We start from the raw sequence: 72089 nt of genomic DNA on the forward strand, positions 1-72089 counted from the left end.
TTTTGTACTGAAGTGGTATTTCTACATAACAGAAAGAAACATGTTTAGGATATAGATAAGGTCTCATTTCCCTTGTTTCAGGTGCTCTGACAGCCATCAACTTCATCTTCTGTGAGTTCACTGTTTGCCTACTACCACTCTTTTGCTTGTTCTTCTTTCCAGGTGCAGGCACATAGGTTCTTTTCTTTAAAAAGAGGACATTAATTTAAGGAGAGTGAGAGGAAGGGAGCACATAGGGGTTTGAAGGGAGGAAAGGGAGGGGATAAATGCTATAATTAAATTATAACTTAAAAAACAGAAAAAAACCCACCAGCTTAATTTTCATCTGGAATCCCTGAATTATGTAGTCCAAGTGCTGAAATACCATAGTTCCAAACAGGCACAATGCAGAAGCATGTTCATAGAAGATCTCTCACCAAGATTTCAAGGTCTTTCCTTTTAAAAACAGTGAGTCATCTCTATTGTTGTTTTTTTTTTTTAAATGATTTAGAACTGTGTATTACTACATCACAATTTCACTTAGTTCTTCAGTGGGAAATTTAATAGGGAAGTAACATCATCACATGAAGACATGTCATAGAAGTGGTGGAAGATTTTGCTGCTCCTTAAGTACCAAAGATTCCTGTTAATTTAGGACCTGATGTTGGCTGCATACACACATATGCATTTTCTATTGTCCCTGGGTTGTTCAACCATGTCAAGCTTCCAACTCAGAACTCAACATTCTCATGTAAATACGGCAAGCTAATTTGTGGGAATGGATGATGAAGAAGGGAATATTATAACCTACATATTGCATCTCAACATTGTAATATAAAGAAGGAAAAATGATGGGAGGAGAGTAGAATGTGAAGACTCCTTTCATCTTGTCCTGATTCTATCAGTAAAAAAAGGAGTTTTGAATATACATGTAATTATAATAGAACAATAAAATCATTTGATTACTATTTGAAATATCCCCAGTGTGAATTAACTAATTCACTCATATTTTAATTAAAAAAATTATCTTTTTTCCATTCTGTTTTCTGTGAATATTATACTACTTAAAAGTATACAGCTGGAAATTGGTGGTGGTGGCACACTCCTTTAATCCCCACACTCAGGAGTTAGAAGTAGATGGATCTCTGCCAGTTTGAGGCCAGCCGAGTCTACAGAACTAGTTCCAGGACAGCTAAGGCAACATGAAGAAAACCTGTCTCAAAACAACAAAACAAACAATCAAGTATATAAATGAATATAAACATCTTACTTTGATATTTATTTGAGACATCAAAAGAATACCTTCTTGTGAAAAGTTATAGTAATTGAGAATATTTTATGGAAAAGGTGTTTCATTTATTGCCTGTCTGGTGCTTCTGAGATGTTTTAGAATGGAAATAATTTCTTCTAAACCCTACAGTATATAGATTCTGGACTCTGATGAAATTTTAATAACTAAAGAGCTCTATAAATGATTTCTAGGTGGTGATTTTATTATTTATAGGTCTTAAAGTGAGTTTACCAGAGGAAATATTCTGTGATTATATTTGACTCTAGTTTGGAGCAACATAATAGGGAAGAAAAAAACTAACAAAAAGAAGGAATGGGAAAACAAAGCAAAACAACAAAAACATAGTTTTCACAAGAAAAGGCTTCAAGCAACAGGAACTGCCTTTATATTCCTCTGAAATCTTCAGTAATGGTAACTGAATTTCATTGAAAAAAATGAGTTTCACCAAATGTTTTAAAAGAATAATATGTTATCAACTTTGAAAATTTTATACAATATTTTTTGAACATACTCACTTCCTTCCCTGAAACCTCTCATGTTCATCCTCCCCACCACCCCCTCCCTAATCACTCAACTTTGAGGTTTTTTTTTCCCTTCTATCTAGCCCAGTTCTTGTTACCCAAGTAGTCATGCAAGTGGGTCCTGCCCTAAAATATGTTCAACATACCAAGGTAAACATCACTAAAGAAAGTGGTGAAATTACATGTCTATATCCCTCTCCATGCTTTGATATTGTCTGACTTAATCTTGAGAAGGTTTTGTGCATGCTACAACAGACAGTTCTTTTTTAAATATTTATTAATCTCCACAAAAATTCAGAGTACTAACCTATCTAATCAGGATATAGATTTAGACCAGCCATTGAAAACAAGCCAGAGAGTGAGTTCACATGCCAATATAGAATAATAAATATACATTGTAGTTTCTATCACACTCTCAAAATTTGTTTTGGTTTTATTAAAGAACCTAAAATGTTATGGGTTGCTATTATCACAGTGTGATGAATCTTCTAAGCATTTCTGAAAATTTCCGCAGTTCATAATCAAACTATTATTTAACTTCCTGCAAATATTCTCTTTAATTTAATAACTTTTTCAATAACTATATAAAACAGAACAAGCATATCCATTCGTGTAGTCTTTGTGGTACATTAGATAATTGTGGTTTCATGGTGATACCGATACATAAGGTTTTCTCTTTTTTTTTTTTTTTTTTTTTGGATACAGGCTATGAAGCAGGCTTGTGGTCCTTAAGTCTACTTATGCCATATAAGAGGCCTTTGCCTTTGACTTCATGTGTTCTAGAAGCCCACTGCATTTCCCTGAATTGTGTCTGTGTTTCAGGACTGCAAAATCTAGCCAAGAATAAATAATGAAACCTGGGAGTGAAGCTGAGTCTGTTTGATCCAGAAACTTTGTGGACAACCCAATAATTGAGTTGTATGAACCCTTTCAGAATGAAGAAACTAACTTTGAACATTCCTTGTTGGAAGTGAGGCTCCAGCCTCTATTATAGAGGCACTTGTGAACAGGTAGTCTTGGGACATTGAGACACTATTTTACTGACAAGTCAGATGCATATTACAACAAATATAACAACAAAAAAATTGTGCTAATAATCCTATTATATAGAAAGACCTCAAGCATGGTTTACTAGGGACTCCATGATAAGTAGAATGTAGCTATGATCTTAAATAAGAAAGTTGTATTAGAGCTATAATCAAGACACTTTGAACTTTATGTAAGCATTTTACACACTAGCTGAACAAATCTTTATTACATCCTTTTGAGGTAGATGTTATAGTTATGGTGCTTCCTTCTCTTGGATAAATTGGCCAAGATAGAGAGAAGTTACAGCTGTGACTAGCTGGCAATTGGAATCCAGGCCACTGGAACCTTGTTCCATGCTCCTAATCACTGCTAAACTATGTACACTGGGTTGTACATGGCAAGTTGTAGAGAGCCGTGCACGGCCACACCTCAAAGATGGCGCCGGCTTCCGCCTTCCTGATGGCAGGTGTTCTCTGGGATAAACAACTCCTTATTTGGCTAAGGCTAGGATCTGGCTTGCTTCCGCGCACCTGGACCTAATCTGGCTTGCTTGTATATGTCTGACCCTATCGGCATTGTCCACATGGCACTACGGGGTTGGTTGCCCAGTGGCTATAAAGAGCATGGGCTGGCTTTCCCGAGAGTCAGAAGATGGCTTTCCCCATGGTCAGAAGATTGTCTCAAGGTTCCTGAATAAACTGCTTGGAGAAGAACCTGGTGTTGCGTCTTCCTTGCTGGTCGAGGCAGACGTGACAAGTCATAGACTTGTGGTGCATAAAGTGACAGAATTTTCTTTCACCAATGGAGAAACTGAGGCCCTAAGAAAGGAAAGTGACAGCTAAGGTCAGTAGGTTTTATAAGGCTAAAAATCCTTTGACCTAGAAATGTGGATCCTGGAATGTAGATCATATAGTTCACAGTCATTTTTCTACAGTTTAGAACATTCTTCATTTATTCTCTAGCCAGCTGTGAACAGAATAATTACAATTATTACCAGAATGATGAATAATTGTTTCAAGTGCACTTAAAATCTACAAAACTCTTTTTATCAAGTGGTTTTTTTTTTTTTTTATGAGATGATTTTTGCCAGACCCTACTAAGAATATAGGTCATTGATAGGTCTAAAGGCTTAAATATATTGATGAAAAAAATCACAACAATGCTTGGTGTGAATGCATTTAGGCTGTTCTACATGTTTTAAACCAAATTATATCAGACAGCCATAATATTATGTTGCCTACACTTCATCATGATGAGTGTGATTGGGCATAGACTGATACCCGTGCATCAATTTTTGATTCTAAGACCCTATTTTCTTCTTCTAATAATTACATAATATGGAAGGGGATGTCTACATTTCCTTGGTACTGAGTAGGTAGCTGCTTCTACAACTATTTTCATCTAATAGTTTTAGCATCTTCTGTTTTTCTTTTTTCTATCAGTAATTTGTTAGTGTGACAGAAGGATGATTTTTTATTTTTATTTTTCTACTTCAGGAATATTGTGTGTACTTTTAAATAGATATTTTTTTTTTTAAGTAGGACAAAATCTAATTCCTTCTTTAAAGTATACTTAAATTCTCATTTTCTTTTGTTAGGAACTTCAAGGTACAAAATTAATGTAGTAATTAATTCCTGTGTGACTTGCTTACTTACATTTTCTCTTTTCTTTTTCCTCTAGGACTTTTGTTCTGGACCCATGAGCAGTTACCAGTCAGTATATTACAAAAAAAAAAAAAAAAAAAAAGAAACCTTTCAGGAAATACAAGAAAGGTCAAAACACAAAGAGAGATAGGCCATGAAACATTTTCAAATATAAATATCTCATGAAATAATGGTCTTGGTCTATGCAGAAATTCAACACATTAAGAAAAAATAAAACTGGTGAAAATTTTCCACAGAATAACAAAGACTCAAGGGATACAAATTCAATACATCAGCTTTATAAGTGCTTTAAATCAAACAGTTAAATTTGAATGTGGACTGCATAACTGCTGGTAAGTGTTATTTTCATTTTCTATATGTTAATGGAATGCTAATTATGGAGGAGAATTATTTTATTATGAATTATACATATTTATCTTAAACAACTTAGGGATGATGGACCATGATGTCTGCAATGTATATATAATTAAATCTCTTATAAATTTATAAAAAAGCACATTTTGTAAACATGCTTCATCACAAAATCTGGATAGATAAAATATGAGAAAATGTGTGTTTAATTTGTAGATTTTTAGGTTGATCATTCATTAATTTAATTTTCTGCATGATAAAGGTTTTTTCAATGATTTAAATAAAAGAAATAAGCAACTTCAGCTGCCTTGGCAATGCAGGATAAATTCTTCATAAGGTTGTCTGTAGAGATGTATTCTGAAATATTTATTTTTTTCTCTCAAAACTTGCTTCTAAATTCTGCCGGACAGGGTTGGGTTCCCTCTTTCAGCTTTAAGTAACACAACAAAATTTCTGTCTGATTTATATTTTGATAATCTGCTTTAGAGGTCATTAGAATAATGTCTTCTCCTAACCTTGAAATGCCTGTACTGCTCCATGAATCATGTCTTAAATTTAACTCATGAGTTCCTTGATTATATTTGTGATGAAGGAGCTGCAGTTTTGCAAAATTAGACAGCACACTAAAAGTAATGTTTAGAATATGCAATTAAGGTGCTTACTATAGGAGTTGCCAAGGGTTCAGATGGTAAATACTGTAAAGTGTGGTCTATTGTAGTCTGCACCAAAGCTCTACAACTCTGCCTGATGTAGTGAGTAAATTAACCATGGATGCTTTACAAACATGTATGGCTATGCTCTAATAAAACTCTGTTTATACACATAGTTGAAGAACCTAACCCAGGAGAGCAATAAGATTAGAGGTCCCTGTCAGTCACACAAGACCATGGGGAGTTTAGTGATGAAACATCATCATCCCTCTTTCCTCAAAGACTATATACAAGCTTCTTTCTTTTTCAGCTCAGTTCTCATGCTCAATTCTTTCATTCTTTTAAATTTCTCCCTATATGCATCACATACCCAGGAAAGTAATTTTGATTAGAATATTTCCTGAGCCATATGATTTATCTCTATCATATTATGTGATTTAATGATATTTTTCTTAAGTTTATTGATAATGATCATATAGAATATAAATAGTAAGTATAGAATCAGTTGTTGTGATGCTGTTAGTTAATTAACATTTAGCTAAACTTTATAAAGTTAAACTTTATTATATTAAAAAAAGCCTTGCAAATAAATAAAAACATTGCACACCAAAATTAACCAGACTGGAAGTTTTATACAACTTAGTGAACTTATATACAGTTAGTAATAGCATTTGAAACTGAAGCCATGAATGTTCACAATAATTTTACATTTTATGTTTTGAATATATTTTGTGTACTTATCCACCACTGAAATCAAAAACTCTGTGACCGAGTTAGAACTGGAAAAACAATCTACTTTATACCCTCTTTCAAAACTCTTGTCTGGTACCTGTGTTCAGTCCTTTCTCATCTGCTCACACTTAGCCCCCCCTTTTCTCTTTTCTTACTACCCTTTATACTTTTTCATGTTTTATCCCCACTATATCAAGTACCTGGTACTGCAACACTTTTTAGCTGATTACTATCAAAAGTTAAATGATCTTCTCAATAAAGGAGAAGCTGAAAAGACAGGGCAACAAAATGACCAACTTTTATGATAGGAGAGGTAGCTTTTGAATGACATCCCTGAATCAGTCTTTCAAATGCCAAGATAGATAATATAAGAAATGTTGTATAAAAACAATGTTTTCATCCTAATTTTTTTCTGGCCATTCTTAGAGATCTTCTAATCTCTTGTCATATTTGATTGTTTTTTTTTTAATTTGAGTAATGAAGTGACTTGAGTCACCAATGTCCACTGTGGGGAACTACTTATTTCTTTTTTATTTAGGCCAGAATCCAAGATATAGATAATGCCTCATAAATATCACTGTATTTGTAATCTGGTCCTATTTATTAATAACTATATCTGTATTGTACATCACTTGTCTTCTGCTTTTGTTAAATTGTTTTTTTTTTTTGGTCTGGGCATCTTACCTTTCAATATCTTACTTCTCTGTGACTTTCTGAAATCTGAACACTCAAGGGAATGTATTGCTTTAATTACCTAACATTTTTCCAAGCTAATTCAACTATTCGTTTTGTGTAACTATTTCCAAAAGAAAACATAAATTAATTTCAGAAAATATTTTATTGTTAAATTTTATTACAATCTCCCATGTAATATACTATACACTGAAAACACAATGACAATAATTAGATACTGAGATTCTTTAGGAGGCAAAGTGGATGATAAAAAGAGTTTCCAGTAGCTTTCATCAACAATATATATGATATACACGTCTTACCAACCCAGTTCATCCAACAACTGAAATCATATTTCAGCAAAAATGAGCCTTTACTATTCAACTTAACTTACATAACTATCTTTCTGCTGATTTTTATGTTTTTAATTAAAGTTGACCAAGATTTAATGCTGGTAACTTGGAGAAATAAACCATCTGTGAAGATGACAATGTAGAGTCATTTATCTGCCTAATATTTGGTAACTATTGGATGAGGGATGATTAAGGCCTTTCCTGAAAAACAAAGTTTGTGTTTGTGTATTTAAAATCAAGGCAATATCAAAAGGAATGAAAAAGGTCAGCCTCATTAAACTGAGCTCAATCCAAATAAGCTAAATATCACGTTCAACCATGCTCATTCTTCTCTAATGGCCAGAAAAAAAATGAAAATGTATTTCTTGTTGCATCCTAATGGGGCATGAAGAAATAAAAGGAGAGAAGCCTTAGAACAGTTTATTTTATTTATCTGTTGACATGGTGTGATTCATCTCTGGCTTTGCTCCATTCTTTTCTGATCCAAGGAAGAGGGAGATAAATATAATTTTTAAGTTATGTTAAGGCAATTTAAATTTTATTGAACTCTGCTTTAAAATACCTGCTTAATCCCATTAACTTGAATTCTGTATCTAAAGAGAAATTAAGGCAGAAATTTGAAATATTTTTCATCATTTAAGTCAAAGAACCATCTAGCACAATCAAAATAGTCTTTATAGATCTATAAGCTTTGTATTAAATATACACTTAAATAGGGATGAGTTTGCATGTATGTGTAAATTCATTACCATAAGCTTATATACTATCTTGTTGTTTTTATTCTGGTCCTATATTTTAAAAGGAACACCATTATAAATTGCCTTAGACAATGATAAACAAATATTCAATGTTAAAATGTATACTTTTAGTGCATGGGGATAAAAGTAACCTAATAAGTTTTCAGCAGTTGAAAAAGGGAGGTAGACTACCCAAGATACTTGGTATCAGACTACATCAGAATAAGCATAGGTGCCTGAACACAGATTTTAGTTTATAGGGAGTTGTGAATTACTCAAGTTGCTTGGGAAAGACAGTGGCATCATGGAAGTGTTCCTTGAGCATATTTCACCTGAGGATGGCCTAAAGAACAAAATAATGGGCAAACAGATAGACACATATGTATAAGAGCATGTGAGCTGCTGGTGTGATATTTCTACCTGATCTGTGACTGAACTAACTGACATTTAGAAGAAAGACATGATATCTTGGTTAATAAATGTAAGAGTGAAGAAGTTTGCAAACAAAGGAGGACCAATATTTTTGACTGTTAACTATTAAGCTGACAAGTTAACAAAACATACGCATTCAATAAAAGCAAGGCAATGTAGAATCGAACAATCAGTGTACCTCTGGTCCCACATTTCTCCATCTGAAGATATCATAGCCCCTAACTGTGGTGATATTTTATTATACTCTAATAAAATTTGCCTGAAGATTAGAGGACAGAGACAGGCACTAGATCAAACATAGAGGCAAGGCAGTGGTGGCACACACCTTTAATCCTAGCACTCGGGAGGCAGAGATCCATCTAGATCTCTGTGAGTTCAATGCCACACTGGGCTACATGAGATTGATACAGTCTAGGAGAGAAACAGAGCCAGGCAGTGATGGCACACACCTTTAACCCCAGTATTTGGAAAGCACACACGCCATTAATCCCAGCACTAGGAAGGTTGAGATAGGAAGTGAAATGGCTGGGCAGAGAAAGGCATATAGAGTGTGAGGGGATAGAAACTAGAGCCCTTTTGGTTGAGGACTCAGAGGCATTCAGCTAGAGGATTTGTAGAAATAGGATGGGCTGAGGATTTAGCAAGGTAAGAGTTGGTTGTGGATTGTTTCCTCTGATCTTTCAGCATTTACCCTAATATCTGGCTCTGGGTTTTCATTAAGACCAATTAGGATTCATTCAACATCAGGGGATACATACTATAGAGAGACTTTTTCAATTTCAGTGGCATGGTAAAGATTTCATTGGGATATATGTCTATTCTGTTAACCAGAAAAAAACACAGCAGAACACTGCAGTCTGAATGCAGCCTGCACTCAGATAATCCAGGCTTATCTTCTGGTTGGGATGCATGGTTAAATGCTATGGGATATTGTTCTGTATGCTGTGAATATGTGTTGCTCTGATTGGTTGATAAATAAAATGTTGATTGGCCTGTAGCCAGGCAGGAACTATAGATGGGGTAAGCAGAGAGGAGAATTCTGGGAAGAGGAGGGCTGAGTCAAGAGTCACCAGCCAGACACAGAGGAAGCAAGATCACAAAACAAAACTGAGAAAAGGTACCAACCTATGTAGCTAAACATAAGTAAGTATTATGGATTAATTTAAGTGTAAGAGCTAGTCAGTAATAAGCCTGAGCTAATGGCCAAGCAGTTATAAATAATATTAAGCCTTTGTATGATTATTTTATAAAAGGCTGCAAGACTGTGGGTGAGAGATTTGTCATAACCATGGGCCAGACAGGACACAGGAAATCTTCCAACTACAGTTAAATATTCCGGAATTAAAACTAAGTGGGAAATAAGCCCCATACAGAGTGTGAGATCCATCTGGGCAGTGGTGATGTGTGCCTTTAATCCCAGGACTCAGGAGGCAGAGGTAGGCAGATCTCTGTGAGTTCAAGGCCAGCCTGGTCTAAAATGGTGTGGTGTACACATTTTAATTTTTCAAATTCTACAAAATGAAACACATCCATCTGCCAGATTTTATTCCTTTGTGTATCCTCTGTGTTTTACTTTCTGCAGGTAGTGGAGTTTGAATGTATAAAGAACAAGTAGGACATTTTCTTATAATTTCCTTGGCTTGTTGCCAAGTTATGGAAAAATCCTTTTCAAATACTTATTATTGTTATGATGCTTTTTTTAATGAAGTGCTGAGGCCTCCAGTACATTTCCTTTAAATAGTTGATCAATCTCTTCATTACTTGTGCTAGAGGGCCTGGCAGACCCTCTCTATATAGGACAATTCCTATTTCTGATTATTTCTTGTAACTGAATAAATAGTAAAGTTAATTCTGACTTATTAGGAGAAAATTCAGCAGTTTCAATGTGTAAAACAACTCTTCCTGCATACTGAGAGTCAATAACTACATTAAGAGGTTCCATAAAATCCATTAATACCATCAGAATGGAACATAATTTTGACTTTTGTACAGAATTATAAGAACTTTGCTCTACTTTACTTGAATTTTCTGATTTATATCCTGCATTTCCTGACTTGCTTGCAACAGTATAAAATGTAGAGGCTCCAGATATTGGTGTTTCCTGTACAATGCGAGACAGGATGTGGTTTGTTCTCTTTATAAATTAAATTCTATCACTTTGGGGATACTTGTTGTTAATCTCTCCCAAAAAATTATTGCATGCTCTTTGCCAAGGTTCACTTTCTGACCATAATTTGTCAATTGCATTATTAGTTGAAGTTACTACAATTTCTGCTGGGTCTATTCCTGCTAATTGATGAAGTCTCAATTTTCCTTTTAAAATAAAATCAGACATCTTTTCTACATATGTCTTTAATTTCTTACTCTGTTTATTTGGTAGAAATATCCATTCCAATATAATATCTTCAATCTTCATTAAAATTCCTGTAAGCAAATGCTTTGAGGGTAAAATAACCAGAGCAAAATCAAGCTTCGAATCCAAACAATTCACATGTTCATCCCATAATTTATTTTCCAACAAAGGCAATTATCTCTCAGCTTAAGCTGATAATTCTCTTGGACTATTTAAGTCCTTGTCACCATTTAAGGTTTGAACAAATTACTAAGTTCATCATTTTTTAACCCAATGGTAGTTCTTAGATTGGAAATGTCTCCTAGCAAACTTTGAAATTCATTAAGAGTCTGTAATTGATCTCTCCTAATTAATAGCTTTTGGGGTATAATTTTTAGTAGACCTATTTTATATCCTAAATAATTAATAGAATCTCCTCTTTGTATCTTTGCAGGAGCAATTTGTAATCCCCAACAAGGCAAAATTTCTTACTTCTTCAAACATTCTTTCTAAAGTATCTACATTTGAATCAGTTAGTAAAATGTCATACATGTAATGATAAACTATGGATTGAGGAAATTGCTTATGTATTGCTTCCAATGGCTGTCATGCCAAATTTTGGCACAGGGTTGGGCTATTTAACATTCCCTGTGGGAGAACCTTCCATTGATATCTCTTAATGGGTTGAGAATTATATAAGTAGGCACCATGAAGTCAATATTTTCTCTGTCATTTTCTTGTAAGGGTATTGAGAAAAAAATGGTCTTTTAAATCAGTTTCTATAAGAGGCCATGCTTTGGGTAATAGAGTAGGTAAAGGAATTCCAGATTGTAAAGAGCCCACTGACTGGATTACCTTGTTAACAGTTCTTAGATCTGTTACCATTCTTCATTTTCCAGATTTCTTTTTAATAACAAGTAGAGGAGAATTCCAAGGGATGGTTGATTCTTCAATATACTGAGCACTTAACTACTCTTGTACCAGCTCTTCTAAGGCCTGCAGTTTCTCTGTTGTTAAAGGCCATTGCTGAAACCATATAGGCTTGTCTGTTAACCATTTTAAAGGTAAGGCTGTTGGTGTCTTTCAAAGATCAGCAGCTGTTGTGCCCTGTTCCTGAATTTCATATAATATTAGTAGTTTGCTTGCTTAGTGAAACAATTCATTTCCACCAGACTTTACTGTTAATAAAAGGACTGAGCTATTTGGACTAAATTGTTGTCATGTTTTCTATAACTTTTTGATAAAATTTATCTTCCTAGGTTCCATGTAAATAGGCCTAACTCATGTTAATTCCTTTCTTGGAATGGCTTCTGGCCTTAATTCTAAAGAGCAACTCTTTACAAGTACAATGTTTGTGTTAGCTACAAAAGCATAATACATACTACACACTGAATGGCTTCAACAGCAGACATTTATTTTTCCTATGTTTATGGAGGTTAGAAGTACAAGATCAAGGTGCTATGTGGTTTCATTTGAAGTCCCTTCTGTATTTGCAGATGCCCACTTATTTGCTGCCTCTTTCCATTTCTCCTTCCATATGTATAGGTACCTCTGATCTCTTGCATCCTAACTTTCTCTTCTTTTTATGATTAATTTACTTTTTTCTGTACAAATATTTGCTTATACATATGTCTGAGCACCACATATATTCCTGCTCCCCACCTAGGCCTAGAACTAAAATTATAGAAGGTTGTGAACTACTGAGTGAGTTAGAAATTGTACTTGAGTCTTTAGACAGACGATCTCTCAACTGTTGAGCCATCTCTCCAGTCCACTAACTTCCTCTTTTTTTATGAGGACATCATTTGCCTTATTACCACTTTAATGACCTGTCTCTGAACACTGTCACATCATGAAGCTTTGGGGTTATAACTTTCAACATAAGAATTTTGAGACACATCTCTACATGTGTATAATATCTTTGACTCCATGAGTTTGTAACTCTGTTTGCTAAAAGAGACCACTCATAAAATACATTAAAAAATTGAGAAGTTTTGAAATGGTCATCATCCTTTTAAAGATTTTTTTTCTAACATTGACATATGTTGCAGCACCAAAATTATGATCAAGGGCTTAGAGAACATAATGGAAGAGGAAATAATGTAAGATCCAGAGGATAGGGAGAAATGCTTGGAAATGCAAAATTCAGAAACTTGATATGACTATGACACTCACAGGTTTGTAGAAGCTATGGTTACTTGTACAAGACTTACCCAAACTCAATATAGCTAAAATTCGAGCATAGTTGTGGAAGAAGATCTCTAGACCCCTATGTTTACTGAGAAGCTGTTGGCATTTGATAGCTTCTGGGAGAAGTAGAGTCAATCTGTTTTTGAGTATGTGGCTACTGGTAGACTTCCCATTCTCTGGAGGATGGAGCCACATGTACACATATGAGAAGTACAAATTGGATTTAGTAGGTTATAAAAAATTAAAGATATGAAGTTGGAAGGGAGCCATATTTGGGGGAATTGGGAAGAACTTAAATGTAGAGATAGGAGATGGATATGATCATGTTTCATTATATATATGTATGAAATTCCAAAGGAAAAAAGTTAATGTAAACTTAAATGAAATCATGTCCAGAAATTATTTAAGAAAAGCTTAAAAGAAATTGTTTTGCTGTGAGGGTTGACCTTTATGGTCAGCTAATTGAACTGAAGAGCTCCTAGGAGATCAGAAAAGCACAGCTCTTGGTATGTCTATGAGGGGATTCCCAGAGATGATTAGATAATTATTGCTTTGATTTAATGAACTTAATTTATTAGTGGATTTAATATCTGAATATGCTATTTGGAATAGGAAGCATATACAAATTATGTTTAGTTAGAAGAAATGAGTTACTGGGACATGTTGAAATCTATGTCTTGGCCCTAGCCCGTACCTGTTACTACTACTTTACTTTCTGGTTTCTATGAAATTAGGTGCTTTTTTCCTTCATGCACTTCCTCCATGATATTCTTGTCTTATGATGGACCTGAATGCATTGGAGTTAACTGGCCATGGACAAAAACTCTGAGCCAAAATGCATCTTTCCCTCTTTAGATGTCTTCTTATCTATTCTTCATAGACACTAAAAGTAAGACATCTGTATGAAAATATTAATATATTTTTATTTTGTCTGTTATTTTGCTATAGTGAGAACTTTTCATAGAATGTCTCTTATCATTTGAGAACTACTGATCTATTATCTGTCTTTGTATTATATTCTACCTGTATATGCATTTGTAACTTTTGGAATCTTTGCTTGCTATTACTCTGCAGTCTGTCACAAAGCCTTAGAGTTCAAGCCACATCCAGAATTCTTTGTTGAGACTTCCTTTTCTGATATTTTGCCAACCCATCTGGAATTTTCAGAACTTTTCCATTCCTAATGGGAATCCCATTGAAACTAACAGCCATAGCTGCTGTGCCAGTTTTCAAAGTCTTCCTACCCCTTGCTTCTCCTTCCATCACTTCCTCAACAAATTTCCTGAGGCTTATGTCCAACCCTATGTTTCCCATATGATGTTTTTCTTCCAAGCCATGTGATATATGATATCAAATATCAAGAAAAAGAACATCTCTTGAAATGGGAGCTACATGAGCAAGTATCTTAAAAACATGAATCCATTCTTTTTTTTTTCTTTTCATTGCCAATCATTGAATTATCATAGGATAACAAACATCACTCACTCTTGCTGCATATCCCTGAAAGCCTTGGAAGAGAGGCTGTGTTTCTTGATTTTATCATCATGATGGGGCATTGTAGGTAATAGGCTCAGCTAAAGCATCAGTATTTTACATTAAAAAGAATGAAACTTACTTTAAAGAAAAGCAATGGCTTTATTTTTCATGCACTAACATTTGTCATATATTTAGAAGTTTTTAAGAGACAAAAAATGATACATGTTGTGTTGGCATAGTTTAAGATGAGAACTCAAGTACACAGGCCAAAAGGAAATGGTGTTGAGACAGGAATCAAATACCAATGCTTCTTTTGTATTTGTCCACTGAAGTTATTTTTGAAAAATTCTATAAACTATTTTTCAGATGTCACTAAAATTTAAACTGCTATCGGATAAATGGCTTTTGGAAAACCCATAGTACTGTAGGTTTGCCTTAGTTGGACTCAAAATAGATGTTGAAACCATAGGCTTAAAAATTGACTTCTCAACTGAGGATTCTTATAAGTGCTTTCATTGATATTTTTAAAAAGTCACTCTGAAATATTAATTATAACCTTCAACTGTCAAATTTTACTAAAATTATACTTTGGAATATGGTACAATATATGGCTGTTATTATATTAGTTTAATTTCTCTATAGAAACTTAGCAATTATACGGGTATAGGTCTATACCCATGTACACATTTCTAAACATATTTATTATAAGAAATTGGCTTGCATGGTTATGAATGTTAACAGATCTCAACCCTACAGGATAGATAGAAAGGCTGACAGCTCAAGAGAAGTACTATGGTAATTTGAATATGAAGATGGTCTCTTGGACAATTCTTCTTGTTTAGGGGAGACTTTTCTTCAGGTTTTAAAATAATTGATGAAAAATATCCAGCTTTTTGGAGGCAAATCTGTTCTACTCTATGCCATCAATCTGAATGATGCGTGACCTAATATATGGGCACCCATAGATCAGATAAGTTAACACATACAGTTAATCACTACAAGTAGCTATAGTTTTGTAGGTATTGCTATGATTTATTTAATTGCACCATTTAAGATTTGTTATATATTTAATGATAGGTATTTGTGTCTGTGTGTAGGTATGTACACATGAGTGCAGTTGCTCTCATATAATGGAGGCATTGGGCAGTTGTGAGCTGTCCCGAATGCCAGACCTGGGTCCTCAGAACCAAATCTGTGTCTTCTCAAGAAAAATATGTATTCTTAACTACTGATCATTTGCTCCATTCTCCTTATTTGTTTTATAGCATGTAATTTATAAAGTTAGTTACAAATGACACAAAATCATGTTTTGAAAGGTAGTCTTTTGTTAGAAAGAATAAACTATATTTGAAGACACAGTGATGGCAGTTTTATCAGCAGGTCATGTCATGGTTTACAAGGCACTTTGATGTCTGTTAGCACTTTTGACAGATCAGCACTGCTATCTTCCAGGTTAGGTATGAGCCTTGACATCAAAGTTGTTGAGTGAGAAAAGTGAAGGCAAGGTCAAATAATTATGCAATGAACCTGGACAAATTTTAACCCAGCGTGAGCAGTGTAACTTACGAACCTGTTATTTAATTGCAATTCCTTCCCTCTCACTATGGAGACAAAACACTCAACTTGATGCTACCATTTTTCGGAAGGCTGTGAGGACAGTGTGGTGGATGGTAATTATTCAGTTTTGATGCTCTAACCCCTGAGTTGTCACTGAACTCTAGTACTCAAATGGAAGTGTAAGGGAAGTCTAGAATCAATGCTCCAAATCTACTGTTCTAAAGATTTTTTCTTGCTTCTCTTTTAGTAAATTTTAAACCTAAAATATTTGATTTATATGTGTGCAAGTATGTGTTCACTTGTCACTAAAATGCCAAATTCTGTTCCTTCTGCAGTCATTCCTTCATTCTTTTCTCACCTTCTACTCAATTTAAGTTGAGAACTATTTTAGAAGGACTCATGATTTCTTAGGGCTTTTTAAAGTGACTTCTTTTTACTCTCCCTTATCAATGTGTGTCTTCCTATGTAGGCCCTCATCTCTATCTCCTTATAGAGTATGTCTAAACATCTGTGTTCAAACCCCTATCTTAAAATAATAGAATCTGGAAGCATGAACCTTGACATAAAGGTGTCTTTTTCTATGTCATTTTCTTTTTCTATTGAAGAGGTGGCTTTACCTCCATTACCAGCAAGTCAAAGAGTTTTTCTTCATTTCTTTCTGAACAAGAGTTCCATTTATACTTCCATATTTATTATTTCTCTGACCATTGTTTTTCTCTATGTTACTTCATTGGTGTTAATTTATCCCCTAAGTATTTAAATGGTCATAACTTGTTACCAATGATGGACACAAGTAGAAGAAATCTAACTTGATGATGATTTCCTGAACTGTTGGCCCTTCTGTTTAATATAACTGGAATCTTTATGTTTAATATGACAAAGTAAATTAAGGCTTATACACCAAAAATTTTCAACTCACCTACATATTGAGGGGTATAAGAATATTAATATAATTAATTAATAATTAATTAATAATTATAATAATTATATATTATATTATATTATATTATATTATATTATATTATATATTATATATTTATATGATAACTATAATAATAATTAATAATTAAATAATTAATAATTAATTAATATATTAATATAATATAATTGTTTTCTGTTATATGACAATATATGAGATATGTGTCTTATAGTATATCATATTTAAGTGTATGTAGACTTTGGTTTACGTTTTCCATATACTTTTCTATTGTTTCCTTATTGAACGTTAATGTCAAATGATCTCATTGACATTTTCATTATATAATACATGAGAAGATTGTTTACTGGGTTATCTGCTCACTGCAGAGCAGTGAGAACTTGAGTTCACATCCCCAGAACTCAAGCAAAACCAGGTAGAGCAGCATGTGCCTTTAATCCCAGCACTCCTACGGAGAGATGTGAGACAGAAACAGAAGAATTTTCAGAAGCTTCTGAACCAGCTAGCCTGGAGAATACATTCAAACAAGAAAAATTAACCTTTCTCTAACAATGGACCATGTGAGGATCAACACCTGAGTTTGTCCTCTGACCTGGCATGCAACACTCTCACATATACTCATATGTATACAGAGAGAGACAGAGAGACATAGAGGCAGAGTGATGGAGAGACAGAGGCATAGAGACTAGTAAGCAGTTATTTTTGAAAAAATGGTTTAGAATAGAATTAATGATAATTCAAATTATTATAACTTCTCAATGATTTTTTAAAGTATATTCTCCACCTGTCAACATAACTAGCCATGAAGTGATATCTCCCCAGGGGAAGCTATACACTGTCCTGTTTATATAGTTGTTCTAGTGAACCCTCTTTTTACAATGTGGTATTTATTTTGAATGCTAAAGAATTTCCCTTTTATTTGTAGTTAATCTGTTCCAAGAATATACCTCTTTCCAGTATTTGTAAAAATCCTTTATGTAAACTAGGTGAAAAGGCAAAAGGTTCTGAATACCTGGTGTCTTTTGGTATATGAGATACTGGAAGTTAAAGACCAATAATATTGCCTTGCCCTGAACTGTCCTCTGTAGATTATGCAAAGAGCCTAGAATACTTTCTCAGCTCCTGTGGAACCATTCTTACACCAAATCTGACTATTTGAATTCAATAGTATTGCAGACTTATTTCTTGCACTGAGCAAATTAATTGTCTTATTTTTTTTACTAACTATACCACTGATTGTAAAAAAGACAAATATAAGATTATTGCAGAAACTATAATATGCATGGTAGCCAAAAAAAAAAGTTTTCCAAAGAAAACCCAGTTTTCTTCCAAGTTTATTATTGTATTTGATCACATTTATGAAGACAACTGCCATAATACAAGGGAGATGGTTACAACATAATGTAAAGAATTCTCCCCATATACCATCTGACAACTTTATTTCCACTGCAAATTGGCATTATGGGACATATAAGTCATCCTGTGGCAGGATGCCACTAGTGGATTATGTTCCCATATGTTATTTGTTATAAAAAAAAAAGCAGAACAATGTTACAGGATATTTATTGAAATATCCTGAGACAACTGGAGGAAATGACTTCTTTGTTATTCCAGCTATCTTTCCTATACTCATCTTGACCATTACTGCTCCTTATTTGCTTTCTGGGAAGACTTTTCTCCCAGTGACAGGCTTTCAAAACTGCAAATAAGAATAACAAGGTAGCCAGTGACTATATTTAAATGCTAGGACATCAAATTCATTATGTGTATTTTACATGGTAAATTTTAACTTTTTCTAAGAAAGGGTTCTTTTGGATTTAAATGGTCTTGTGTTCCTGATCTGTTAGAGTCACTAGGAGTAGCCAGTTAAGCTTCAAAATCCAAACCTCACAAATATGCTTTTGAGATATTAGTGGAGAATGTGACTTGAGATTTATTGCATACATATATGTATATGCATGCAAATACATATTAAAATTTTATTAACTGCCAAAGACTTAGCCACAGTCCCAGTGAATGGAGTCAGAGCATAATATATCTGAATTCGCAAGTCATCATTGAGGCACTAAACTTCTTACGAGCTAGTCAAAACACTAGAGCCATCCTCTCTGTAAGGTCGTCAAGGGTCTCTAGGCTTGAAAACTTGTTGTGTTGTAGGCTTTGATCCTTGACTGAAAGGGCTTAAAAATGTACATCTGCCCCAGTTGACATGGAAAGAAAGTCACCAATAACACAGATGATCAGTAGTACATAGTCAACAACAACATGTTGTCAACAATTTCTCCCATTAATGGCATTTCATGTGGGTGGTCCTATATGAGCAAAGTTACGGAAACCAGTATAGAACTAACCTACATTTCTGAGGAATCCAAAAGGAGTGTGTGTGTGTGTGTGTGTGTGTGTGTGTGTGTGTGTGTGTGCATGTGTGTGTGTGTGTGTGTGTGTGTGTTTACACACCCATGTGAGAATTTCCATGTGTGTGCAGGTACTCATGCATATACATGTATGTGTGTATAGAGTATTGAGATCAACTTTGGATAATGTTCTTAAACATGCAGTCTACTGTAACACAAATTCAAAGCAGTCTTATATTTTTAAAAAATGTACCAGATATTGGGGTAAATGCTGAAAGATCAGAGAGACAAAGGAACAAGCCATTGCCAAGTCTCACCTCACCAATTCCACGAATCTTCTGACTGAAATCCTCCGAGTCCTCATCTGAAAGGCTCCAGCCAAAAAACCTCTAGTTGAAAGCCTTTAGTTCCTGTCTTCTCGTGCCTTTTATACCTTTCTTTGCCCAGCCATCATTTCCTAGGATTAAAGGCATGTGTATTTGCCAAGTAAAGGCATGAGATCTCAAGTGCTGGGATTAAAGATACATGGCACCGCTGCCTGGCTCTGTTTCTCTCCTAGACTGAGTCAATCTCATGTAGTCTAGGGTGGCTTTGAACTCACAGAGATCCACACAGTTCTCTGCCTCTTGAGTGCTGCGATTAAAGGAGTGTGTCACCACTGCCTGGCCTCTACATTTAATCTAGTGGCTTGTTCTGTTCTCTGATCTTCAGGCAAATTTTATTAGGGTACACAATATATCACCACAATCTACCTCATTTTTTGTTTGTTTTATAACAGTATATCTAACTGGCCTGAGACTCACTGATTGGGGTTGGCTGGTTTGCCAGCATGTCTCAGGAAGCCACATGCCTCTCTGCCTTGTTAACTCTAGGATTACATACACAAATACATGCCACACTTTGCAACATGCCAGTCTTTTTAACACAGGCTCTGCAGTTGAAACCCAAGTCCTTAGCAAGGACTGTACCAAGGGAGTTATAATCCCAGTACTATCAGACCAATTTCAGATTTGGTTTTGATGTTCAGTTGTGTCAGTATTATAGGCAAGTTTAATCTGGATGTCTGTGAACATTCTGGATCTAGTTTGAACCCCCTGGTTCTCTGTCTCCTTTTCCATATTCATTTTATTTTCTGATACATTTCATCCAGCTTTCATTAAAAAAATACAACTATATACTGTCAAGGATTGCTGATGATAAAAACAATGTGGAATGTGCTATGTGCATCTGTGACAAGTCTAGAAAAACTCTATAGGAGTGATTTAAGAAAAAGATACCATTTGCATTTGTAAACAGTAGGTGTCATGAAGGCTTTTACTGATATTTTTGGGGATTTTGGAAAAGGCAGGCAGAAATGAGGACCCATAGAAATACAGCTGAGCCCAGAGAAGAGAAGAAATGCATACCAGATAAGAGATATTCTATTTCATTTTGATGAAATGTTTTCAAAGTCCAAGAGAGACTTTTTCTGCTAACCTGTGTATTATATTTATCTCCCGTGCTTCTAGGAAGAAGAGAGAGCAGACAGAAATAGTTTCTTTTCTCCTTGAAACATAGAAAACATAGCACAATGGCCTAAAGGATCATCTCTTTTTTTTCCAAGCAGTGAATTTTAAAAGAAAAGATACATAGTTTCCTTCCCATGCTATAGTTTCATCTCATCACTTGTAAAGTAGGTTCCCTCTAAAGGGTGGTATTAAATTAGGAAATTAGAGGCGGGAGAGGTTGCACAGACATTAGAAATGAGTACTGCTCTCCCACTTTGGAGGGAGATCTCTGAGACAGCAATGATCCTCAGAGTAACCGTCCTGGAGAGAATAGAAGCCAGTTTGGTTCAACATGACTCAGTAGCCTGTGTTGGTTCAAACTTCAAGACTCTGGCACTGAGTGGTTTATTTGAGGCATATTTAAGCACAGCACAAATTGGAAGAAAGTTTCCTGGTAATAATTAACTCAATCCCAAAGATTCCTGGTAATAATTAACTCAATCCCATGTGCACAACAGTACTTAAGACGTGACTATGTCATAACTCTTGTAAAGTATAAGTGGCATCTTCCAAAAATCTGTACTCCATAGATTAATGGAGGACACAGTTTCACAATAAACAAGCTCAAGATAAAGGTCTGGGGAGGATATGGTGTGGTCACACAGAAGGGGCCAAGGTCACCAGGCTATTAACCAAGTTTGTTCCTAGCCATTGGATAGAAAACAGTTATGCATCTCTCCTTTTGAAGCGACAGACCTTCTTGTTTGACATTTCTTGTATCCCTAGTGCTTATCTGTGAGTAAAAGGACCAACATGCCTCCTACATTCCAGTAGTCTCAAGTTCAGTTTTTAGTACCCACATCAGGTGGTTCACAATTTCCTGTAACACCAGTTCCAAGTGATCTGATGCCCTATTCTGGATTCTGAGGGCACTTACATGTGTATATTCCTACACACACACACACACACACACACACACACACACACACACACACACAATTAAAGTAAATCTGAAAGAAAAAAGTATTGAAACATTGAATAGGTATTTTTAAGACATGTGCCTGACACTGTTGTAGATTGATATTTATATTATTCAATGTATTCTTTTTTTAATATGCTTTGGGATTTTATATTTTAAAAAATAGTTTTTATGCATAATTAAATGTATTTTATTTCATATAGTATGAATTAAAAGCAAAACTCATTTAATAATCAGGGTTTTGTAGCAAGACATGTAACCATATAGATTAGTTATTAATCTACTACTACAGCTATTGACTCTCAGTCACTTATCTTTTATTCACATTTACACTGAATAATAATTTTGTAACCTTTTAACTAGGAACCCTAATATTTTGCCACAAGTATAATACCAGGAATATAATGATGAATTACTATTTCTTTTTCCCTTTATGAAACAGTTTAAGAAGTAGTAAGGAATGAAAAAATTTTGCCTCTCATATACCAGGAATTATACCTCAATGGAGAGTGACCTCTTTCTTTTTCATGCAGTCATTTACTTAATTAGTGTGTGTGTGTGTGTGTGTGTGGTGTGATATACTTGTGAAGGTCAGAAGAGAATTTTGTCAGGTTGTGTTTTACTCCTTCTACATTTTGGTGGGTTCCACGGAGAAAACTCAGGTTATTCAGGTTTGTATGGCAAATGGTTTTGCCAGCGGAGCCACCCTAAAGCCCTGTGATCCCTTACTTTGACCATTAAATCTACATACAACCAAGTCTTTTTCAAGTGCCTTCTTTTCAGACTGTTGGCCATTGGTATAATTTGTTGATGCTTGTAGACAATAGTAATGAATGAACAAATATGCATATATCACTCTCATTGATTCCCACTACCCAAATATTTACCTCAACATTACATCAGTCTGTCCAGAAGTTGTTGAAATAAAATTACAGAACATTAAATGGCTAATGTAGCTAAAGTTTTTCTGTGTCCCATTTGGCTGCTTAGACCCAAGTAAACACACAGAGGCTTATATTAATTAAAACTGCTCACCCATTAGCTCAAGCCTACCACTGACTAGCTTTTACACTTAAACTCACCCCATTTCTGTTAATCTGTATGTTGCCACATTTTCTGTGGCTTTACCTGTGTGCCATTACATGCTGCTCCCTAGATTTATCAACCAATCAGAGCAACACATATTCATAGCACACAGAAAGACATCCACAGCAGGCTAATTAGTCAGATTTCTAGTATTAATTCCTAAAGTTATTTCTCACAGTATTTGTAGTATGTTCCTTTACCCTCTTCCTTTTTGGTAACTTCCTTGTTTTTGTATACATACACACACACACACATATATATATATGTGTGTGTGTGTGTGTGTGTGTGTGTGTGTGTGTGTGTGCATGTGTGTGTGTATGTGTGTGTGTCTGTGTGTGTGTGTGTATTAAAAAGTGGAAGTCTGATAGTCTAAATAAGAATTTCTTTTTACAAAATTTGGGAATTATTTTCTATAAAAAAGTTTATAAGCAGTCCAAAAAAATTAAGCTTTATTGATAAAACATCTCTAGCAGTTTTGAGGTCTTTATAGTCAAATAAAGTCCCACAAATCTTCAAAAGATTAATAAATATAACCTAGCAAGTTAAATACCTTGTTTTATAAATATAATGTATTGTAATTGACTGTGTTCTCTCAACATCATTTTGATGTTTGTGTTAGTTTAAAATTTTTAAGTTTTTGGTTGGCTTTTTGTTTGTTTGTTTGTTTTGGTTTTTTGTTTGTTTGTTTGTTTGTTTTTCAAGACAGGGTTTCTCTGTGTAGTTTTGGCACTTTTCCTGGAACTCACTCTGTAGCCCAGGCTGGCCTCGAACTCACAAAGATCCACCTGCCTTTGCCTCCCAATTGCTGGGATTAAAGGCGTGTACCATCACTGCCTGACAAAAATTTTAAGGTTTTTAAAGTTATTTAAACATTTGCTTTTGTGAAAATGTATGCTTTCTTTCTCTGGATATGATACATATAAAATATCCCATCTGGGCTGAATGCCAACGAGGAACCATGCTTAAGTAATAAGCCCAATTATCTTGCTAATAAACAGCAACTAGAAATTGAACTCCTGTTGGCAGATATATAGGATACTTGCACACTAAGTGGGATTAATTAAACTCTAAAAGGAGTTGCATTACAAACAAATATAATAATAAATCATCATACAAGTATTAAGGATAGCAATTATCTCATTTCCCCCTTTTTGGCTAATGAAGTTTACAGTTCTGAATTATCAAGAGAAAAGAGTTTTCAAACCAGAGGCAAGCTTACCTCTACGGATAATCTGAAGTATAATTGCCAGCTTCTAAACTGATAAAAAGATGAATGTTTGAAAAATATTTCACTTCCAAGGCCAAGGAATATGAATGCCAGGTTTCAAACATGGAAAGGATGTTAGTTAGGTAAATATTTTTACTGTGCTGCTTCAAGCAAGCTTGGGACCCATGCTAATGGCAGTTGAGATGGTTCATGTCACAGATGTAAGAATGACTTGTTATTAGTCTAATGTATTGTCTTACAAAAGCATGAGTGACTTTGTAAAATATATTTTATGATTTCTTTTCAGAAAGAATTATACAAGTAAAACCATTTCTAAATAAAGTAAGGTTAGCTTTTCTTATAAAGTACAGCTTATTTCATTTGAGGTCATCCTGAAATTTTGCCTGGAATTATTAGATTCAAATGAAAGGAAATTTATAACAAGTAGTATATAGAATGCACATCTCCATTCTTGAATAACATAACATGTAACATATTTTATATGTTATACTGATAACATTTAACAATAAAAGACTATTAATCTTTTCTCAGTCACCCAAAGAGTATCCAAATACAAAGATAAATGATAACAATGATAGACGTGAATTTCAATCATGATGGTTAGTGTTGATGGTCAATTTGACAAAATCTAGACCTATCTAGAAGATAATCTATGAGGGAAATTTTAGATTAAATAAGCCTCTGGGTGTGACTGTGAGGTATTGTCTTGATTAGGCAGATATACCCTATCTGAGGGTCTCATCTCTTCTTGGACTTTAGTCTTAGATTCCATGCAATGGAGGACTCTTCATGAGTACCAATATTCATTTTCACTCATATATTGATGTGAGGAGCTACTTGAAGATCTTACTTGCTGGGGATGTCTTTCTGTATGTTGTGAATGAGCTGGGTGGACTGGAGAAAACTCCAGCTACACTTACTACCTTGACTTTCCATCATGGTGGATTATACTCTCAAATTGTGAGGCAAAATAAACCCTTCATTTGTTAACTTGGTTTTGTCATGGCATTGTCTCAGATAGCAGCAAGAGAAGTAACTAAGACACAAATCTTTCTTCATCTATTTTATCAATGATAACCAAGGAAAATTTAGAATATTATGCAATATTTAGTCATAATATTAAACTCTGGGTGTGTTTTGGTGAGCTAGGAGACTTTTGTAAACTGTAATAATATTAAATCCCAAGAAAGTGAGTCACCATTTCTCTCATTTTAATTAATGGGATATGGAGAATGAGCATGAATGCCTGATGGAAAGAGACCCATATCTCAGAGACTGTTTGAAATTGAATTGGCCAAATCCTTTCCCTGCAAAAACAAATCCTCTTGAAATTTTCATGAAATGAAAGATTTAACTCATAAATAAGTTTGAAGAGAAATTGAGTTCCTGTGATAAAACCACTGTTTAGGATTGTAGTGTATCTTTTCAATCATTTATTTTTTTTATATTATATGACTGTTTTGTGGTAAATTTAATTCTGCAAATTTTGAAGTTCTGTTTTTCCATTTAAATATAGTTTGTTGTAGTAGTCAATTTTGATGTTCTTTTGATTTTTCTCTATAGGAAAGATACAGGTCTCATAAATGTCTTTAAAAAACTCCTAGTTTATGCCAGGTTATTCAACTGTTATCATGGATTAGAGTGTATAATGTAAACATGCTACATGCTTTTGTTCAGTTTTTCTCCTGCTGGATATGACAGAATAATTTTGGATAAAATAATAGTGTCTTGTATTTACCACTCAGATCTTAATGCTGTTGCAGTGCAAATGATACATACTAGTGGTTTTGCATGGATTCCTTTAATTACAAAATGTTTTATTCTGTATTGAGTGAAATCAGTGATAGATTCTGAAGCTTAAGAATAATTATAGTCTTTCAAGAAAAAAATAATGTCTTTCTAACACCCATTTATTAACATGATGGATTATATTAAATGATTTTCTAACATGCATTTTTCCTTGTATTCCTATAAGAAACTTGGCTTTTCCATGGCACATTATTGTTTAATCTAATGTCAAGTTTATTTATTGTGCTTATATATGGCCTTCACTCATTTTCCTAGTGGCTATAAATATAAATTTGTTACTTTAGTGTACTTTATTCAGATTTTATTTTGTTTTTCTGTCTTAGACTATTAAGATTTTCTCTATATTTAAATATATATACATATATATGTATATATACACTGTTATATTAGTTCATCATGTCTAATAGCTAGAGTTTACATTTCTATAATGTATAAAATAAGGCATCTGGAGAGATAGCTCAGCAGTTAAGAGTACTTGTTTATATTACAAAGAACATGTGTTTGGGTTCCAGCACCCACACAATGACTCCAAACCATCTATAACTCAAATAAATTCTAGAAGATTCAACATGCTCTTTAGCTCTGCAGACACTAGGCATACATGAGATGCACAGACCTACAAATAGACAAAACATCCATACTCATAAACTAAAAATTAAAAATTAAAACAAAGAAAAAGGAAATGAAGAAGAGCACTGAGGGGGCTATAAATAAGAACAAAATTCAAGTGTATGTGTGTGTGTGTGTGTGTGTGTGTGTGTGTGTGTATGTGTATGTATATATGTGTGTGTGTGTGTCAAATGAAGCATTAAAATGCTAATCAAAAATTTAATTAAAAACCAGCACAGTGAAGAATCCCTATGTTAGTGTTTATTGACTGAATACTACAGGACAGATAATCAGTAAAAATTTTCTAAATTATGATAGGAAAAAATAATTTTAAACTTTGAGCAGAATATTCATGAACTGTGGGTAATTGCAAGCAATAACATAAATACTAGCATATGGATAATTAAATTAATACTCTTCATTTTTATAAAGAATGGGAGAAATATATATAAAGCCTGCACTACTGAAGAAGTGGTATAATAATGTCCAAAATGGACTCATATTATTACCCTAAATACATGTTGAAAACTCTAGGATGATCAGTCAACTCAAACCAAAATGTTTAGTGAAACAAGAAAAAGTGAGATAATATTTTTAAAGAGAAAAATGTTAGTTTACTAGAAAACATATATTAATGTGGTAAACAATATTTCAACTCTATCTTTTGTAACTTTGAATAGGATGGTTTTACCATTAACAATAATGACTACCAGAGTACATAGTCAAATAGGGTCTTAACTAAATATCATCTACTAGAAATCCACTTTAAGTATAATGATGTAAATTAAAAGTAATGAGCTGGAGAAAAATGCAGAAAGTTAGACTATTTTTATCTATACTAGAGAAATTTTATTTCAGAATACAAAAAGTTATTAGAGATAGTAAGTGACATTCCATAATGAGACTATGGCCACATCTCCAAGTAGCTTTTCCCATTCCCTAATGTATGCATACCTGATAACACAGAATCAAAAGAAAGGGAAAACATTCATTAAATTCAAAGAGAGAGGTAGAGAGAAACCCACCATTATATCTGAATGTTTCAATCTCTCTATCTTGGTAATTGACAGATCTAGTAGACAAAAATTTAATGAGAAGATATTTAAACAACAACATGTTTAGGTGGTTTGGAGAACTCAAGATCAAAGGAAGATTAGACTAATTACCAACAACCTATTTCAGAACATGGAAGTCAAGTGAACACTTCCTAACTCAGTCTCTGAAACTAGCTTTACCAGTTATCTGTTCCAACACAGGAAAATATGAGGGCCGATATTTCTTATGGAAATATGTGCAAAATCTTTACTCAATCTAAATATCAGTGAAGACAAATACATGCCACAGCCAAATGTTGTTTGCATTCATATGCAAGACTAGTTCAATCTTCAGAAATGAGGTAAGTTGGTGTCTTCACTCTCTAGATTGAAGAAAGGAGATACATAGAGAACATTTAACATAATATGACTTGTCATTAGAGAAAGAGGTCCAAAAGGAAGGAAAAAAACACCCAGAAAACTAGAGATAGAGGGAAACTTCCTCAGCTTGATAAAGAATATCTCAGGAGTATTATTTTCTATGTCCTAAAAAATATTTAATGATGGGAAAGTATATTCCTTTCTCCAAAAGTGAAGAGCATGACAAAAGCAACCAGTCTCATCAGTTCTGTCTGTAACTGTTCTGCAAACCATGAAAAAGAAGTCCTGGAGAAGATAGGTGAAGCAAGATTATAAGATACTGGGTAAATATCCAAAAGTCTACTGTGCCCCTGAATAGCTACAGGACGACTGGAATTTGACAACAAGATTGACCAGTGGTCAAGAACTCTTTCTGCTTTTTCCAAGAACCAACATTCAGTTCACAGCTGCTACACTGAATGGAAAAAAGCTCTCTGTAACTCCTGCTCTAGAGCATACAATGCTCTCTTCTGGCCTTCACAGGCACCACACATGTGAATACACATACAAAAATTAATTAATTAATTAATAAAGTAAATCTTGAACACAGTACTCGAACTGAAGAGGTGGCTCAGTGGTTAAGGGCATTGACTCAATTTTGATTCTTATCACCCACATGGCTGCTCACAATTGTCCATAACTCTAGTTGCAGAGGACCTAATGCTCTTTTCTAGCCTTTGTGGTCAGCAGATATATACATACACTGACATACATGCAGGCAAAACATTTATGTCCACAAAATAAAATAAATTAATAAAAAATATTATTTACAATAGCAAGCAAAAATACTAGATACATGCATCAACAAACTATATATAGAAGACCTCCATGCAGAAAGTGGTGAAACTCTGATGGAAGAATCCTAGAAAATCTAAGTAAGTGGAGATAAAATGCCACTTTCCTAGAAATACACAATATAATCACAGTCTTCCCAAATAGATTCATGCATTCAGTGCCAAACTAAGTAAAACTCAGCCAGGTATCTGGCAAATATTAACAGAATAATTCTGACTTTTGGAAAGGCCAAATATCTTGAGTCACCAGAATCATAGTGAAGAGAAGGCACTCATCAGAGACCTTGCTCCATTAAGCTTCAGAGTGTATACAAAGCTACAGGAAGCAAAATAATGATGAATCAGGCCAGGAGATGAATAGGGTGGAGGAGCCACACAGAGACCCACAGTCTTAGGTCCAACAGAATGGTGACAACTGGAAAAAGGCAGTTCAGTGGAAAGGGGAGTCAGGTGTCATGGAGAAACCTGACATTCTTGTTTTTAAAAGATTACTTTCATTTTCTGTGTCTGAGCGTTTTCCCTGCATATATTTCTGTGTACATGCCTGGTGCCTGTAGAGGTCAGAAGAAGGCATCGGATTGCCTGGAAGTGAAGTTACAAATGGTTGTGAGCTTCCATGTAGGTGCTGGGAAATAAACCCAGGTCCTCTGGAAGAGCTTCCAGTGCTCCTAACTACTGAGCCATCTCTTAAGCTGAACAACTGGGTATTCTTATGAAATGGGAATTTAGAAATACACAAAACCTTTTTCACAAAAATTGACTCCAAATGGATCACAGATTCTAATACAAGCTTTGAATAACAAAAATTCTAGAAGACACCACAAGAAATTACATACAAACTTGGATTGGGTAAATTCTGAAATAATACCCAAAATGTAGTCATTAGTAGAAAAACAAGTAAGTTGTGATTAATTAAAGTAGAAAATATCTGTTCTTCAAAAAACAGTGACATCGAGGCACACCTTTAACCAGTACTCGGGAGTCAAAACCAGAAAGCTCTCTTTAAGTTTTAAACCCAGCCTGGTCCACATGAGGAATTCCATGAAAACCAGAACCATATAGTGAGACCCTGTACCCATTCCTCAAAAAAGTACAAAATGGTGGGCTGGAGGAATGGCTAAGTAGGTAAAAGCTCACTGTTCAAGTGTGAGGACATGTGCTTGAACCTCCAGAATCCATGCATAGCTGTACACAGTACTACAGGTCTATAATCCTAGACTTTCTGTGGTGAGAGGGGCAACAGAAATAAAAGAATGCACAGGAGGCTGTTGGCCACACCACTTGGGGTATTTGGTGTAGAAAAAGCAGTATTTCTTGTCTCACACATGGTGAGAGGTGAAGACTGACACCTGAAGTTCTCCACATGTGTTCCCTGACAAGTGTTCGCCTACACTCCTTACATGTATGTGCCACCCAACATATTAAGCAGCAAGAACAACAAATGGGTGAATGGCAACTTACAGCAAACAAAAAAGCATTAATAAAACTGTATAAACTAAACATGCAAAGATTAAGATTTTAAGATTATTCCTTCTTCATGTGTATGTTTTGCCTGCATGAGTGTATGTACACCACATGTATGCTATGCCTGCAGAGGCCAGAAAAGGCATCTTGAGTAACATATCATTATAAACTGCCATGTGGGCGCTAGGAACTGATCCCGGACCTTCTACAAGAGTCAGTAATCTTAACTGCTGATCCACCTCATCAACTCTAAGTAGTCTTTAAACAATATGAACTAAAATAAGCTTTAGGGTGTTTAAAAAACAAGTGAAAAGAGTTTCTTTATAGAAAACACACATAGCAAATAATATGATGTTCAATATCAATTGATTTTAGAAACTGTGGTTTAAGCCAACTACATAATTTACTGGAATTTAAAAAAAAATGGTAATAGTAAATGACAGTGTTATACAACATAAACATACCTTCCTTGTACTAAGAAATGTAAAATGGTACAGCTACTTTAGAAGAAACCTTATTTCTTATAAATATGAATACAGCATGAATATGTATTTTCTAAAAATTTGTTCAATGAAGTTGAATATTTTGACCACACAAAACCTTCCACATACATTCTTTAATCAGCTTTATATAAAATAGTTAAAATCTGTAAGCAGCAAAAAAAGTCCTCTGGTTGAAGGGCATCTAGGCTGTTTCTAGGTTCTGGCTATTACAAACAATGCTGCTATAAACATAGTTGAGCAAGTGTCCTTGTGGTATGATTGAGCATCCTTTGGGTACATGCCCAAGATTGGTATAGCTGAGTCTTGAGGTGGATGCTTTGTTGACTACCATGGGAGGCCTGCCCCTTTCTGATGGAGATGGAGGAGGAATAGATGGGGGGAGGTAGAAAGGAAGTGGGGGAAGGAACAGGAGAAGAGCAGGGAGGGGAAACTGTGGTTGGTATTCATAATAAATGGAAAAAAAATAAAGAAAAAATCCCCCAACAAGTGGATAGATAGACTCTGGTGTATCTATGCAGAAAAATATTACTTAACGGCAAAAAATGAATCAACAAAAAAAAAGCTATAACAAGTCTGTGATTCAAATAATAATAAGATTATTGAATATCATTGGACTTTAAATAAAGTAATGATTGAAAAGAACATATTTTTGAATAAAATAATTTCTCTTTAAAAAGCCATTCACTGCATAAGTCTAACAATGGAACATTTTAAGAAGTGCAAAACTATACAGTCAGTTAAAAGCTCATTGGCTGTGGGAGGGAATTGCTGGTGAGGTGAAGGATGAATAGAATGCCAAGGGAAAGACATACATCAAAGCCACTCGGCATGACATGATAATAGTGGATTTATGACATGTTGCACTTGTCAGCATCTGTAGAACTGAACACAATATGGCATATGGGCTTCAGTTAACTGTAGCACTTGTACCACCATTGTGCCGGGTTGGCTACAGTAATGTCAGGTGTTGGTTAAGTAATGGGGAATGATGCAGGCTGGAAGGGGAGTAAATGAAAAATCTAGATGCCTTATTTGTTCTGTAAATCTTTATCTAAAAAAAAAAAACAACCTAATTTATTAATTTTAATTAAAAGTGCCCAAGATCATATTACAAATATATGCAAGACACTTGATAATTATCTTGCTGCCAAAACTTTTCAGAAACCTTCTTATACCCTTTTTTATTGAACAACAAAAAAATGTTCTCATAAAATGATCCAGGAGGTGTTGTTAGAATAACTTACATATATGTGTATAACTGTCAAAGGTAATTTTTATTAGGAAAAAAAGATTCTGTGCTTGAAATACACAGGCCTAAGCACTATGTTTCCCCAAACTTTTAGTTTCTGCTCCAGGAAGTGTCTTGCTGCTTTTCAGTGTCTGTTGAGATTGTCCACTGATCTCTGGATCCTGTGGACGGAGAGTGAGCTGCCACAAAAATAATAAAATGTTCACTGGACCAGTGAAGGCCCTACCTCTGACAGGATGAAACTTAGTGCCTACAAATACAAAATTCAGTTTTTAGAAAAGGGATGATTTAATGTTGGGAGAGGGGAGGGATTAGTATCAAGGCATATTTTTCTGCCAGAAAAAACTAGCTGTCCCTTCATTAAGTAAAAGCATCACCATTTCCCACTGGAACACCATGATGTGTTGTCAAATATTGTGTAACCATAAATATAGGCATATTTCTGGCCTTTCTATTCATTTGATATGTATGTATTTATTTATTTTATTATGAAACTGTCACCCTGTCTTGATTATATTTGTAGTATATCTTGGTATCATATAATACAAGAGATCAAAATGTACTTTTTGTTTCAAGGTTGTTCTTTTTTGTTTTGCCTTTGAATTTTCATATAATTTGGGAATCAGTTTGACGCATTTATTCAAGTACTGAGAGATAAGGTGATTGACATCTCTCACTGTTGGCCAAGCACTCACACACACACAAGGTCCTCTGTCCCATTCAAGTACTGAGAGATAACGTGACTGACATCTTTCACTTTTGAACTCATCTGAACTTTCATTGTAGTACTGAACAGAAGCCGTAAATACGGGGACATTTATCTCCTTCCACCTTTTAAAGCCAAAAAGTATGTCACCAATAACAGAAATAGTTTTAGTGCTACATTCTACTGTAGATACCCTTCATCAGTATGAGGAAGATACCTGAATAGCTTTTTAAAGATTGTTGTTTAAAAAGTCTAATTTAAATAAGATTTTGAATTGTATTATTGTTTCTTTGCCTTGACTGATCTAGTATAGGGATTTTCTTCATTTTAATATTAATTTACACTGATTTTTCACGTTATTTGACCTGTATTCCTGCTATGAACCATTCTTCAAAATCACATAAGATTTTTTTTAACAAAGTTGCATTTAATTTGTCAATACTGTGTTACATAATTCTGTTCCAGCATTAATGATAATTTGGATCTGCAGTGTTTTTTTCTTGCAATATATATTTTAGTTTGTTATTAGGGCCATGCAGATCTTATAGCATGGGTTGAAAAAATTTCTTCCTCCAGTCTCTAAAGAGAATCACATAAATTTCCTGTAATTTTCCCACATTGCATTCATGGAAATCAATAGAATTCAGTTCAAATCAGGCTTACAGATTTTTGCAGTGAGTTACTCATATGAGTACTAGAAAAATCTTACACTATAACTTACAGTTACAATATTTAACTAAAAGTATTATAGGTGTGAGTTTAAGAGCTAAAAGCAGAACATTTATGCATGAAACATGGAAGCAAATTTTACTACTCTTGTACTGGCAGAAGTATTTTTAAACAGGACTTAATTTATGAATGTAACAATAGAAACCAAATCCATTCAAGCTTCAATTGAACTATAAACTTAAGTTCTGTAAAAGTCACTGTTGAGAAAGAGGGAAAGAGGGGGGCAGGAAACAGAAAAATAAATAAATAACTAAAAACCACCCTGTACTGAGATGTCAGGAAGACGTTTTAACTTCAGGTGAGTCCCACAGGCCCATCAACACTACGTAAGAAGTCTGCATAGAAATCCTCTGGCAACTGTAAAAGAACGACACCCAAGGTGGAAACTGCTCAGTGCTTTAGGACAGTACAAGCTCGGGTCACAGTGAGGAGTCTTTGTAAACCACAATAAAATGCCTAAAATGTAAACACAAAAGACCAATCAGACCCAGTGTGAATGGCGATACAGAACAGCTAGATTTGTTCAAGCTGGAGAGATGGTTCAGCTGTTAAGAGTACTGACTATTCTTACAGAGGACCCAAGCTCAGTTGGCAGCATCTTCATGGACCCTCACAGTTGCCTGTAACTACAGATCCAGTAAATACCACCCTCTCTTCTGGCTTCAGTAGATGCCACACACACAAATGGTGCAGAGCTCACATATACACAGAAAATAATTAAGTCATTTTTTTAAAAAAATGTGTGTCATTTACTACCTAACTCTGACATAATCATAAAAATTCACTAGTGAACACAGATGCAATAAAAAAATAAAAAGTAATATAACAAAAAGGGCAAATGATACAGCATGTGAAAGACAAATAAAATTTTTTAAGGCTCCTTTATAAACTTACTTGTTTTGCTAGTAAATAGCTTTGCATGAGACACTCACCATCATTGCAGTGGAAATACACAGAATATAAAATCTGAATGTGAGAATTATATTTTATTGACTTTAACCTGGCCCTTTCATATTTATGATGCCCATCATGACATGAAGCCAAGAAACTAGAGTAATCATTCAAAGGTTTTGTTTGTCCACAGAAATAACATGACTGTACTTTTCTATGAGAAGTGCTACTAGTACTGTAGCAGACAAGCATGACTCTGCTTTTAGACAACAGTCTGACACAGTGCCTGGACTCCTTCTCTGTTCAAGGGGAACATGACAACCATGCACATTATTAAGTTGTAGTGGGAAACTGTTCTCTGAGCCAGGCAATGGCCATGTTGGGGAGTTCAGATGTGACATTTTGCAAAAGATCATCCCAGTAGGGCTTACGGACAGTTTACACCCAAACATCAAGGGGGTAGAGTAGGGCATGAGACACATCCCTGGGTATCCAGCTGAACCCTACAAACTCTGCACATGGCCTGCAGGTGGGACTTGAGTACATAGAGTTCAGGGAAGCATGAAGAAGAGCTCCATGTGGCTAATGGAAGCCCTAACCCCAAATAGGTACAGCTTCTAAGGTGCAGCTGGTTGAGAGAGGAGTGGCTACAGCCATCTATGTGACTTCTTACCTAGGCTCAAAGAAGCCCAATAAGTTCACTGGTTTCCACGAATGAACTTTGGCAGTATTGTAACTTAGTTTGTTGTTGGGACCTGAAGAGAAATGGTTAGCTATATCTTAGTCTGCCCCTGGGAAGGAATTTTAATAGCACAGTGAACTGAGTATTGGGTATTTTCAACAGGTTTATTTAAGTACAACCAACCTTCCTTTGGAAATGTTCTTATGCATATGACCTTATAAAATAACATTATTTCAGTCTACAGAACTTTTATTTTTAGTTTATACAGCTTTTATTTTCATTTCAAAGACAATTTAATACAAACCTCAATAACTATTTTTCCATACAAATAATTAACACAGTGTGGATATATGGTCTTTTAGTGTTTGTCCAAAAATTAAAAGTTTATGTATTCTAGTTCTGAATTAAGTTTAGAGGAATTTCTGATAGTTGCCCAGTCTATAGAACTTAAAACCATGCTTTCATCCATAAAATGTCTATTAATCTTTTGTGATGTCTTGATATTATGAGATCCTGTTGATAGGAAATAATGAGGTCAGCTAGATTTATTTCTGCTGTTATGCAAACCAGTAGAGTTCATTCAAGGAGGAAATTTGTACTAGGTAAACTGATTATTCCAGAATTCTTTCCTTGCCAGCAGCATACCTGGAGTGTGTGTGTTTGTGTGCTCATTGTTATCAATCAATCAACATAAACTATTATGTTTACAGCAAAGGAATTATGCAACTTTGTGCTTAATTGTAAGTTAATTACAGAACCTAGCTGTCTAATATAATAACAATGCACATTCTGGTGGTACAGTGCGTTCAACATAAGTAGCATTGTTAGGTCAATGGACCTGGGAATCTTGGCACTCACTGGACAGAGGGCTCATTGATGTTTTCATATCCCCCAGACAGAACAATGTGACTAGTCTCAGATGTTAGAATATGATCCTAAGAGTTAGAAGATATTCATGATTAGAGAAATCTAGACAGACAGACAGACAGACAGACAGACAGACACACACACACACACACACACACACACACACACACACTTGTTCTTTTTCTCTTTCTCTTTCTCCTCCACCAACTAGTTCTTAAAGTAAATTTTGTAAGCATAGGTTGAAGGAGACAGAGTTGCCTGCTGACTTAAATTAGACTGTCATGTGAGTTGAGAATAAACCCACCATGTACAGCCACTGATAGTTGAAGATAATTTACTGTAGCTTCTAGTATGTGCTGGCTAATTCTTCACTTCATTCACTCAACAAGTATTTAATAAGCAGCTACTTATGGGAAAATCCCAGGAGTACAAGAGAGAGCATGGCAGGCAATATTCTTTATTCCGAGAAGCACACTCAAAGTAGGAGATAGAAAGTGATGATATATGTAAACAATGGAATAGTTATGAATCATGGAATAAATAAACCAGAACATTTGGCTCAGAGTGATAGCTCTGGCATGTTCAGTGGCCACAGAAAGAACTTGTAACGAAAATAAACTCACAGAGGCTGGTACTGATTGCACAAAATTGTGTAAGATCAAGTCAGCCAAATTCCAGCATGGATGGGGAGGAGCTCATGAAGTCCCAATCCTGTCTATTGGTAATCAATAACTGTTGGGGGGCGAGAATAAGTTTACTTAAAGGATATGGTCCTTGAGAGACTTTCAGTGCTTCATTTCACATTCATGCACATGCATGTAGCAGTAAATGGACTCCTTGGGTGTTGAGAGAGAGAGAAAAGGAGAGAGGGGAAAAACATAGAGTTGAGGAGAGTGAGGGGACCAGGAAAGGAGTAAGAAGGGAAACAAGAACACTGTGTGTGTGTGTGTGTGTGTGTGTGTGTGTGTGTGTGTAAATATTAAATATTAAAAAACAAAACCCAAAAATCTTTCTACAGTATAGGACTCTTGTAGGGAGAGATGGAATATCAAGATAATGAGGCAGCAGCCGGGCGGTGGTGGCGCACGCCTTTAATCCCAGCACTCGGGAGGCAGAGCCAGGCGGATCTCTGTGAGTTCGAGGCCAGCCTGGGCTACCAAGTGAGTCCCAGGAAAGGCACAAAGCTACACAGAGAAACCCTGTCTCGAAAAACCAAAAAAAAAAAAAAAAAAAAAAAAAAAAAGATAATGAGGCAGGAAAAACTTTCCATGTATTAGAAACTGAAGGAAACCCCTAGTTTATGTATAAGAAATGGGCAGTTGTTAAGTAATATAGATTGCAGAGGCAGGTGGTGGCTTGTTCATGGGGAACTTTGTGGTGTTCTTACCTCTATGTTTCTCTTAGGTAGGATAGAAAAGCTTGGAGATCTAAATGAGTTATCGTGAGGAAAGTATATGGAAATACTAAGAACAATGGATTTATTAGTAACACTGCTGTCTACAGTGACAGGGCCACAGACCTGTGCTCTCATGCACAGAAGTTTAAGAAATTCCCCAATCTTTTAGGGATCTTGGCTCAGGTGAAACTGAGCCCTTTGCTCTTTTGCAGAATAATAAGTTTATAATGAGCCAATATGAAGCAGAGTTGGAGTTTTGTTAAAGAGATTTTTATTGTACATTTTAAGCATAGGAGGAATAGAGGCAGATATTTGGAAAGGAAAGCATACACAGAGGGAGCATGGACAAGGAACACTTGAAGAAGAGTCACACTTTGTCTTTATACAGGATTTTGGTGGTTTGTGAAGTCAGAATTTTGAAAAGTTTGCTAAGATATTTAAATGAAATCACAGGGTGATTCCTGAAGTCTATGTGACAGAATCACAATCCTTAAGACAACACTTTAGATGGCAGAGATATAGAAAGTCTGTAATCTCCACAGAGCAAAGTTGATATCCTTGTTTGTTGGTTTCAGGAAAGGAGCAAGGCCCTGTACAGGTCATAAGTATTCAGATCTTTTGCCTAGTTTTTGTTTTTGTTTTTTGGTAGTTTTTTTATGGTGTATATCTATTTCAGAGTGTAGGAATGTGCACAAGTGTAAGTGCTGTGGATGCCAGAAGAGAGCATCTGATTCCCTGGGGCTGCAATTATTAGGCAATAGTGAACCACCCTATATGGGTGCTGGAAACTGAATTTAGGTCCACTGGAAGAAGAGCAAGTACTCTTAACTGCTTTGTCATATCACCAACAAATCTGATTTTATTTTTATTTTAACATCATTAAAGGATATATTGCCAATTTATGGGCATCTTTCATTGGCAAAGTTGTTACCTATGACAAAGTCCTTAATTTTCAACTGGCAAAGTTTTTGACCAAATTTTAAAATGAGTGATATCTTTTCCTTCCTTCTTTCTGCCCTCACAATACTGCTTCCATCCGGCCTCGCTTCTTATCCCTGTAAACATGGCTGTGAATACTCTGGGGGATATGAATGGGGTCTAGTGACAAGAAGAAAAATGGAAAGGAATAAAGAAGCCACCATGGTGTCCAAGATGGATAGTGGTTGACCTAATGTGATACAAGAACAGATGAAGAGATACAGATGAATTCTAAATGTAACCAGCAAAGGGATGATGTGATGAGAAGCAGAGAAAGGAATGTGTTTTCTAGATTTCTGATATTATCGTTGAGAATGAGATTTGTTTGGTTTATTTTTTAGAACAATCTAGTGGTGGAATGTTAACCGAACATTGCAATTTAGATATATACCTTGAGATGCCAGTGAAGAACCCGTGTGCAGGATTTGAGTTGTCAATAGGGAGCATTTGAATCTGGAACTCAAATAAGAGTTCAAGGGTAGTGACATTAGAGAAGTGTTAGTGTGTAAATACTAACTTAAATTCTGCATACAAATTGCAAATTCAGCATGTGAAGAACATGAGTGCATAATGTAGTTTTCAACCTTCCATGGTGTAGTAGGGAAAAGTTTTCTCACTTTCTGCAGTCTGCTTCTTTGCCCATGTGTCTTTCTTTTGCTGTGTAGAACTCTTTAGTTTCATTTTTTTTTAGTTTAATTTAAGTCCATTTGTCAATAGTTGGTTTTGAGTTCCCAGAGTCCTATTCAGAAACTCCTTATTAATGTCTGTGGCTTGTAATGTGTGCCCTACTTTTTCCACCACCAATTTCAGAGTTTCAGGCTTAATGTTGAGATCTATCTGTCTGGAGTTGATATTAATATAGGATAAGATGTATTGATCTAGTTTCATTCTTTTGAATATACATATCCAGTTTTCTAGCACCGTGTGATGAAGATGCTGTCTTTTCTCTTTTGTGCATTTTTTGATATATTTATCACAAAACAACATAGCTACAGTTGTATAGACCTCTTTGTGGTACTTCCATTTCATTCCATTTATCTACATGCCCATTTATGTGACTGAAACATGGTATTTTTATTACTATAGCTTTGTTGTGTAATTTGAAGTCACATTTATCAAAGGCTTCAGTATTATTCCATTTGCTCAAAATGACCTTCATTTTATCATGGCTTTTGTGCTTCTGTCTATATTTTAAACTTGTTTATTTCTGCTTTCTCTTTCTATTAATAATAGCTTAGGGATTTTGATTGGGATTACTTTGAATCTGTAGGTGACTTTTGGTAGATTAGTCATTTATTTATTTTTCTAATAGCATAATTCTTTATTGATTCTTTGGTATTGATCACATCATGTACCCCAATCCTGCTCACCTCCTATTCCCTGCATGTCCACCCCTCACCCTGAAGAATCCCTTCCAAAACAAAACCCCTTAAAATTAACTAAAAACCAAATCAAACAAAAAAAAAACCACATTGGTCCTCAGTCTTTCCTATCTCTCCAACATCTCTTCATTTGTCCTAGTGGCATTGGGAGATGCAGTGTGTCATGCAGTTTATCCTTTTGTCCAGTCAACCCCACCCACAAATGTTCCATGCAATGAGTCATTGGTTCAAGGCGTCTGACCTCTGGCACAATATCAATACTGGACCCTCACCAAAACTCCTCTCAGATATCCTGCAGTTGCCCAAGTCATAGAGATCCTGAGGCTATGGTTCCATGGGACCAATCTCTTCACATACTCAAACATGTCATAGATTGGGTAGATGTTGAGGTGGGCCAACTTAAAGCCATGAATGTAGGTCTGGGCAGTAACTGATTTGATCAGTCTGGGTTGCTAGTACTGCTCCTCTTAGGTTAACGGTAGAGCCAGCTCTCCTATACCCTTGCCATCAGGGTCAGCTTTCCCATGCCAGTGGTGAGGGGTGGGACCATCTCTCTCTAGTAAGGGGTCCAACTCCCATGAAGGGCAGGGCCTGCTCTCCTGCTGTACTGTCTAACAAGGGGCAGGATCAGCTCTCCCAGGGCCAATGAAAGGCAGGCCAGCTCAGCATGGCCCACAGATTTCAACATGCATGTCACCATGGCCCTGTTGTCAGTACCAGTCACCCAGATCAGTATGACCCCAGTGCCAGCATGGCCCTTGCCACAAACATGGTCTCAGGTGGCTGACCAGATGCCAGGTACCTGCAATGACCCTTGGTGGTAAGAGGAGCCCCAGACATCAACTCAAACCCTGACTGATATAGGGCCTTGGACCTAGACATGGCCTTCAGCAACAGCCTGTGCCTAGATGTCACCATGGCCCAGGTGGCAGCTCAGACCAGAAAGGCATGGCTCCATTGGCAACATGTCCCTCAGACACCAACATGGTCCCAGATAGTGGTCCAGACTCCTGACATTAGCATGGCCATCAGTGGTAACATCAACACAGATCTTTGCTTCAGTAAGGTCATGGACCCAGACATGGTCCTCAGTTGCAGTCCAGGCCCAGATGTCACCGGGGCACCTAGTGGTGACAGAGGCCACTCAGATTTGTGTGGCCCCAATAGTCATTTTCATTTTTCTACTCTTCATGTCTATGAGCATCAAAGTTGGGAAGCAGTCTGAAGGAAACCAAGACTTAGAGGTCTGTGAAAAACATAGCCACTTTTGAGTTCATATAGCTTTAACTTACAACCCTCAAAATTTTCTGAAGTGAAGCCTCCCTATGTGTTTTGAACATGCATCAATCAATATAGTTCCTCACTTGCTCATAATCATCCATAGTCTCTCTCTAAGGATGTATAGGACTAATTCAAGAAAGTTTCCTGGTATTTTCTCTGTTTTCTTACTGTTACTCATTGGCATTCAGTAGTCTCTCTTCTCTAATCCCAGTCCCAATAGTGTCCTTATGTGCTAAGTGAATTACCATTGTTCAGGTTATAGAAGTGACCAGCTTACTTTGTTAAAATACACCAAGGAAGCCATCAACTATCATGGGAGTGGTTCCCATCCTGTTAAAAACAGGACTTGTGTTTCTGCATCAGAGCCTCCTAGTGTTTTTTGTTGTTGTTGTTGTTTATGTTTTTGTTTTTGTCTGAACACACAGACTCTTTGGCTAAATGGGAACCTTGAATATGACACTGATAAAGTTAATAGTCCACTCTTAAAAAATGAGTATTTTTTGAACTGAAGTTAACCAACTCCAGAAGAACCCCCATTCCATCTGTACCCAATCATAGTTCATAGATGTTTCTATCCTTTCTTCATCATCATTATTATTTGGGCCTATTAATTAGTAAGAATGTTCCAGAAGTTTTCCAGATATGTAGAAAGGGATACCTGGGGAGGGTAGGTCAGGGTATGAGACATGGAGAACTAAAAAAAATAACAATACTTCATCATTTTGTCAGACTTTCTCACTCTGTAAAAATTCTTGATTTGTGGTGGGATTTTCTTTGTGCTGAAATGTGGTGATATTTTATTTGTGCTTTAATAAAGCTTGCCTAGAGAGTAGGGGGGGAAAGGGCAGCCATTTTAAGTAAACAAAAAGTCAGGCAGCATACCCCCTTAATCTGATCACTTAGCAGGCAGGGTCTCTGTGTATTCAAGGCCATACTAGGGAACAGAGCTAAACTCAGTGACACATGCCTTTAATTCCAGTACCAACCATAGAGACCTGGAGGTCTGTACATAGAGACAGTGACAAGGAAGTGAGGTAGCTGGGCTAAAATAGCCAATGAGAGGGCAGAACAGCAAGGCAATAAAGGTGTGGGTAAGACAGGAAGCAGCTTACATTTGGAAGCTGCAGAGTTGATGAGATAACGTTGGCTGGTGGCTTTCCCTATTTCCCTGGTCTCTCTAAGGCTTTCACCCCTATATTTGGCTCCATGTTTTTTATTTAATAGGACTATTTAGAAATTCATCTACACTGATTCTTATCTCAGAACTTGGATAATGGAGGATATATTTTAATTTTATCATTGCAAATGGGAAAATAATAATTGTGTTTCCATTTAGGAATTAAGAGAATTTGCTTTCATTATTTAATTTTTTTTCTTTTCTTTTTTTATCTTTTAATTACTTGCATTCTGGTTCATTTCATCTGAAATGGTTAAGATGTAAAAGATTTGGCGAGAAAGAGGAGGGTTTATATGAGTAAGAATTGTTGAAACCAAAGTTGGATAAAGCACAGGACAAACAGCCAAACGAATGGAAACACATGAACTATGAACCAATGGCTGAGGGGCTCCCAACTTGATCAGGTCCTCTGAATAGGTGAGACAGTTGATTGGCTTGATCTGTTTGGGAGGTATCCAGGCAGTGGGAATGGGTCCTGTGCTCAGTGCATGAGTTGGCTGTTTGAAACCTGGGGCTTATGCAGGAACACTTGGCTCAGCCTGGGAGGAGGGGACTGGACCTGCCTGGACTGAGTCTACCAGGTTGATCTCAATCCTCGGGGGGAGTCTTTGCCCTGGAGGAGATGGGAATGGGGGGTGCTCTAGGGGGAAGGGAAGGGTGGCGGGAGGGGGAAGAACAAGGGAATCTGTGGCTAATATGTAGAATTAAATTATATTGTAAAGTAAAATAAAATAATAAAAAAAATCATAAAGACTGAAAAGAATAAAACGAATCTGTACATAGAGGACATGGTTGTCATCACAGCAAACCTGAAGAAATCAATAAAAAGTTGGCTAGAACTAAAAAAAAAAAAAAGATGTAAAAGATTTTTAGAGGGAAGAATAATTATGTGTCTTAGAGTCTATGTATAATAGTCTAAACACTATCTTGCATTTGGACAATTACATTATGATACTAGTACTTGTCATATGCTGATGAAATCTGGATGTAGGTTAATCTTTAAGTGATACTGCTTTACCATTTAGAGATGATGGTTTTTTGCTTAAATTGTTTTCCTAGTTCTCCTTAAAAGATTGTTTTAGTTTGGGTCAGAAACAAGTTTTTGGCCTTATTGCTGTAAAATAACATATGGCCTATGAGAGTTGTTGTTTAACTGTTTTTCTTTGGTATTACTGTAACTTCAGAAAGAAATTATCAACTTACATGCTTGTAATAATGGGATGAAAACAAAATTCTCAGGAAATGCTATGCAATCACCCTGTGGTCCCTCAAGGAATAATGCTCCATCTCTTACAAGTTTCAATTTTTCTCTGAAAGTCTCTGCATATTAATTAATAAATAAGTGATGGGATGAGTCTATTCTAAATGCTCATTACATATTCATATAGTATGCATTCACCCTGTGACAAGTGTAGTAGTACAGGTGTACATTGAAGTCAATGCAACTTTCAACTGAAACAAACCATCAGCAGTCTCATCCAGAAGCACTGGTTTTATGGATTACCAATTTGAGAGGAAAAGTGTCAGACTGTTTTTAGATTCATGAATGTCATAAAATTTACTAGAGGAACTATGCAAGTACATCGCCTGTGGTGTTAATGGGCTGCTTTCTCCTGGGCTTCTATAGATCTAACCCCTGCAGCCCCAGGCTCCCATGTTCCCTGTGGTGAGTCTTTTTGGACCTTGTAAGTACATCTCACACTCTAGGTGGGGGCAGCCTTATCACACAAAGGCTCTTCCTCTGATTCAACAAGAGACACTCCTTTGTAGAAAGGTGTTGAGCCCCAGAGCACCATGGAGGCAACAGGATGGAAGAGCACTGGGGATGAAGTTCAGTGGGGTTTGTTTGTACTTGTTCCTCTGTCCTTTCATCCTTTTGTTTGGAAACTATAAGTCCATCCTTCATTTATGGGTTGCCTATGATTGGCAGCTCCTAGCCACTCCTAACCTTTATCTTTCTGGCTAGATGCATGATCAGGCTTTGCTAAATAGAGTCCACGGTGATTAACCAGGGGTGTTAAATCCAAGTAAAAACAGTTATATGCTACAGAATAGCTTTTTGCTTGCTGGGATTATTGGGGGAATTTAATCAATCTCTTTGCTGAAAACTGTAAGAATTGTGTTTGCTATTGTAAATATTCCAAGTTAAAATCTGAAAGAAGGAAAATAACACTGGGAAAACTGATTTGAGACACAGAGTCTGAGACACAGCTGGAACCCCTAAATCTGAAGTGTCTGAAATGTGTAATGTGTCTTGTCTCCAATCATTTCTACTGATGGGGTGAGTGACTTTGAGTTTTCACTGTAGCATGCTGTGGGCTGAAGCCTCCCCAGACATGTTCTGTCTCTGCATATTTGAACCATATTGGAAACAGAGCAGCAGCTGGTCTTCAGGTTCCGATTTTTATTTTGTTTTGTTTTGTAATTATTTTTCTAAATGGTTTCAAATTTATAAAAATTGCAATAGCAAAAATAGAAAGGAGAAAAATTATATAGTGTTTTTCTCTCTCATACTTGTATATGTGTTTACAAATGTGTATCTATTAGCTGTTCTGTACATATATGCATGCAAGTAGGTGTTTGGAAGTATTTACTTGATATTGTAGATGTAGTTGTGGCTCTATTATCCTAATCACCTCAGTATGAATTTAAAAAAGAGAGAGAGACTTAAATATCACAACACAATACATCTATCAACTGTACAGATTTACGTGAATGATATCATTGTAAACTACAGTAAAAATTCCAAATTACTGCTTCACAGTCCTATGCCCTTTACAGACACCACCAGCACACAGAGACATAATCCAGCACAGAATCAGGTACTACACTTATTTGTCATGTCTCTTTAAATTCCTATGTCCCCAAATATTTATATAGCTTTTCAATTTTTATTTTATTTTCATTTATTCCTTCTAATGGTATAAAAATTGCATTTACTGATTTTATTTTTTTAGTAGGGGGTGGGGTGGGGGCACTAGAGCAGATACGTGGCAGTCAGAAGACAATTTGCAGGATTTGGTTCTCTACTTCTGCCATGTGTTCCCCAGGGATCAAGCTCAGATTGATAAGCTTGGCAATAAATACCTGTCCTTGGTTTTATTGTGTACATAGTTACTTTTTTTATTTTTTGGTGGTTTTGACAACTTTACACAGCTACATTTATTTAAGAAGAAGAAACCACAATTGAGAAAATGCCTCCATATGATAGGTCTTTTGGCAACCATTTTTGGACATGTTCTTAATTAGTTATTGATGTGGGGGAGCCAAGGCCACTCTGGGTGGGTGGTGCCACCCTTAGGCAAGTAGTACTGAATGGTCCAAGAAAGCAGGCAGAGCAAGTCATGTGGAGCAACCCAGTATATGAAGTTCCCCCATGATCTCTTCTTCAGTTCCAGTCTCCAGGTTCTCGGATTGAGCTCCTGCCCCCACTCCTGGGTTATGGATGATAAACTGTGAAACAAATAGACTCACTCCTTTCTTCCCATGTTACTTTTGGTCATGGTTGTTTCTCACAGTAGTGGAAACGCTAACTGAAACAGTGTATAAGTCACTGAGCCTTCTCACCAGACTAAGGTTTTCCAGTTTGTTCTTCGACAATTTCATGCATTTATACAATGTGAATTTTCATCATACATAGCCTCGCTTTCTCTTATCCCATTGATCCCCATTTTCTTCCAAAGACGTTTCTCCTACTTTTATATCTTTCCTTTTTTTCTTTCTTCTTTATTTTATGTGATCTCCTAAATGAGCACAGGAACAGGGACACTTAGGGAAGCTCCAGAAACTAGTCAGTGGCTACACTACTAAGAAAATGATTTCCCAGAAATGGGTACTTGATGAATCCTCTCTGCATCTGTGAGGAAGTATGCACTGGCCCAGTCTTGTGCTAGTATTTTGCAGATAATCACAGCTTCTGTGAGATCATGAGTCTAGTGGCCATGCCATGTCTACAGCCTTTTTAAAAGTGACTTTGGTATTTCTGAATGTAGTCCCTCTTCCTTCTTTGAAATAGAGTATTCTTATTTTTTGTTTGTTCAATGGTTTATCATGATCAGACTGAGTTTTTATGTCTTTAGCCAAAATACCGTGTTAGGATTCAGTGTCCTTAAGGAATTGTGTATGCCACTCAGAGCCACACTTAAGCATCTGAGACGCACTGTTGGTAATTTCAGTCACTAACTTCTCACTCTGAGGTGTTTGTTCTCCAGCATGTATTTCTCTCTCTGCCTTGTTATGTTACAAGTCTTTAAGAAGACCTTAGAGACCATGAGCATCTCATGCTTCTCTCTAAAATGTTCTAGTAAGATATGTTTTCACAAGTGACCACGCTTCTTTCCTTGGTTACCAGTCAGGATTCATGGAAGTAGATTATTTTACCATTGACTTTCTTCCTTACCACAGCTTTAGAATAACGTGCAGTTGCTAGATGAGCTATAGGAATTTGATTGTACTTTCTAGTAAGCTTTCCCCCAATTATGACATATTTTTAGCCTTTTTCAAAACAGCATCCACTTTTGCCTATTTTTACACTCTTTGTTATACTCTAATGAAATTACAAATCCATTCCCATTTATATAATCTGGTATTTTCAAGCATGTTATATTAATGGAATTATAGAGCATATTCACTGTGGATGCAACATTTCATTCAGCCTAATTAATTCACATGTCAAGTAATATACAGTGGCATGGATATACCATAATTTATGTAGCGATCCCACCTTTCAGATATCTGTCCTGTTTCCAGCTCTTTGCTATTATGAAGACAACTACTATATATATTCTTATGTAAGGATATTTTCATCAATCAATATGAGGCAATGCTTGCGAATCTAATGACTAGATGATATAGAATTAACATAATCACTCTTTAATAACCAATGACTTTGTTCAGCGTGGCCATATATTTAACTTAGTTACTGACTGTATGATTCAGTTCATGTACATCTTTGCCAGGATTTTACATGTTCTTTGACTTTTTCTCTTTTAAATTTTAAAAAATTACTTCCTAGAATGTATTTTAATCATATTATTTCCCTTCTCCTAACTCCTTCTAGATCCTCCTTAACTTCATGAACTCTCCTTCTCTCTCTCACTAGAAAAGGACAAAAACAAAAATCAAAACAAACAAACAAAACACTAAAAAAACCTGAGCATGACCAAAAATTCCCAAACAAAACAAAATTATGCTCCAGGACAGGACCAAGGAGGAGTTGATAACACAAAATAGACTACATGTTTGTTTGTTTGTTTGTTTGTTTGTCATCCGTATTTTAATTGTATTCATTCTTCAAGGTGTATAAAATACATTCTTTGTTGTTGAATTGAGATTCCTCAGATAGCTAATGCTGTCATATATCTTTAGTTTTCTAAGCATGAGGAGTCTTGAGGACTAAGAAATGATAATTGTGTTGTAATTGTCAGGGGAAATTGTTGGGGAGTGAACCTATGGGCTTCAAATACAAAGTACATACTCTACCACTGGACAATCGTGTTGATTCCTAGTAATTGGTTTGAGAAGCAGGAGTGATTGGGAAATGCCTGAACTCAGTAGATGTCATAGGACTAAAAAAAAAAGTCTTCTTCACATTTCCTCAGCTCCAGAGTATTAAATTTTATTCAAGTACATTTCCATAATCTGTCAAGGTCATCATTTATTAGGCTGAATAGCAGACAGACATTTCACTCGTTTTTGTAATTTTTTAGCACTAATTTTTTTGTGTGTAGTTATTTTGAGTGGTTTTTCTGTGTACATACAGAACTATATCATTGTTTTGATTTTGCAATCTTTCCTCCAGCATGCTTTATGAACTCAAGAGGAAAAGAAAACCTATCACATCATATTTAGCATGCTTTCATTTAAGGTGTTCTTTTTGTCCTTCCAGGTGTGCTCATGTTTTCCATTTCACACTTTCTATTTATGAAATTTCTTTAGGGACTAGATAGATGTCTCAAATGCTAAGAAAACTTCCTGCTCCTGCAGGAGACTGGAGTTAGTTTTCAGCTTCCAAATACTGGATGGATCACAACTGTAACTTCATCTTATGGAGATTCAATGCACTCCTCTGGACCCTGTGCCCATCTGTATGCATGTGCACATCAACCACACACATAGACACACACAGCACATATATAAAAGTAAAATAAATCTTTAAAAATGAACTGCCTTTTGTTGTTTTTGTAGAGATGCTTTGTTAGTGTCAAAATCTCATGGTTTTCTTCATTTGGGAAAGACTTGTTTTCTCTTTCTAATCTAAAGGACATTTTCTATATTACTAGGTTTTTGGTTGGATTTTTAAAAGCATTTGTTGGCCCTTTGATTCTGACATGGATACATTTATATGTGACTTTTGGTCTTTCTGTATTGTCACTTTGTTTGACAGGGTGAGCAAGATAAGCCATGTCAATTACCACTAAAGCTTTCTTCAGGTCTCCAAGTCACTGACTGCCTATCTCCGGGGCTTCTCATTGTTTCATGTACATTAGTCAGAGCTTTTATTTGTATTTTGCAAACAGACAAGGAAAATTGGACAATTCCACTTGGCTGTAAGTGGGTTTCTCCAAATAGATTAACCTTTAGTTTCAATTCAAGACTTGATTTCCTGGATAGGTCTGATTACCACCATACAGAAGAGAATTTGTTGACTAGCCTTTGACCTTTTCTAGATGTAATAGACTTCTCACAGAACAAAGGAGAGTTGAGTGGATGGCAAAGGTAAGTGGTCTGGAGTGTTTTGTCTATGTGGTTAAATCCCAATAGAGCATGAACATTTTCTTTAGTGTTTCTATTGTATTTACCATGAGTAGCAGAGTTCTGGGCATACAATGGAAGCTCAATAAATTCATTTGAAGGAATTATTTGTCTTGGCAATATCTAAAAGCAGAAAAAAATAATACTTAGTTGAGTCTTTGAACTTGATTCCAGCTGTCAATACTGGATTAAAATATCTCAAGCACGACTGATAGTTTATAAACTTGAATTTTGTTATGCTAGAGCTCTTTAGTTGATTGTTCTTGTTTCAAATGAATGATAATTCTATAAATACAAACATGTTTCCTCTGATTTGAGAATAAATGAAAAACTTGAAGATATTCCCCATATGATAGGAACATGTAAAAGCAGTTTTTTGAGAATCTTTGTTACTGTTAATACTTCACTGTCAGTGCCTTCCTGACATAAAAGATAGTGGCTGAGAAAGGAGGAGTAAATATGCATGATTCGCTATGCTAGACTGAAACCCATTTCTATTCCCAGTACCACCGTTGGAGACATTCTACACAGTTAGACTAGAAGCAATTGAGAAATAGCTATTGTTTCTCCTACCACTGAAGAAGGAGAATGCTCCCAGGCAAAGCAATCTCAGAAAATGATAACAACAAATGTGCTATTAGAAACATGCAATTAAAATAACGAAAATGGTGAGTGAACATACAATGTTTCATTTCTTAAATTACAGCCCACAGGTTTGGGACTCATAAAATAGATAAATGGGTTTTCTATCTGTTTTATTAAATCTGTAAGTCATAGGAAAACATGCCAAACCACTAGCTTCTTTGCTTGTATCCTATTCATCTGCAAGAGACAGTGAAGATAATGTCTTGGAAAATGCTTCCCATTAGGTTTGAAGTCCTTTAATCTATGGATTACATCCAACAGCCAACAACAATGACTGTTGTCTGCTCAGGCATTGTGGAGCTGCTGAGCTCATCACTCCTTTCATAGCTCTCACAATCAGATCTTTCTTACCCACCTTAGTGTTTTTTAATCATTGTCCATCTTTACACCCTTCGTTTACCTCTCAACAGGTTATTTGAGCTTCTTGAAGAAGAAAGTTGATAGAGGAAAAGTGAAAATTTTGCATTTTTAAATTGCACTTAATAATTTAGAGCTTTATAGCAGCTGTTGTTCTTAGAAACTGCAACTGAAATCCCATCTCGGTAGATTTGATTATAGAGAGAAGAGGCTAAAAGTTACATGGTGATGTGTGAAAGTGCTGATGAAGAGCAATGAGATGCTGTGTAGGACAGCTTTGATTTACAGATCAGCTCGGAGAGCCAGTTTTTGATCTTGACCTGTGAATTATTGATATACTTAGATCAATGAAATAGTTTCCTTTCAGCTCATCTCAATTTTCACTTCTATCAAAGAATGTTCCTTTCTATGACCTCCATGAAATGTAATGGTTCACTCAAGCATACAAGGAAATGTCCAATATACTTCCGTATTTTAGGTACACACACATACACACACACACACACACACACACACACACACACACACACACACACACTTTATCACTTACTGTCAACTTAAAGGACAACAATTGTCTTCAGTGTAGTGGCTATGCCGCACCAGTGCCAGACTTTTGATGAGTTCTGGTTGTTTCACAATATTTTACAGAAATAACTCATGTGTGGAAAAGAGTATTTTATCCCAATCAGAGAATAATTTCTTCATAATATGTTACATACTTCAACAGTTGTGTGGATGTTTGCCTGTGTTTGTGGTATAGTATATGTGTGTATTCACATGTGTTTGTGGTACCTATCCCCATGTGTGCACCTGTGGAGGATAGACATGAATGTTGGATAGCTTTCTTGATCACCCCTTTACTTTTGGAAACAAGGACTTTTATTTGGTGGGGGATTAACTAAAGAGTAATTGAGTCATGAAACAAAATGTATGTCAATAGAATCTGAGTGCATAGGATTAGTATCTGAGAACTTGTAATTCTACTCAGAGTTTCACAACCATGCATAACATGTCTTAATCAGCCAAGCAATTCTAATCTTGCCACATCTTAGAGCTCTGAAAATAAATGTTAATGGCTCACAAGGAATGGCTTCCGGATTTTTCAACCTAGCAGACACCACTAGATACCTATTCAATACCTTATTCATCTCCTCCTCTACTAATAAAAAGCCCAGTTTTCAAGAGAGTTATATCATACACAATTAAAAAAAATAATTACATTTTCTCTTCTTGCTCAAGGCCTGTTGTGATCATATACAACAATCTATCCTTAAGATAAAAACTCAAGTTGGCTGGAAATCACAATTTTACTTTGCTGATACAGCTGGAGCTCTTACTATCTTTGTTGATGTTTTATTTTTTTTTGAGTCCCGTCTGAAACTTGGATGAGACACAGAAGGAGGGGCAGCTGACTTGAAACAGGGAGAATACTACAAACATTAATATGTATGTCTATCAGTTACTGCAAAGTAGAAAAAGCACCTTGGAGCAATGATGCCCAGAAGTATGACATCTACCCACTTTGACCTGGGATCATTACTTCAAGTCTCATTATTTTGTGCTATGTGAGAAAATTACTTTATTTAGATTTATATTAGGTGAATCAGTACCCAATGTCTAAGTATGATGAATGGAAACTCTTAGAGATAGATAGTGGAATTAAAAGTATTTGGAGATAGAAACAACAAATATACTAGGTAATTTTTGATTGAGTAAATGGAACTAAACCTGTCAAAAACTTTATTTTTTATTAGACATGAGTGTTTAAATGTTAAAGAAGATATTGTATATACTATACTTTAATCAATGAGTTTGGAGACATTTAGATAAATTAAAGAATGACATTTAATACTGGACAAAGTATGAGAGGATACTTTTTTCTTTCTAAGAAAAGAAGAGCTAAATCTGAGGTCAAATAAAAATTTCCACACCTCAAGGAGCTTTTATTCAGTAATGGGTTCAATTTGTCACAGTTATAAGGATGCTCCAATAATTCATTTCTGAAATGCCACACACTCAAAATAATACATATCCCATTATATTTTATAAGAACATTAGGAGGTCTATGAACATAACTAAAATACCTATTCAGTATATATTGAGGCAGTAGATTTTTAAAGCAGGTCACAAGCTTAGGGTTTGGTGAGAGCTAGTCAAACAGTCTACCAACTATATTTCCAGGCACTTATGTCATAAGAAATATACATCTCTTTCACATACATCTTGAACCAACAAAATGGCATCCACTGCAAATCTTAGTAATCTAGGCACACAAGTCTAGAATTAATATCCAAAGCTCCTCAGAATTTGGCCCCTGAGAATATTCCCTACATCATCACACTCTCCATTAGGATGCAGGTGAGAAAAGACGACCTCTCATGTTAATTGCAGTTTTCTTTCCTGGGTCTCTCTGATTTAGCTAAGAAGATTTCCTTCTTTTGTTTGGGTGAGACTCTCATGAACATGCAGGCCTTCCAGGAACAGCTCCAGTCCCAGAGTAACTCTAAATCACCACCTTTCATGGAGTTCTCACACATAGAAGTCCTTTGGCTGTTAATGTTAAATGCATTGGTCATTGAACTTTAGCAAGTATAAGCTGCCATAATTTGTATCAGATCCATGTGAAAACTGAAAAACTGTACAATTTGATTGTTTTGCCTCTTGCTTTTCTTAATATTTTCATATGACAATCTTCATGTAATTAAGTATAGGCACTTGAACCATGGATACAATAAGTTTGTTTCAGATTCACATTAATATTTATTAGGAAAAGTGTTAAAATTTTTCATACACATAATGGTGATTGATTATTGATTGACCTTAGATAAAACATTAGTTTTCATAGATTCAGCATCTGCTCCAGATAATGATAAACCTACAGTCTTGTGTAAATTAATTTCAAAGGGAATTTTTAAAAATTCTATCTCTCTTGGCTAGTAGCAGTATCTAAATCGTTATGAAAGATTCCAAATTTTAAAATATATTAATTTTACATATTTATTTATTAATATATATTAATCTAGGAAAATATATATTTAAATATACATATATATGAAAAAATTTTCATCCACTGTCTCTGTTTCTAGAAGTTCCTATACATCACAGCTCTTGCAATACTAGAATTAAAAAAAGATATTTAAAATGTACTAGCAGAATTGCCTGGCACGTGGCAGTAATATATAAATTAATCTTAACTATAGACTAATGACAGTTGTACTGGCTGGTTTTATTTCTCACTCTATAGAAGATAGAATTATCTAGGAAAATGAACTTCAGTTGAGAAAATGCCTTCATTAGATTGGCTAGAAAGAAGTCTGTATTGTGTTTTGTTGAATAATCGTTGATGTGGGTGGGCCCATCACATGAAGGGGAGTGCTATCCCTGGTAAGGTGGTACTGAGTCATATAGGAAAGCATGTGTGAGCAATCTATAGAAATCAAACCAGTAAGCATCATTCCTCCATGGTCTCTGCTTCAGTTCTTGCCTCCAGTTTCCTTCCTTGAGTTCCTACCATGACTTCCTTCAGTGATGAGTATGAACTGAACACTGTAAGATGAAATATACCCTTTTCCTGCCTAAGTTGTTTTTAGCCATAGTTTTTGTAACAATGATAGAAACACCACTAGGACAAGATTTAAGTCACTTTTATTCAAATATGATACTTAACACTGTACCTTGGACACAGTGAGTGTAGAATATCTCTGGTGATGGTTACAGTGGTGGTGATGATGAACATAATTTAATGGTTATGTTATGATAATGATAATGATAATGGTGGTGATAATAGCAATTATGATATTTTATTTGTGCTGAAATTCAGTGATATTTTATTTGTGCTTTAATAAATAAAGTTTGCCTGGAGATCAGAGGAAATAGCAAGCCATTTTAAGTAAACAAAGAAGTCAGAAAGTGGTAGCACATGCCCTTCATCCTATCACTTAGCAGTTCTCTGTGTGTTCAAGGCTACAGTGGGGAACAGAGCCAAGCATGGTGACGTACACCTTTAATCCCAGTACCAGTTATAAAGGCCTGGAGATCTATACAGACAGACAGAAAGTGACAGAGCTGGGTAGGAAGAGGGAATGAGGTAGCTGGGCTAGGAGAACCAATGAGAGGGCAGAACAACAAGGCAATAAAGGCATGGGTAGACAGGAAGTAACTCGAATTTGGAAGCTGCTGAGTTGGTGAGGTTAGGTTAGCTGTGGCTTTCCCTATTTCCCTGATCTTTCTCTAAGGCTTTCACCCCTATATTTGACTCCATGTTTTTTATTTAATAAGACCATTTAGAAATTCGTCTACAAGCAATAACAATGATGGTAATGATGCGTATTTAATGTGAATGGCAATGATGGTGATAGTGATGACAGCAGTGATAATGATGATGATAATAATGAAAATGTTGATAATAGTGATGATGTTCATTAACTTTTAGGTAGTGACTGTCTTAGTTAGGGTTTCTATTTCTGTGAAGAGACATCAAGACCACAGCAACTCTTATAAAGGAAAATGTTTAATTGGGGCTAGATTACAGTTGTAGGTTTGGTTCATTGTTAGGATGGGAAGCAAGGCATCATGCATGTATATATGGTGCTGGAGATGTAGCTGAGAGTTCTTCATCTGGGTCTGAAGGCAGCAGGAGGAGACTGCCACACTGTGAATAGCTTAAGCAGATGAGACCTCAAAGCTCATCCCCAGTGACACACTTCATCCAACAAGGCCATACCTCCTAATAGTAACAGTTTCACTCCCTACGGGCCTATGTGGACCATTTTTACTCAAAGCAACACAGTGATGATGGTAAAGACAATAATGGTGATGAGAATAACAATGATGCCATACATTTATGAGACAATTAATTCTGGTGATAGAGAAAGGCAACGTTGAAGATTTCCATATCTGACCACCAGTGTAACATGAAATACAATGTGAAATTGCTCATTGGTCTCTTGAATGAGGGAGATTGTGCCACCCTGAAGAAGAAGCACCTTTATTGTTTTCCAGTGCAGAGAAAGCTTTTTGGTAATTTTTCTGAGCAAATCAGTTTCATTAAATTTATAAGAAGATATTCCATAAGTTAGGGGTAATTTTAAGAATAATACATCGATGCAAATATATGTGAATAATAAATTATATAAATATCTGTTTTTTTTCACCCCCTTTTTCTGCCACATTTCATATAGTATCAGGGATTCTTATACAGTCTTTTGCCATAGGACAGGTCAAAGTTAGTTTTTGAGGTTTTCTGCAAGGTAATTTTCCATCCTCTTCTTTTGTTTTCTAATGTCTGAGTACTCTGAAAAGATGATCCCCGGTGTTGGTTGAACACTGGGTTTAGTAATGTGTACAGTGAAGAAGTGATGAAATATTGAAGGAATGGGGACCCTTGGAAAGCAGACAACTATTGGCTTCCCATCCCAGCACATATTCTTAGGTGCACACAGGGTGTGAAAGCAGTATGTCTGTGTACTGAGACTGTCAGCTCTATCAGAGCAAACTGCAACAGGAAATCTTTCTCCAGCAAGGACTCAAATTAGTATAGAAACTAGAAAAACTATACCCTCAACATGGGCACGGATTGTAATTTCTCACCAGCTTATTGCTTCTTGAGGCTGACATTTGGATTAATTCGACAAATATAAATAGAACCACTGACAGTTCTTGCACACTTGATAAAACTAGATTCATGGAGCTTACTACATAGACACAAAGCCCCTCTGTCAGCCAGCTTGGTTCATGCCAGAGATCTGCACTTCTCACCATCCATGAGACTTTAATATTTAATTGACTGAGCTCTAAGACTCCACATAAAGCTATTTTAGAAAAAGATATGATTGGCTTTTTTTTCCTGATCTTCATTCTAAGATGAACTTAAAAAGTCTAGAGGCATAAACATTATGAATTCTATTGAGAATAATGCAAACCAAGCATGCACTGAGTCAATAAGTGCAAAGTCATCTGAAGGAATGAGTAACGTGTGCTCATTTTAGCTCAAGATCCCAAGCCCACCTATGAATGTTACAACAGCAAATGTCAGTTCTTCCAGTCGCCACAGGCTCCCTAGTGCAGCATAACCTGCACTCTGTTGCAATAACGAATGTAAAATGTTGTTCTTTAATAGGAGAAGCTGACCAGAGGTGTTTCATCCCCTCATCTAGGGGTAAAATCACTGATGATAAAACCATCTCTTCATCCTCAGGGAGGTCTAGTGCATCTGCACAAACTTAAAGTCACCCCAGAGAAACAAACTCTTTGTCGATTTCATTAAGCCTGCCCCAGGATGCATAGACTTTATTTCCTGGAGTATTCTGAGGGGACAGTTTTTGTCACTTACCAACATCCAAACCAATATCCATACAATTAAATGCTACACTCATGCAACACAGGCTGGGAAACAATCCATCCCCTGCTTAATGAGTAACATTTGCATACTCTTAAAAACACTAATAACAAGTTTAATTACTGAACATTTTAGTATTGCTGGCAACAATCCAAAAGGTAATGTCTTACTAAATTCCTTTAGGTAAAAGCAAAGATAAATAAATAAATAAGGACAATTAAAAGTTACTTCCAGAAATTATTTTATTAAGTTTTGTTAACATGATATGAAGCCAGAAACAAAACACTCTTTGAAGTCTTTTTCCCCACAATACAGATTTCTTTTAGGTATCTCTTCCATTCCTACTCTTTCAGCTCAACATTATCCTCCATGTAGGAATTTTTGTTTTGTATAAAACTGATATTAGGGCTAGGTTGATGGTTCAGTGGGTAATGTGTTAATCATGTAAATTTGTGAGGACCAGAGTTTAGATCCACAAAACCATCTGGAAGACAGACATAGCAGCACCCGTCTGGGATCCCAATGTTCATATTGTGAGACCAGAGATAGAAACAAGTGAATCCCTGGATGCTTACAGGCTAGCTGGTCTGGCCTACAGTGGCAAACCATAAGAGATCTTCTCTCAAATGAAGTGTAAGACAATGATCAATACCTAAGATCATCATCCAATCACGACTTAGATACCATGGTGCAAACATGCCCACATTCACACACATGAACATGTGTGTTCTACATATGCCTATATTTCACACACACACACACACACACACACACACACACACACACCTTAAAAATCTTAGTGATAGTATTTCTTTTTGGAGAGTTATAATCCTAAATGGGAAAAAAGCAGAAAAGCTTTAGCAAGCTTTTGTATACTTAAAAATTATTAAAATCAAGCAGGGATAGAACAACTGGTTAGTCTGTATAGGAGCAGGACTCCTCTAGTGCTCTAGATTTTGTAATTTATTCAAACATGAGAAGGCTCAATAACCTAATTTAAAGTATAATTAGTTAAAGTTTGATTAGAGTTGTCCGTTGCTGGATTTTGCTGGATTTCTTAACACACACACACACACACATACACACACACACACATGCATATATATATATATACATATATATATATATATATATATATATATATAAGATTTAAAATTTTATAGCAATTTTATACTATCAACATATTTTATTTTAGTTTGAAAATGTCGTTCTGCATGTGAATTGGAAGAGAATAATAAAAAAATAAAGTAATATTTAGCATAGGTACTTTGAGAAAGTCTGACTTTTTATTTGTTAAACTTTAAAAAAGTTACACTTTATATTTTAGACTATTTCCTTACTTTGGGAGACATTTCTTATGTAATGGAGTTCTTTTTGGCCTTCCCCTGATAAGATTTTGCGTTGCTGGGGTGTACTGACCACAGAGGTGAGGGAAAATGACACAGTGTTTGTGCCCGAAGCCTGTGTTTCAGTCGGGCAGCCAGCTTTTTCACATGACGTCTAAATTTTGTCCTGGCATCTCATGGAGAACCCCCAGTTTCAGTGATTCTCATGCCTTCATGGGCTCCTCTCTGCTCTGGAAGCTTCCATATGCCTTGTTGAGGGGGAAGGACCTGGACTCATCTGCTCCAGCAAGACTTGAAGATGCCTGGAGAAGGTACAGCTTTAAAGTTCATGTTCATGGTGTATCTGATCCATTCTTGTGATTTTTATTTTGAAATAAGTAGTTGTTCACCAAATATTAGATTTTCTCAGCTGTTCATGGTTGACTATATTGCAAATATCATTTCTTACGTGTGTGTGTGTGTGTGTGTGTGTGTGTGTGTGTGTATGTGTGTGTGAACTTCTTTGTGCCAATTAGCGTGGTGGTTTATCTCCTGCCTTATAATCATGAGAAGGGCACATATGTATTTAATAAAGAGGAAAAGAGGGGAAAAACCTTAGTCAGCATTCTCTAAATTCATCTCTGAAAATAAAAGTAAACTTCAAAACTTAAGCCTGGAAATTAGAGGATAGGGTAATTGAGAGTGTAATTCAATGGAAAAGTACTAGCCTAGCGTGCACCAGCCACTGGGTTCAAGCTCTTGACCCTCACTGTCCCTCCAAAATAAAACAACAAAAAAAAATTCTTTGTCTTCTCATTTCTTTGCACCAGCTTTTGAAGCAAGCATTCTTTCTGACTGCTTGCTTTCCTTGTGCATGAGTTCCTATGTTCTTTAGCCTTCCCACCATCTTCTGCTCACTTCCCAGTACTCTTGAAGCCTTGCTCCTAGTAAGATTTTCATTTTTCAAATAGCACACTGTGTCCATGGGGTATAGTTCCAGAACTTTTTGAGGATACTGAAAGTTATGGATGTTCAAATCACCCATATAAAATGGTACCGTATTTTCATATAGCTTACGCACACCTATGGATTGCTTTCAATGCTGAATACAACATAAATGCTATATAAACAGTTATTATAACAATGCATTTTTTTGGGTGAATAAATAAAAGCATCCCATGTTCAATGCAGGTATATTTTATTTCTCCAAACATATTTCTATTGAGTTGCTTTGGTATGCAGATGCAGACTCCACAGACAAGATAGATAGACTACCACATACTCACTAAGGATTTCAACTTAGAATCTGGAGCTGCATTTCACTAGTGGAGATCCAGGCAGATGAGGGTCAGTAGATGCTTCAGGACCCAGCTGGAATAGTACCCCTGACTCTGATAAGCAACTTCCTCACCAAAGCAGGGGCAGCATATTCCTTGGAAGACTGGCAGAGCCAGTATCTCAAATCTGAATCCTCCTCACTACCTACTTTAGCAAAAAGAGTTATGAGCTTCTAGTGCCCAGAAAGGCCTACATAATGGCCTCTGAAGCAGGACAATGTTCAAGTCTGATTCATGTTTTTCAATCAGCAGGGAGTACCAAATACTTAAAATTCTGAGATTCATTCCAACTTCACTTCTGATTTTCTGCCCTGATATGAACCACTGGGACAACCCACTTTTATACCTGAATTGTGCTGAGAGGGAATGATGGTGAATCATCATGTGATGTTCTTAAACACTTGCCTGACATTTGCAGTCATGAAAGCTGTGTGAAATAATGTAAGGGGAAGTTTATCAGAAGAAATGAAGGAGTACTGTGTGTGCTCTTCTACTCTTGGGAGATTGCTATAAATAAACGCCGTCCTATTTAATTTATACTGTAAGTAGGACTTCAAAAATGATAAGTCATTGATTTTTAAAACACTCTCCTTTGCCAAGCATGTTTGGTTTCTTGGTATGCTTTTGTTTCTTACAAGTAAGAATTTTGAATGTAATGTTAAAATTCAGAAAAGTAGAAAAGGTACAGTGAAAGACTGAGGAATATTTAAAATAATAGAACAATTCAATGTGGCCTTATGGAGATAATATCTCTGGCAATAAAATGTAGGTTTTAGAATGTATAATAGAAAAATACAATTAGCTGGTCTTATTACAAATGTGCTTAGCAAAAAGGACAAAAAACTTCAGCAGAGGAAAAGAGGTAACTCCTGGTCTTGCAGCAGTTTATGATTTTGGTGAATATAAGGAAAGAATGTAAATATATAGTATGTGTACATGGTGGAATACACATGACACTATAAAACAGAAATGTCTTAAAATACACACACATGGCAGTGCTGCATTGTAGCTATTATATCTTTAATAAAATGACATGGGAGGCTGGAAAGATGTCTCAGAGGAGTATATATGCACTTGTGACAGAACCAAGTTCAGTACCCAGTACCTATGGCAGACAGCTCACAGCCACCACAGCTTCTGACACCCTCTTCTGGCCTCCACAGGAACTGCACTTACATGCACATACCACATATAACAACACACATATAAGCATAATTAAAAATAAAATAAAATCCTTCAAAATGATAGGGGTTCAAATACTTGTTAACATTGATGATAATTTCCTATTCTTTTAAGATAATGAATAAAATTTTATCAACAAAATACATTTTTGAGACTGCTACCACAGAGTCAGCCTGTAGATTCAAATTGTGTGCCCCCACTCAAAGAAACTGAGGAGAGAAAAACAATGGCATATGTTTTTTTTTTCTCTTCTTGCAAAGGCTATGGGTATGTGCTGAAAAATTAGATGAACTGTTTTTGGATTCTAATGGCTCCCTCGGAGAAGGGGGTGTGAAGGTATGGTGGCAAGGCACAGACACTGGAAGTCAGTTGAAGGCAAATAACTAACTCATTCATTCAGTAACAGAGAAGGCCTTACATACCCTCCTCCCAGCACCCAGTCTGCCTGGTCATCCCTCATTGACTGGGCATGATCAGGAACTCTTTTTTGATCAAGAACTCTGACAGTGCTGTTGCTAGGCCCTCAGGCAGACTCTGCACTATCAGGAACTCTGACAGAAACTAAGAACTCTGATAGTGCCTGTTGCTAGGCCCTCAGGCAGACTCCACATGATCAGGACCTCTGACAGTGACCAGGAAGTCTGACAGCACCTGTGGCTAGGCCTTCAGGCAGACTCTAGGTTGGCTCATAAGGAAATACTTTATGTGCGTGCCTTGGTAACTGGTCTGAGCCAATTTTCTCGATCCTCTGGGCCTGTCCTACTACAGTGAACAATGGTAACAAAACAAATTTGCTTTGAAAGTTAGGAGCCTGCAGGAATGAAGACTCAGAGGCCTGGGGGGAAATCGTGTTTTATTTTTGATTAGATTCAGTAAAGAATGAACATATTTCAATGCGTAGACATGATTTGATAAAAGAAGGAGAGTGACCACAGGGATATCCTGTAAGACTGATCTATTTAGATTCTTCTTAGTCTCAATGTGAAGTATTCTTCCCATCCTCTACCAACATAGGAGGCAGGACACCCATCTCAAAACAGTTCTAGGTCCTACTTAATGAAGTATGATAGAGAATTATTTTATAACCAAGATTCACACAGATAGTGGTTATGTGTATTAATGCTATGACAATGCTATGACAAAATGCTTGACAGAAGCAATTTTAGAAAGGTTTATGATCCATCAGGGAGGGAAATTCATGGCAACTCACGTTTGCAGATACTGATACTGTTCACATGTTGTACATAGTAAGGAAGCAGAGAGAGATGAATGTTGATGCTCAGCTTGCTCTCTCCTTGACCTTCACTCTAGGATCCAAGCACATGAAATATTACTGCCCACAACTAGGATGAGAAATCCCATCTTAGTCTAGGTATTTCCTCACAGAAGATTTGTCTCCTAACTTCTGTCAAGTTGGCATCACCATAAACAACACAGAGTCTTCAGGAGTGACCTCATTTCTTCTGCAACCTTATATGTAGTCTTTGGTGCCATTTACATCAGGGTGTCATGTTAGGAACACTAGCACTTGTATGGTCCAATTCAGTATTATCTGTGATATCATGTCAACATTCATTGTTATAAAATGTAGTATGTAGTGTAATTTTTAGGCAAAAACATCTGTTGTGGAATATTAGTTGAAGATATGTTACATTTGTTTATGCTCTGGAACATTTGTTTAATGATGCAAAGATGTGTTGCATTATTTTTATGTTGCATTTGTTTAACTCTGTGAAGCCGTGCTACTTTGCCTGTCTAAAAAGCCTGATTGGTTTAATAAAGAGCTGAATGTCCAATAGCTAGCCAGGAGAAAGGCTAAGTGGGGCTGGCAGGCATAGAAAATATATAAGAGGAGAAATATGGGAAGAGAAGATAGAGGGACAAGAGAAAAAGAGAAGGAGAAGAGGACTCCAGGGCCAGCCACCCAACTACACAGCAAGCCATGGAGTAAAAAGTAACAAAAGAAATACAAACATAGAGAAAGGTACAATCCCAAAGGCAGAACATAGACAGGATAATTTAAGTTAAGACAAGCTGGCTAAAACAAGCCAAGCTATGGCTGGGCACTTATATGTAAGAATAACACTCCCTATGTTTATTCAGTAGCTGGGTGGCAGGGCCCTCAAGAGCCAAAGACCAAAGAGAAAAGAGAGAAAAAAACCAACCAACCAACTACAGATATCCTAAAATACCTTTAGAATAATACCATAAAGCTATTACATGATGTACTATTGTTATATTGTGGATCTTGAGTCCTGTATTTTTTGAGGTGCTAGAGACCATTGTCGGAGATCACTCATTCTTGTATTTGATATATATCTTCTTTCTGGATTTAAGAAAAAGAAAAGAATCATGCTGAGTTGTTTTATATGAAGTATCTTTCAAAGTTCATACGCTGAAAGTTTGTTTTACAGTGCAGTGGTAGTCACAGTTGAGCCTTTGGAAGGTGACTGGATCACAAAGGCTCTGACCTCATAAAATGGATTGCTACATTCACCCATTGATGTATTAATGCCCTGTTAGAAGTCAAGGAAACTTTTAGATGTTGAGCTCAGTTAAAGAAATAGGTTATAGGTCTCAAGCTCTCAAAGAGTCATTTTTGTCCTAAGCCCCTTCTTCTTCTGTCTTTCTGCTTCCTAGAAACAATTAAGTAAGTATGTCTGGTCTATCTCATGTTCACTGTCATAAGGTTCCACTTCACCACAGGCCCAGAAACAAAAGAACAATGGAATCACAGGCTCCGAAATCATGAGCCCCAAACCTTTCCTATTTTAAGTTGATTTCCTTAATTATTTTGTCACAGTATCAAATACTAACAAAACATGTTTTTAACATAACAGATTTATTAGATGAAGTTATGACTTCTTGGCAACCTTGGGAATACTTGACATTCAATTCAAAGAACTCTTCCTATGAAGAGTTTTTTTTTTTTCCCACATAAATGTCCCAGAAAAGAATATAGATGTATTTGGGGGAAGATGGATATGGACAGGATTTTGAATTGGAACAAGTGGTGAACCTCATGATAAACCTTATATCATAACTGTTCCCAAGGACTTGGGGGGTAGTTTCTCACTCAAACTCTGTAATTATTTTAGTGCAACCTATGTGTCCTGTTGCCACATAACTTGTTTCACATCTGCTAATATGGTCATTAAAGTGAACAATGAGGTAGAATTAAAACATTCTACTATTTGATATCCTTTACTTATTAAGAAGCCCTTGTTATACTAGCCATGAAGAAGACACTCTATCAAGAAATTGAAGTGATGGTGTCCCTTCACAATACACATCACATGAAGGACCCAGGGAGAAGTTTGGAAAGCATCAGTTTGAGGTTCTGTATCTCTAACTTAATCTTGGTTTAGGCAAATGGGACTACTCAAGCATTATGAGCCTTAATATCTTTATACTGATGCCAGTATCTACTTTTGATGTTTATAATAAGAATTAGTATATAACGTGAGTGTACATTTTGAAGTTGTGCATGTTTACATATGTGTGGGTACATGTATATGTGTGCATGCATGTGGAAGCCTGGAGTCAACCTCTGGTGCCATTCCACAGGCGCTCTCTACCTTGTCATATGACTAAGGTCTATCACTGGAATGTGAGATTCACCACTTAGACAGGTTGACTGTTCAGCAAAACTCTAGGACCTGCTGTCTCCCAAACTCCAGCCCTGGGTTTACAAGTGTATGCTATCATGGCCTTTTTCGCTAGGCTAAAAAGCTACCAATGGAACTCAGGTACTAATCTAGCAAAGCACGCACTTGACCAAGTGTGTTAGTTCATCACCATTTGCCTGGCAAGAATCTTGACAGCCTTCTACATGGATTCTCCACTTACTAACTCCATGAATGCTGGAAGGTTCCTGAATATTTCCATCCCTGTAACAGAATACTATACACCACCCCAAAATATAACAATAGGAAGTTATAACAGTCCACTGAAAAATTCTCTTTCTTGGCGAGAGTATAAGAATGACTTTGAGTGATCAGTTGATTTTTTTTTTGGGGGGGGGGGTGAGAGCACAGAGTTTCTCTGTGTAGTTATGGTGCCTGCCCTGGATCTCCCTCTGTAGACCAGGCTGGCTTCAAACTCACAGAGACCCGCCTGGCTCTGCCTCCCGAGTGCTGGAATCAAAGGCATGCACCACCGCTGCCCAGCTTGAGTGATCATTTTAAGTACCTGCAAGCAAGCATGCTTTGACGACAGAACAGGTGTTGTGTGTGAATGAGAAATGCATATATATCCATAAAGGGAATCTCCTAGGTTTGGCTCCACACCATGTGTGAGATGACTTCAGAAAACCAGAGGCACTTACTGATGGAAGAGCATGAATTCAAGTTCAAATGGCATACCTTCCTTTTTAAAAATACTTTTCTTAGATGATTTCTCATAACTGGTATCCTCCGTGCCTGCCTTTATTTCAGTGGACAATGCTACTCTTGAAAAGAGACTTATTTAATTTTTAATGCATCTGTCTGTGTGGGTGTACACATACATGCAGCTAATCACAATGACAAGAAGAGAGTATTGGATTGCCTGTAACTGGAATTCAAAATGGCAGACATGAGTGCTAGGAACCAAACTCTGGTCCTCAGAAATACAACAAAGACTATGCCTAACCACTGAGCAATCGCTCCAGCCTCAAACAACACTCAAACCTATATTTAACACAAGTCTGTGATACCAATTTCTCTGGAAGTACACACATATACATACACACACAAATACATACATGCATGCACACACACGCATGAATATGTAATGTTATTACATAACTGTCTTATTTTCTTGTTAATCTGTCTTCTGTTATACTAGTCTGTCCCAATAAATCACTATGAAGAGCAAAGAAAAATCATTTCTTTTCTCTTACCTGTCTTAGTTGTTTCATTTGTAAATTAGAAAGAACTGTATCTGTTTTTCTTTCTCTGCAAAGTGAGTTGATGTCTGCAAAGTGCTTGTCATCACGTTTGTCACAAACGTTAGCTGTCATTATGAATGCATTGAGCACAATACTTAACACCTGACAATTATTCAGTCAATGGCAACTATTTTTACACAAAGTCAGGAATTAGTATTACTAGAAACAGAGAAAATATGGATAATGACAGAGGAGAATCTGATAAATAAGATTGGAAGCCTTGCTGTTACCAAAACAAACATCGGCATAGTGATAACCGTTAGGCTGAGTGGGATTCTGCCTGTCAAGTAGGAAAGATGGACTGATGAGGCAAATGAAGATATGTTTCAGATGACAAGTAAAGGATTTTAGTAAATATGCGATGTTTTACCTGTAATCCTAACTTGACAATAATTGAGCACCTCTCTCCTATGTGTGAAGTTGACTCACTGTATTGGTAAAAATGGGCTGCATATATTTCTGACATAATATTCTACACTCTATAGATGAATGTATTCTGTATGTTTGTTGGTCCCAGCAGGGCTGAACCTAAGCATCACAATTCTTGCAAATTATTTATTCCTAATGCAATGGGCATTGCCTCCACAAGCAGCAAAATGAGTTCCTTATGCAGATATGTAGCTCATAAAGCAGGTAAGGAGGTGTATGTGTTAGACTTTTCATATGTATAAAAACAAACTTGACGTTATAAAGGCTAATTCTGACAGTCTGACTGACATTTTGACTGACATACTCTGAGGCCAACTGACTGGGGCTGCCACAGAGAGACAGAGAATCATAGTGGAAAGTCAGAATGGTGTGAATCTACTCATCTTCAGGCAGCCAAGACAGGAAGGGTTAAGGGTTGAAGCATACCTTGTGACAATGCATACCTGGTGAGTACTTCCTCCAACTAGACTCCACCTCTGAAAGTTTCAGTCACCTCTTGAAATAGTAACAATAACTGGGGATAAAGCCTTTAACACAGGAACTTGTCATGGACCATTATTTTTAAAGTATAACAAGTATTTTCATAAAGATTGTTAAAGTGATGAAATGGAAGCCTAGGGTTAAATGGTAGATTTGATGACAGGCATACCTCATGTTGCCCACAAGACTTTCTTTAGAAAATGCATAGTACTTGAAGTTCTAGCCAGAGCAATAAGACAACATAAGAAGATTAAGGGGATACAAATTGGAAAGGAAGAAGTCAAGCTTTCCCTATTTGCAGATGACATGATAGTATACTTGAGCAACCCCAAAGATTCCACCAAGGAACTGATACAACTTATAAACACCTTCAGCAACATAGCAGGATACAAGATCAACTCAAAAAAATCAGTAGCCCTCCTATATACAATGGACAAAAAAGCGGAGAAGGAAATCAGAGATACATCACCCTTTACTATAGCCACAAATGATATAAAATACCTTGGGGTAACACTAACCAAGCAAGTGAAGGACCTATATGACAAGAACTTTAAGTCCCTGAAAAAAGAAATTGAAGAAGATGTCAGAAAATGGAAAGATCTCCCATGCTCATGGATAGGCAGAACTAACATAGTAAAAATGGCAATCTTACCAAAAGCAATCTACAGATTCAATGCAATCCCCATCAAAATACCAACACAATTCTTCACAGACCTGGAAAGAATAATACTCAACTTCATATGGAAAAACAAAAAACCCAGGATAGCCAAAAGAATCCTGTACAATAAAACAACCTCTGGAGGCATCACGATCCCTGACTTCAAGCTGTACTATAGAGCTACAGTAATAAAAACAGCTTGGTACTGGCATAAAAACCGACATGTGGACCAATGGAATCGAATTGAAGACCCTGACGTTAATCCGCACACCTATGAACAAATAATTTTTGACAAAGAAGCCAAAAGTGCACAATGGAAAAAAGAAAGCATCTTCAACAAATGGTGCTGGCAAAACTGGATATCAACATGTAGAAGGCTGCAAATAGATCCATATCTATCACCGTGCACAAAACTTAAGTCCAAGTGGATCAAGGACCTCAACATAAACCCAGCTACTCTGAACCTGCTAGAAGAGAAAGTAGGAAGTAGTCTTGAACGCATTGGCATAGGAGACCACTTTCTAAATAGAACACCAGTAGCACAGACACTGAGAGAAACAATCAATCAATGGGACCTCCTGAAACTGAGAAGCTTTTGTAGGGCAAAGGATACGGTCAACAAAGCAAAGCAACAGCCTACAGAATGGGAAAAGATATTCACCAATCCCACATCTGACAGAGGATAGATATCCGGAATATATAAGGAACTCAAGAAATTAGATATCAAAATGCCCAACAGTCCAATTAAGAAATGGGCTATAGAACTAAACAGAGAATTCTCAACAGAGGAAACTCAAATGGCTGAAAGACATTTAAGGAATTGCTCAACATCCCTAATCATCAGGGAAATGCATCTCATATATAAATGAGAATGAGAGACAGAGACAGAGGATGGTATGGAAGAGAAAGAGAGAGAGAGAGAGAGAGAGAGAGAGAGAGAGAGAGAGAGAGAGAGAGAGAGAATAAAAACACTATACATAGTATTGAGAAACACCCATAAAATTAGTTTGGACCCAATTACTTCACTCAACACAATGGGCTAAATCAAAGCAGAATCACTTAATGTTTAGGTATGTGTCATCAAATCAAAATTAAGTTGCTTATCTCACCATCCAAAAAATAAGGTGAGAAAATGGTCAGCTTGAGCCCGCTTTCTGGCCATAAAGAAAGTAGGTTCTGCTCCATGGGACACCAGTAGTGTGGCCATACTGGAGATTTACAAATACAAGCTAGTTAAAATGTTTAAGTTTTGTTTCAATTTCGTTTTTAGACTATAGGAATACAGAAATATACATGCAGAAACTGTTAGCTTCATGTCAAAGCAGACAAAGTTGACAGCAGCTGAAAGTCCTCTAGGACATACTGGAGGTGTATGTATAACCTAAACTATAGTTGGCAACCCAGCTTTCACCCCTGTGCAGACTATGTTCTGCATCAGTCTTAAGCCTAGAATGTTCCCCTCACATGTACTTTAGCTTGGCCTCTTTGAAATAAACATATATTAGTCCTTTTTAACATTGATTTCATTTTATGTGTCTGAATGCTCTGCCTTCATGTATGTATATCCACCACATGCATGCCTGGGTTGCCCACAGAGGGTTGAAGTTATCTTCATATTCCCTGGAACTTGAGGTATTGATGGTTGTGAGTCTCCATGTGCTTGCTGGAAATTGAACTCAGAATTTCTGCAAGAGTAGTCAGTGCTGTTAAATGAGGAGCCATTTCTCCAGTCCATAATAGTCCTTACTGAACTAGATGCTGCTAAAACTAAGAAAAAAAAACTTGTTTTCCTCCATTAGTATGAAAACATACTTTGGCTACAGGACTTCATTTGTTCAAAATACTTCTAACTATTCCTGCAGGCCTACCAAGTTTCTATTTTGTTAATCAAACTTCCCACAGGAAATCTGAATTTTTCATAGTTCTAGAGCTTCCTCAAGATCATATGACTTACTTACTCAACTTATATCATCTAGTGATAACAATATTGGATTTATTACTATGTGTGGAAATGCAGCTAATATCCTGGCCTAGGGGAAAAAAAAAGTCCTGATATTAACTGATTTTGTGTTAGAATGTTAGAACAGTGTATACAAGTGATACTAATTCTAAAAACTTTTATTCAAGACTAAGTTGCTCTGAAGAAGACTAAAATATCAAAGAACATGTGTGAAGTATGTTCCATAGAAGTTTATGAATTGAACGGGTCGGAAGGTACACCTCCCTGACAAATAATTTCTGAATAACAATGAAGAACTTCAGATAGCTGTGACAAGAGGTGTTATGTGGCACAATTCCTTAGTGACAGCTCACAAAAACTGGAAAACTGGAACGCACTGCCCAACTCAGTTGAGCAGGCCGCTCAACATGTTGGAAGAATTTCTTTCCTAGTAGCCCAGATGGTCTCAGTCTCTTCCAGGAAGCCCTGTGGGTCTTGGCTTTTTCCAGAAAGCTCAGATTTCTGAGAGGCTTTAGGCAATTCAGCTGATCTCTATCCCTTTTCTGTGTGTTGGATGGTCTGGGAATCTTCTGGGCAACTAGGTTTATCTGAGAGTATCCATCAGCAGTTCCAACTGCTTCTATCCTCTAAAAAAAGAGGGAGTCACTTAGTATATCTGGTCACTTTCAAGGACCTCTTAAACTTCTGAGTCCTGTACTCCTGAGCTTCATGAGCTTTCCTACAGAATAGAATGTCTCACCTCCATAGCATCTTGAGTCTTGAGGTGCTTCCTTGTAAGATGAAAGGATTTTTTTTTTCGGTTTTTGGTGTTGTTTATTTGTTTGTTTCTCAGAAGAAGTTGCTACACAACAAGAAGGAACAAAGACACTTAGGCAAAGTGGGAAAAGCAGGGCAGTTCATGTACAAGTAGAGGGGATTCAGTAAATATGGAGGAAGTTGAACGGGAGGCAAATGGAAGATAATAAATTGAGAGACGTAGATAGTGAAAGATTCTCTCAGGTCTTATATAGTGCATAGTAAGAGATCTAATTCTCACTGTGAATCCCAATATACCACCTTGTTTTCATGGAAAGATATAACCAAATACACAACTTTACATAGATTGTTGGTTTATGGAGAATTCAGCTTACCATGAGGTGGGAAATTTATGATTATCCAGAAATGAAGAGAACGTATCCAGGGAGCAATTCTGCAAATCAAAGTAGAATTTAAGTAGTGAGGAAAGAAAATAGACCAAATTAGGATGAATTATTTAACTCTTCATGTTTGACCATGAATTGTGTTGTGCTAGAGTTGGGGTGAACCATGATACCAAGAGAGGAATAGATACTTTTTAGCCAATGGGTGTAATGGAACAGATACATTTGACCTAATGCAGAATAGGAAAGACTAGGGTTATAGAATGAGGTCTTCAGGCTTGGAGTGGTTAGTTCCCTTTTGAAAAAAATATTTACAATGTACAAAAAGTTTAAAACAATTCTTTTTGCTGTTAATATATATTGGCTATAGAGTGTCTATCCTTTGACCCTGTACATTTTACTACTATAAGATAAATCTGTAGACATTTAACATCATAAGTAGATTATATTTTATTATGCTTATATAAAATATATAAATATATAATATTATATATAAATGTATGAGAGAACTATACATCTTCCCTATGTGACTCTACATGGTTATTAGATTTCTAACTCATTTTCTTTATAAGTTAGTAACTTATATTTATGTAAATTTTTTCCTGTTTAGCTGTCAAAGCTTCTAAATCTCATACATTTGTATAAGTTAAATATGACTTTGACACCAATGTTTCATGTAATGTCAATATCTCTAGAAATATCTGGACTCTAGTGTGGAGGCAATGCACTCTCCAAATCCCTAAATGAAATGACTGAGATTATACCCAGAGCAGTACATCCTTCAGATGGAGGGGAGAATTCTAATGCTGTTCAACTCATCAGTCTTTGAGTTTCCTTGAGCTTTTACTAAAATTCCAGGCACTGATGGACAATAGAATTAGTTTGTCAGTAATGAGATATATCTGAGTGTTTTCAGGCAAATGCACTTGTTGCCTATGTTCTCAGAAGTGAGCCCTTTAGTGCCTGAGCTTCTGAGAGACTGCAACTCATTATTTTCTAGAGAAAATACACTTAAAACTATGTTCCATAACTAACTTTCAAAAATTGTTAGCTTCTGAGCCAAATTAGAGTGGCTCATTTATTTATTTACCTTTTCCTGTCACAGAAGAAGAAACAGGTTTTACTGACCAGAAAAACACAAATATTGCATCCTGGAAAAAAGTACATTTAAATATTTAGATAATAATGCTTCATAGTTCTGAAAGCATGATAATCTAATTTCATCTCCAGGCCTGGTTGATCATGGGGCAGTATGTAGTTATGTAAGTTGTTATGGTTTTACATATTTAATTATGAATGGTGCAAGGTTCAAATTAATCTACCATCTTATTCTTATTAATATTTAAATATAGCATACATAGTAAGGGTTATGTTTATAGCATTTTCATACAGATTTATCATTTATCATGTTTTTGTTTTGTCTCCCTCCCCACAGCCCTTCTTTTTATTATATCTAATAATAAAAGCTATGTCAAACTTGGAAAGTTTTACCAGATTTTCAAATATTGTGTAAATCAGTTTTTCTTTTATTTAGAAGATGATTGATAAAAACATTTTATTTCAAAATAGAAGTCTAAATAAAGAACCATGAATTTAATTATAATTAACAATGCACCTGTCACATCTCTAAACACCACATACATAGCCTACTGAGATATAGATTAATGATCAATTATTTTATTCTGTCATTATAACCACAGATATAATCAAATGTTACGTGTAACTTCACATGTATATAACACTTTCAGCTGGCATGGTATACCTTCACAGATATGAAATACTTTGCCTTGGTATGTTCCCTTTCTTCAGAGTGTGTTGCGCCTTTGGAAGAAAAGTACCTTATATTGACTCAAGTTCTGAAATTCTATAGATGGGAATTCTCAAAAGAATTCCCATAAAATAAACCTCTTGGTTCTGTTGTTAGAAGAGAATAGATGCCTGGTTTCTAGTACTGTTTTTCTCTTTGTGTTGCCATTGTCGTTAAAAGGCTGAGGTCTTTTCTTAGTTGGGTATTATATAAGTGTAATGAAAAAAATATGACCATAAAAGTCTGATAGTAAATGATTTATCCCAGATTGTTACCCAAAATTCACACTACAGTGCTGCAAGAAGTCAAAGGAGGAATACAAACACCTCAGAAACATGGAGACAGAAATTGATACCATAGAAGACCACTGATTATTAACCTGTTGCCCATTACTCTCACATCCTGCTTCTTATAATATCCAAGACCAGATGGCCAGGGCTGGCACCATCTCTTGTGGGATGGTGGGATAGGCCCTCCCACATCAGTCATCAACTCAGACAATACCCCATAGACTTGCCCATAAGTCAATCTTCTATAGTCATTTTCTCAATTGTAGTTCCCTTATCTCAGATAACTCAGGCCTCTCTCAACTTGATATAAAATTAGCCAGCACAAGGGTGCTCCTAAGTGAGTGAACATGTACCATTACTGTATATCCAAATTCACATTTATAAAAACCATTTCTGCTGCATTATTTAGAATACAAGTGGTAAGTTTGATAATTACAACCAGTGTATTAAAG

This window comes from Peromyscus eremicus, chromosome 3, assembly GCF_949786415.1.
Source record: "Peromyscus eremicus chromosome 3, PerEre_H2_v1, whole genome shotgun sequence".
NCBI classification, from domain to species: domain Eukaryota; kingdom Metazoa; phylum Chordata; class Mammalia; order Rodentia; family Cricetidae; genus Peromyscus; species Peromyscus eremicus.